At 42.6% G+C, this 66,089-nt stretch overlaps 1 long non-coding RNA gene across 1 annotated transcript; it reads left to right on the top strand.

Annotated features, from left to right (window-relative positions):
• The first annotated feature begins 10,254 nt into the window (after nt 1–10,254).
• On the top strand, nt 10,255–51,724 carry LOC132573393 (uncharacterized). The gene is made up of 4 exons (XR_009555535.1): nt 10,255–10,384; nt 10,653–10,972; nt 50,999–51,068; nt 51,155–51,724. It is a non-coding gene; the product is annotated as an uncharacterized LOC132573393 (long non-coding RNA).
• The last annotated feature ends 14,365 nt before the right edge of the window (nt 51,725–66,089 follow it).

Genomic DNA, 66,089 nt, shown 5'->3' with positions numbered 1-66,089 from the left:
ATTGAATATGAAGTTCTGAAAACAATGAACATTCAATTCTTCTAGATTTCCCCCTCGACGTGATGTGTTGCTATACATTTATTACTAGGATCAACAATATGCATAAAAACTCAGCACATAATAAATCTGCATTTTCCTCCTACAAAAAGCCAGAACAGATGTTTAATGAAAACCCTCTCTTCTAATTATCATTCTCTATTACATTTGGGCACTATTAATACAGAGTACCCAGAGTGAAATAATAAGAATCTTTCAAAGTGCTCAGTGCCAAACCTTTGTAAGATAAATTCTCCATCAACTTTAAGCCATTTGGAATTTTTCCCAGATAGGAAACATAAAATCGACATTTAACAAGGGAGAATGCTGATTGGTTCATCAATTATTATTTGGTATGTAGAGCTGTGTCAGTCTCACAGAATAATAGACACTAATTATGTATGAGAGTACCTCCTTTTGGTCTACCCATTTGTGGATGAAAAAGAACAGAAACAGTTGGGGTTTATTCTGCATTGCCAGTTCAAACCACTATGGCAGTAAGAATTGCAGGGAATGGAAACTGACAATGTTCAGGCTGAAATCAACAGCAAAGCATTGTTTTAATTTGGATCTTCCCCTGTGCTGCTGGAATTAGAATCTGTTTATTACGTGAAGCCCTTTTGCATCCAGTTTTCTAACAGGGAATATTCTATATTCTGATTTCCCAGCTGGATGAAAAAAAAATTGTTAAAGATGAGCTATCCTTCTATTGCTGGACTGGTTCTGCAACAGCATGGGTCCCCAGGGCAAACTTTGCTCAGCACCACAAAAGTTGTTGATTGTTTCAGTGCCTACAAGGGTGTATTACGCTGCTGCTCACTTATGGGCTTTTCCAGAGGTTGTTTCAGTGATGATCCATCCTCCCTGCTTTCTGCAAAGACCCATGAGGCAATGGGGGACCTGCATGTGAGCAAGGGGACCATCCTATATACCCGCTATCATACAGGGTAAGTACCTACCATCACGCCAGTTTAATCTGCCCTTCTCTTGCTATCAGCAGTTTGAGGTATTAATAATGGCATCCTACATGCAAGAGTATATTGTTGTTGTTAAATTTATACCCTGCTCTATCCCATGAGTGGGCTTAGGGTGGCTTACATCGTAAAATCCATAAAACAGTCAAACAATAGATGGCAGCAATAAATAAATAACAGGAAACCATGCCTCCTGTCAGATGAATACAGGTAGCCATCTGGACGAATACTACTAGCCTTCTATATTCATTTGTTTTATACCCTGCCCTCCCTTGCAATCAGGCTCAAAGTGGGTAACAAAAAGTTAGTTGAACACATAGCGTGATTAAACATTAAAAACAAATAACAACAGATTAGACAAAGCAACAGCAAGATGACACATAAGTGCCAAGTTTCAGTTTAGATCACAGTGAGATGGCTATTATTCAGGTGGTTCAGGGTGCCTCTTGAAAGATGTCAGATTAGAGGTTAGGTGTTGATCTTTTTAAGCAGGGCACATCAGCCTGGTCAGGTGTTTGGTTTAGGCTTGGTTGAATGGCCAGGCTCTTGGGTAAGAGCTTTCTGGGTCACAGTCTGAGATCTTTAGAAGGGAAAAAAATCATTTACTAACATAACACCTCAAGTTTCTAGGTGCATAAGAGCATAGGAAGCTAATATCAGAACCTGAGCAGCTATGTTACAGAAGCTAATCCACAGATACCCCAACCAAGGGCTAACTGAGTATTTGGGTTTACCTTGATGTCCTTTTCTGAGAAATGGTCACAGGCTAAGCTGGAGCTTTGAAATAAAGGCTTGTCAGGGCAGACCACTGTCCTCCTCCCTGTTCTCTGGTCCTTGGCTTGGGCGCCTTTCACAGAGTGTGTCAAATGTTTTAACTCTTTCTCTCCCACCAGGAAGGATCCCCCCCCCCCCGAAATGGGGTGTGAGCTCCCACATGTGCTGCCTTGCACCATTACCTAATCATAACAAGGCACACATCCTCAACTTTTGTGGTCCTAACTCAGACTGATTCCTCACTAGCAGTTGCTCTGTCCCTGGCTTCTGCTTTCCACGGCTCAAGTGATCAGTTCTCCACCAGTTGCTGCTTGGGTACATTTTGATCTGCAGCTCCTTCCAAGTTCCCTCATGGCTTCCTGCTCTTGGTTTTTAGCGTTCCAGAAGCTGCAAAGGAAACTGGAATGAGCCATGGATCAAAATGCACCTGCACAGAAACTGGTAAGGAATTGATTGCTTAAGCTGGGGGAAGCAGCAGTTCAGGGATAGAGCAGCTGCTAGTGAGGAATTGGTCTCAGTAGATCCAAACAATGATCACTCTTTCCTGGAAGAGTGAGCAAATGGTTATCATATCACTTCCCTGATTATCTCTCTCCATGAAGGGGAATCATCGCAGCCTAGTTTATTTCTGCTTTGTACTCAGAAAAGAGTGTGAGCTATCTGGGGGACCAGTGTCTCTCATATGTGTTAAACAACAATTCCTGCATTTCCATATCACAACAATTCCCGTGGTGTGGAATAGCCACCCAGAGAAAATTAGAATATCTCACAGTTTCAGAGAGATTGTAAAATGGGAATTGGTTGGGAAAAGCCTTTTTTAAAAAGCTGTAAAGTAATTTTATTTAAGAATATAGATATATTCCACTTTTCTGAGAGGATGTAAAGGATATGAGGAGGGAAAGAGGGTAGTGTTGTGAGGAGAAAAGTTAAGGGAATCAAATATTGGCGGATTGTGAACCTGTAGGTGAGAGGGGGTGAGAGTGACAAGAAGGCTTGAGGGGAAAACGAGGAGGAAGAAGAACAGGGAGCTTTGAGGCACATGAACATATGAAACTGCCTTATACTGAATCAGACCCTTGGTCTATTAAAATCAGTATTGACTACGTAGACTGGCAGTGGTTCTTCAAGGTTTCAGGCAGAGGTCTTTCACATCTCCTACTGCTAGATCTTCTAACTGGAGATGCTGGGACTTGACCCTGGGACCTTCTGCATGCCAAGCAGAAGCTCTACCACTGAGCCACATCCCTCTCTCCAAGGCCTATGGAATGGTGTGAAGGAATTAAGGGGTATTTAGGAGGCATCTGAGGGTAATGAGAAGAGTACAGAAGAGGGAGTGTGACCTAGGACAGGGAAAAATGAAAGGAGAGTGTGTTAGGGAAGTTAGAGGAATGATAGGAATATACATGAGGGATGGAGTGTGGAAAGACCAAAAGGATGGAAGGGAATAAAAATCTCTCAGGGAAGGGGCTCAGGGCACTGGGAGGAGGAACAAGAAGATTATGAATAAGTAGGAATGAATCAGAAAGGTGTGGTGGAAAGGCTGCCATTAGAGTAGGGGAGAACCATGACATGGAGTGATGGGCAGGATATGAAGAGAAGAGGGGTGATGCAGTGGAGACACTGAAGTGAATAGAGGGAGAATGAGGATGTAGAGTTAAAGATAGTGGAAAACCAAGCACAGAAGGGAGAGAAGGATGGAAGGTGACAGAAAAAAAAAGAAAATGTTTTGGGAGGGGACCTAGGCCAACAAAGATTTAAAGCAAATGGGGAAAACCTGATTTCAATACACACCCCTTTAACTCTAGAATTTACTAATTCATATGCAGCTTATAAATAGGGCTAAATTTAAAGGATAATTAAGGAGTAAGCTAAAACCAATGTGCATCATTTTGTGGTGGGTTCCCACTTGTACATACATAATTCTCACTTCTAAAGGAATGTAATGTGCTATATGGAAAAGTGGAACAAATAAAAATTGTAAGGAATTTAATAGCATCATTTCCTCAGCTCAGATGATAACTATGTTCTCCCATTATGTTTAAGCCAGGAAAACTGCATTTAAAATACATGGACAGCCACAATGAGCGGAACATTCTGATGTGCATAAGGAGGAACTGATTGTGGGGAAATGAACCACTGCTATTACAAAAATAGCTTCAATAATTAGGACAGATGTTATCCTGAACAGCTATGACATGTTTTACATTTACCTTCTATGATCAAGAAAACTTTGATCTAATAGTCAGGTTTAACACAACAATTATAATCCAGTTTATTTGGCAATCCAGACTAGAATCTTCTCAGTCAGGGAAGTGGAATTCTGGAACTAACCCACCTCTGGAACTTTCCCCCATATAAACTCAAAAGCAGCATTTTAATAAAGATGTTAGGGGTGACAAGAGCAAAAATCATAATCACACAAAACAATGAAGTAGTAGCAAATATTCAAAGGCAAATAAGTGGAATCTCAAAGTGGCAAAGAAAGCCTAGTGTAGTACTATGGCAGACTAGAGAGAGCCCTTTTCAGAGTTATTTCTTTGGACCATCTATCCTGGCTGATTCACTGGTTCTAGGTACTGAGCAACTATTGCTATACATGGGTTGCCAACCTCTAGGTGGGAGATGGAGTTCTCCCAAAATGCCAGCTGATCTCCAGCTGACAGAGATCAGCTCCCCTGGAGAAAATGGCTGCTTTGAAGGGTGGACTTTATGGCACTATATTGTGCTGCAGTCCCTCCCCGCCCCAAACCCCGCCCTCTCCTGGATCCACCCCCAAAGTCACCAGATATTTTCCAAGCCAGACCCGGTTTGGACAGCAGAATCCCAGGATCCCATGAGGATTAAGGGGAGGAGGAGGAGGGGGAGCTGCAGTGAGAGGGAGAACTGCCAAAAATGGCCTTCCCCCTCTTCTGCAAGCACAAGTACCTGCAGCAATCAGAAAGTTATGTTTTTCTCTGAGCCATAATGCTTCCATGTGTTCCACAAATAATGTTGAAAATACGTACACTTCCCCAGGAAGAGGGGGATGCAAGAAATCAGAACATAGTGCCAAAATTTTAATTTTATTTATTCTCTGCCTTCCTCCCCAGTTGGGGACTCAAAGCATCTTCCATTGTTCTCCTTTCCTCCATTTTATCCTTACAAACAACCCTGTGAGGTAGGTTAGGATGTGAGTGACTGCTGGTCCAAGCTACCATGACAGAGTAGGGATTTGAAGCTGGGTCTCCCAGAACCTAGTATGAAGATCCTAACCACTAGACCACACTGCCTCAAGTTTGATTTCCACTAAGGAGAGCTGAAGATAAAAATGTTGATTTTTAAAAACAGCAAAAGTGAAAAGACTGAAATTTCCCCAGCTCTAATCAAAATGTACAGAGGTCTATTTTTAGATGTTAGCAAACACAGAAAAAGAGATTTCAGTGGGTTGGGATGAGAACAAGATTTTGATTAAAATTCAAAACTCTGATCTCTGTATGTAGATTAAATTGCATATATTTTAAGACAGGATTAATTCATTCAGCAACATTTATATCCTGCCTTTCTGCTCAACAACACTTTAGGAAGTTTACAGTAATATGGCCTAATATAGTTAACTTAAAACTGTAACATATAAATCAAAAGAACTAAATTACAGCACTAAACACACAAAGGTGTCTTATATTAAATCTGATCACTGCTCCATCTAGCTAGCTAATTGTTACTTGGACTGGCAACATTTCTTCTGAGTCTTTGGTCTTTCCCAACACCTTCTGCCCATGTGTATTCAGACTGAAGAAGCTGGAACTAAACCTGAGATCTCCTGCACATAAAAAGATTCTCTGCTTCTGTTGAAATAATGTCTTTAAAAAACAGCAGAATACAGTGATGTATTAAAGACATCAGCACAAGTAATGTTTTAATTAATTATTAATTTGGCACAATTTTTTTTCTCCATGTTCACAATGCAGGCCTTCTGTTTCTTTATTTCCTTTCTTTATTTTTTTTAAAAACCAAAACCAGATTTGTATCCTTGGAACACAATGACATGGGCCACACAAAGCCGCAGTGGGAGATGGAAAAGTTGTCATTTATGTAATGAGCTTTGCTAACACTCTATAGGATAGAAGCCTATATGGGTGGGATCACATGAGAGATTTGGCATGGCAGTATCCTGGCTATGAACAATCTGGCTTTCTTTGATCCATGCCACAGCATTCACACAGCCCCCGCCCTGTTGCTGGGAGAGGCACTGGCCATACACATGCAAGAAGAGAATCCAGATTGTGTGATTGCACACATTACATCCAGATGGGAGGCGTGGCTAGGTCGGGCCAAATCTCTTGTGATTGCTGTCTATATCTATTATATATAGAGGATGTACATAATACATATAAATACTGCATAAAGTTAACAAAATAAAATACAAATGAATCTACAAAAGCAACATCAAATAACAGAGAACCAAACCCTATTGAAAAAAAGTATAAATGAATAGAAAAGGAAAGGAAATGGGGAACATTTGCTCATGCCTTGTCGAGATCAAAGGAGACAGAGAAATGGTTAATAATTTGGGGATTAATGGAAAACAAGGATGTGATCCGGAGCATACTTACTCAAAAGTCAGTTCCCCTGAAATCAGTGAGGCTACTTCCATATAATGGATTAAGGGTCAGTGTGTAAAGAAAGAAAGAAATCCTTTTTGAGAAGAGAGACTGGAAGGGACGCGAAAGGCTGAGAATTGACTGGCGGCCAAAAAGCAAACTGAGTGGAAAAAACAGACATGGGGATTTGCAAGGAGTTGGCAGGCACTTGCTGGAGGAGATGCCAAGTGAGAGGGAACACACAAAGCGACTGAAATGAGTCAGGGCTTATAAAAGGAGATAGAAGAAAGAAACAAGCCAGTGCAAGGGTGGACAGAGGGAAGTAAGGGAAAGCTCAAAGACTGAAGGCATTTAGAAAGGCATGATAAAAATAGATAGAAAGCCCCACATACCGAATTCCACTGGACCCACCAAAAAGCAGAAGAAAATAAAATAAAGGGGGGGTATGCATTCATAGTGCTATTGGCCACGGTGAAAAACAAAATTCCTTCCTTAGAAAGAGTCTGAAAATACTGATCTGTTTTCAACAAGGCCAGCCTGTTGTCTTGGTGCTTCCAGTCAATCATTCCTCAGGCAATGAAGGAGGCTTCCCTAATGGGAGATGTTTTGTGGAGAAGAAAGAAACTAGCTTGTGCCTTTCTTTTCAACAGTGACAAGAGTGTCAGCTGGAATCTTGGGCAACTGAATTCAGGACGCTTGTTTCCTTCAGGATGGAACTACTTCCAGCTGTCAGCTAGAACTGTATTTCTTTGTCTCCCTCTACTGGCATATATTTAAAATAGAGGCTGCTCCTAGTAACTCGCAACTGCATTGGACAATTATTTGGGGGTGGGCCACGGGGCTTTGGATAATCCCTCCCCTATAGTATAATTCTGAAGTCTGTGCTTCTTGAAACTCCTTAGAGGTTGGGTGAACAATCTTGGTTATAGATAAGCAGAGGAATCAGAACAATTTTGGCAGAACAGCCTGCCTTAAGCTTGTTCATTAAACGAGCACCCTTGACTGTGGCCAAAGAATCAGAGATATGCAAACAGTAAAGCAGCACAAGATGAAATACAACAACACAAAAAATATTGCCACAGCCTGCCACAAAGCTTGCTGAGTGTCCTTGGGTCAATCGCTTCCTCAGAGCCTAACTTACTCCACAGGACTGTTTTAAGGATCAAGGGAGGGAGGGAGGCCCTGGGTGCTTTGGAAGAACGGCGAGACAACAGTTTACAGTGAGGCAGGCAGAAATATGATCAGCTAAGCAACATGAATTGAATACCTCTTTAAATCTAATATCCAAGGGCTGGTCCCTGTACACCTGGACCCCCAAATTTGCAAGGGTGAAGTCTTAATCTGAGGGAGGGGTGTTAGTAGGGGTTGTTTTGTAGAAAAATAGGTGGTGGAGCTCATTAGCATATGCCACCCCCTTTCCCAGCCAAAAGTAACCTGATACAAGAAAGGAAAACCCTGGGCGAGTGAGGCCTGATCAGGCTAGCTAGAGATCCAGCCAGCCCAAGCAGGCCTTGCTTGCCTGGGGCTCTCCTGCCCCTCCCCCCATCAAAAGGCCAGCAAAAAGCCACCCGCCACCCAAAATCATATAAGAAGCAGAGAAAGGGCGGTGTGGACTTCTACAGGGATTAATGAGGGCTGCTGGGGCTGGGGCAAAGCTCCTGGGGGCTGGCTGGCTGCCTGCTCTCTTTATCCAGGGATTGTTATGCAGCTGCATCTACCATTCAATGGACAAGGTAGGTAAGTGGGGAGGAGGATGGGGAACCCTCAGAAAGGTTCAGGGGCTGCACTCCTGTGAGCTCCTGCTGAATCTGAGGCCTGGGTGTTAGGAACTGTGGGGTCCCAAACCTCTCAAAAAAGCAAACAAAAAAATAGAAACACCCTGGAGTGTTTCGGTTGTCATCATAACTCAGAAATGGCTCATAAAATGACAGCTGTGACAGCTACCAAGAATAAGCAAGGGAACAAAAAGAGATCATCTGCCCCCAGCTTGCCTCTCTCCCACCTGTCCCCTCCACTCCCTTGCTGTTCTTGGGGGAAAGGAAGCTGGGAGTGAAGCCCAAGGTAGGTGAAGAAATTGAGCCCCATGCTTGTAGAATTTATGAAGCTGTATTAGCAGCTTATTGTCTTGCCCGTCATTTTTACAAATAGGCATATTTAACATGGGACTTCAAAATCAATGTCTTTTTTCCCCCTGCTGCTAATCATAACTGGGTCTTCATACAGGAGCAAAGGAAGCTGCTCTCTTTTGCTCGCTTCCTACAGTCATGTGAGAGTTCTTCACTCCTAATCTCTGCATTCCCTTCTAGCCAAAGAAGGGCAGGAGTGTTAGCTTTGTGGGCTCCTGGATGAGACACAAGGGCATTGTAGGTAAGGTCCAGTTTATGGTTGCCAACTCTGGGTTCAAAAATACCTGGAGATTTGGTGTTAGGACCTGGGAGAGTGGGGTTTAGGAGGGGGAAGGACCTCAGTAGGGTATAATGAAGAAGACTGCAGATTTATACCCCACCCTTCTCTCTGAATCAGAGACTCAGAGCGGCTCACAATCTCCTATATCTTCTCCCCCCACAACAAACACCCTGTGAGGTGGGTGGGGCTGAGAGGGCTCTCACAGCAGCTGCCCTTTCAAGGACAACCTCTGCCAGAGCTATGGCTAACCCAAGGCCATTCCAGCAGCTGTGAGTGGAGGAGTACGAAATCAAACCCGGTTCTCCCAGATAAGAGTCTGCACACTAACCACTACACCAAACTGGCTCTCCATGCCATGCAGTCCACCTTCCAAAACAGCCATTTTCCTAAGGAGAAGTGGAATAAATATTTTAAATAAATAATACTAAATAAGCAAATTTTGGGAGGTGTTGAGCCCCCAGCTGGAGGTTGGCAGCCCTAGACCAGTCTGCCGTTTCTCCCTCAACTGCCTCTTGCTACAGAGTCAGCCCTGCCAGCTTGGGAGTCTTCTGCCCTATAGGCTTAACAAAGCATGACTGCGTACTTTTTTTAAAAAAAATCATAAAATAGAGTTGCCAACTGCCTGGAGAAAAGAATATCCTGACGTTTTAATAGTGACTTAATGTCAGGTGACATTAGTTACCTCTATATCAAGAAAAGCTTCAGCTGCCCATTTCCACACATTAAACCTCTATTAAAGGGGAAAGACATGTTTCTCCAGGCTTGTTTGGAAACCTAAATACAACCTCTACTAAAATAAATGTAGAAAAGCTACCTCTTTACTTCACATGAAGAACATAAGAGCTCTGCTGGCCCATCCAGTCCAACCTCCTGTTTCAAACAGCAGCCAACCAGTTGCCCTGGAAGTCCAAAGAAACATGGCATATAGAGTCCCTTAATGTTGTTGGGTCCTAGCGCTTGTGCCCCAAGGTTTGCTGTCCCTGGACAGGGAGGTTTCCTTTCATTGTTATCACTAGTCACCACTGATAGACTTCCCCATGCATCTGGCTAATCTCTCTTTTTGACACACTGATCTGTATTAGTGTCGTCAGTTTGTGCTAAGTGAAGACTCTGATTTCTCTGATGGAGAGTTACCTACACCTAGCCCTCAGCCACTAACTGAACAGCCAGCAGCTGGCTCTGAGCCAGAAGGAGAACAACAAGAGATCAGGTTACCAGCTGCTCAGGAGTCACAGCCTACAGCTGAAACTGAGCCAACATTCAGAAGCCACTCCCATCCCACTTAGATCACCAACACCCTTAAAGTGCCAATGCTGTCAGAGATGCTTAGAGTTGCAAGGGAGGAGAAGAAGTGCTAGACTCATGGCCTGTTGTCAGCTGTCGGTTGAAGAGATGAATGAGTAGTTTCAGGATGACTGCCAAGGAACTGGCTGGGCGTTTAGCTCATTACTTGGCTATAAATTCAGCTGGGAGAAGCAGCAGGTTGTGGATGCATCAAATACACCTTGTTACTAAGCCACTAACCTTGCTGTACTGAACCTGTCAACTGGCTTTTCTGGAAACCCTGACTCTGGACTGGATTTGTTACCTGGAACTCTTTGACACTGGATTTTGGTGAGTCTGTTCTTGGAAAGCCCTGATTTTTGGACTGGTCTTATTCTCTGCAACCTTGCTTGTGAGTTGCCCTGCTAAACCCTAGCATTTGCTTCCTGGGGAAATGCACCAGTACACTGTTTATTTCCAATATCAAAGCCTAACAACTGAAAAAGCTTTTCTTAGACCAAACACCTGTTTGACTCTTCAGCCATGAGAGCTGATGTAAGGCTTACCTGTGGCTCCACGGAGCTCCTCTGAATCACAGCCTGTGTCTTTATTTTTCCAGCTTTTTTTTTCAGTATGAAATGGATAACTGTGAGTGTGAAGCCCTTAGTTGCAAAACCTTGTGGAACAAGCTTCCCTAAATCCTTCCTGTTCTTCTGCTACAACCCTTCTTCTGCCAATCTAAAAGCTCCCCGCTATACCTTTAGAATCAATTGAATTTGATGCAAGCTAATAGCTCTTCAAAGAGAAGTAGTTTGTGATTCACCTTCTGATTCACCTCATCAACTCCCCCTTCTTGCTGCTCATAGCAGCATGGAGTGCAAGCTTACATGTGCTGAAGGACAAGTCTCTACATTTCTTCTGCATGGAGTTGTTTCCAAGGTCAATTTTACATTCTGATTCACATGTATAATACCTTTACTGGGTACACCCTGACCTGCCACATATCCAAGGCAATGTTCTACAACTGACCACATGGAACTACCTTATACTGAGCCAGAATCACTTATACTGAATCAGATCATTGGTCTGTCAAAATCAGAGGTCTTTCACATCACCTGCTATGTCATCTTTCTATTGGAGATAGCAGGGATTGAATTTAAGACTTCCTGCATGCTAAACAGATGCTTTGCCACAATCACAACCCCCCAATCTAGATAGATGATATTTTGCCTGTATATGGATCTGTAACCAGAAGATCTGGGTCCATAGGAAAAGTATACCAGAATGGAGGGGCCTGAGTCAGATTAAGGTCATGTGCCTGAGGAAGGCAGATTTAATTCTTTCTCCCTGCATTGATTCTCTGTTCTAGACTGTCCTTGGATTTCTGTTAGCGCCAGAAAAAGGGAGGGGGAGCAGGCCACCTCCCTCTGCCTGCTAAATAATAAATCCATTCAAACATCAAATGCTGATCTTTCTGACAACTCCAGTGTTTTAAGAACTAAACACTTTTCACCTTTAGAAAACTGTATGCATGTTGAGTCTGGATGAATATTTGGAAATCCTGAAAAACAGGGTCCTTGGTTTTGTGGAGGGGACCTATGCATATATGTTAACCTTTTTGTGACTATTAAAGATGAGGACAAGAGACAGAATCTTCTTCCTCATGCATTGTGAACCTGTATGATTACTGAAAGTGTGTTCAGTTCTTTCCTGAATCCTTTCTTTTCAGATTTGCATTTCTAGCTACATTAAATTGCAAACCTTTATATTAATTCACTACAAAAGATGAAGACAGGTTTTTTGAGGAAAACAAACATTTGATTTTAATGATATTTCCAAGTGAGTTCTGCAGGTTCTAGAGATAACAGGTTAGTCACTGCTGTTGGCAATGTGAGGTGTAATGAGTCACAAAACACGTTTCTGGTGCAAGATATATCACACTAGAGATTTACAGTGCAATCCTATGCAGAGGTGCTGCAGTAGAAACTTATTGGAAGTTGAACAAAGCAGGAGTCAAGTGGCTCCTTTAAGACCAACCAGTTTTTATTTAGAACATAAGCTTTCGTGTGCTCTTAAGCACACTTCCATCAGACAAGGAATCCAGCACAGTGAGCAAAGTGTGCTGGATTCCTCGTCTGATGAAGTGTGCTTAAGAGCACACAAAAGCTTACGTTCGAAATAAAAACTGGTTGGTCTTAAAGGTGCCACTTGACTCCTGCTTTGTTCAACTGCTTCAGATCAACAGGGCTGCCCGCTTGAGTCTATCTTATTGGAAGTTAGTGGCTTAGACCAGATGAACTCTGCATAGAATTGCACTTAATTCTGTACACCAGCAAATGATAGACTTAATTTCATAATATAGTTCAAAATGCTTAATATTTGTTTCTGCAAAGTAGGAACTTAAAATATCCTTGCATGCACACAGGCTTCATTATTTAACTCTAACTGATCGTTAAGAGCTTGGCTCCTTTTAGGATTAGCTTCTTCTGGTGCTGCTGTAATTATTTCATTTGCCACTAGAAAGAGCTCTTTATCTTACTTTAAGCCTCACAGTTAGAGAGGTGTTCAATTATGCTCTAGTCTCCAAGTTGCTAGGCTTTCTCAACAACAATACTAAATGGCACCCCTTGTGTTTAGGTTGCTCACGCTTAGATGGCTGAATCTAGCCTGATCTCATAAAATCTCAGAAGCTAAGCAGAACTGGCCAAGTTAGCATTTGGATGGGAGACCACCAAGGAATTCCAGGGCCCTAATGCAGAGACAAGTAACAGCAAACCACCTCTTGCCTTCAAAATCCTATAAGTTGACTGAGACTTGATGACTGAGACTTGATGGCACGTTGCATGCACAATTTCATGTTCACATCAATTTCTGATCCTTTAATTTGAATCTTTCTCATGGTTCTGTAATTTAATTGGAGTGTCTTCAAAAAGAAAAATCAGTAGTAAAACAAGCCACAACAGTGTTCTACAGTGTAAAATCAGGGCTTTCTTTGAGCAAGAATGCACAGGAACGCAGTTTTGGCTGGCTAAGTGTCAGGGGTGTGTGGTCTAATATGCAAATGAGTCCCTGCTGGACTTTTTCTACAAAAAGTCCTGTGTGAAACAATGGTGATGTCAGGGTATGTGGCCTAATATGCAAATGAGTTTCTGCTGGGCTTTTTTCTAAAAAAAAAAAAGTCTTGCGTAACATTGTGAATGAAATATTCCTCAGATTAGAAGGAGCCCACAAAAACAGGCTTGAAAAGGAGGAGGCCCCTCAGTTAAAACCTTACTTAAAAAGTTTTCCCAGTACCTAGCAGATAGTAAGGTAGGTAAGCCTCAAGGTGTGTATGTGTGTTGGGAGGGATTCCAAAATAGATATTACTGTGCAAAAGAGGAGTGAGAATAGAATAAGGGTGGCTGGTTTGAATTGTCCTGGCTTCTCTTGAGTCAGTTTATTTGTAGCATTATGTTTATTATCATATCGTTGTCGGTTTTTTTGCATGGGGTAAGAGGTAGATTGATATGTGAGCCTTTACTAGTTTCTTATTGGCTTGAAAGCAGGATAAAAAGAAATGAGATTAGGATGGGCTTCTTAAAGGATATGGAAGAAATCTGGATACAAATTAGTTTGGCTAACCAAGGATTTAAATGCTACGGTTTTTACTACAAAATGACCTGTGGGCAAAATTATCACAAAGCTGATGGTAAAAGGAAAAGTGAGACAATTTTCTTTTTTTTCCATTTTTGAGAGTAAAGGGGGAAAAGCCATATTACTAGAAAATGAGAATTCTTACCTCTTTCCATGCTAATTGTTAATGGTAATAAATACCTTTGTAGCTTCATGCAGATGGCATTCTGTTGCCGTCAGGCAAGGCATCTGAATAGGGCAGTTGGGAATCTTTTTGAGGGAATGATGTGGTGAATCACTTTGTATTTCTGTTTATGGCAGCACAGGCAAGCCATTGAGAGCAGGTATTTCACAAAAATAAATGGTGATATTGATTCCATTTCACTTATTTTCTTCACTGTGGTTCCATAGGGGCCATCAGCAGGCAGAGAGCTACCTTAAAATACCTAATGAGTCCAGTGCTGAATGCTGGTTGTTGTTTTTTTTTAAGTGCCACCCATTTCCATAATCATGCGGAAACTGCTCCCTGGACTGCCAGCTTATGCAAGCTGAAGAGCCAGAAATTTGACATGGCTGATGTTTCTTCGTATTGTACTTTTGAAATAGGGTTGCCAATTCCCTGGATTGGAGACCCTTGGCCCGCTTCAGGGTTATCAGAAAGCACAGGGGACAGGAATTCCTGCCCATAGGGTATAATAGAAAATTGGTCTGTGGGTATCTGGGGGGCTGTTTTCTGAGGCAGAAGCACCACATTTTCAGCATAGCATCTGATACCTCTCCTCACCCCCTGCCCCTTCAAAACTTCAAAAAGGCTGGAACAGGGGTTCCAATTCTATGAGCCCCAAAAGAAGGTGCTCCTATCTTCTATTATTTCCAGTGGAAGGGAGACATTTAAAAGGAATGTGATGGCCAAAACTCCCTTCACAGTTCAGTGGTGCTTATCACAACCTTGCTCCTGGCTCCACCCCCCAAGTCCCAAGATATTTCCTGAGTTGGACCTGGCAACCCTATTTTGAAATGACCTAGTTGCGTCCTACTCATTATGGCTGAACAGAAACAAGGATGTTCCTACAAGAAAATCATAGCTTTTCCCCTAACAATGTGTATGGCTTTTGAAATAAGCAGTGACAAGGAATCATGACCACCACAAAATTCATTGATTGCACAGCAGTGGACCCCAGTACTGTGAATAGCTTTTCATGGTCATTTTCTCCAGGGGAATTGATATCTGTAGTCTTGAGATGAGCTATAATTCCTGGGGATCCCCAGGTCCCACCTAGAGGCTGGCATACCTAGTGGCAGATAATGATAGAGGGGGACAGAAAGATCTCCCTGGGGAGAGAATTTAATACTTTTGGTGCTACTCTTTTGGTGAAGTCAGCTAAGGATACCTCTTTAAGTCAATAAATTAGAGTAAGTTGGTCCAGTGATACTGTTTTACCCAGTAAAAGCTTTCTTTGCCTATCTGATCTGGTAGAAAAAGACCTGTTGCAGACTACAGCTCACCTGTTTTATTCTACCTATCTACTTCTTGTCCCATGTCTAACCTCAGCTTCACTGTTGTGACATGCTACGAAACAGGGCAATTCTGCCCTAATCCACTTGCTCATAATACTCCGTTATTACTAACATCACTGACAGTGATAGGGCTTCCAGCTTTGGACTGGGAAATTCCTGGTGGTTTGGGGACAGGGCCTAGAGTACCATGTGAATGGGGCTTCTGAGTTCACTCAGCACTGCATTTGTGAAAGAAACTTCAATTTAGTTCAATCTAAAAGTATCGAGTCTACGCAACAAAAACTGGCAGACGGAACATTGTTGCAATGAAACATAGCCAAGCCATTAAGAACAACTCCTCCTCACTGGTTCTATCAACATTTTTGTGCCGTCACAAATTTGCTGTGCAGAGGAAAGTGCCAATATAGATTTTTCAATCAGAGGTGAAAGCAGTCATAAGGAACAGCAAGCAAATTAAAAGATAAGCTACCAAACCTTGTGTGTGGCAACTCAACTGACAGGAAAAAGAACATGCCCAGAAGAACAGAATTGTTCTTTATGTGCTTGGCAAAACCCTGTAGTCTCCTTCCCTCAAAATAAGTGGTGGACAGTACATAGTACTTTTAAAACATTTACAACATAAGACTAAACTCATCTTTATGCCATTTGCTGTTTATGTGAGAATGTGACCATTGTTAATCTGAAATAGGAGCCTGAAGAAAGAAACTTGTAACACATCTTAGATGAATTCCTGCCCCTGGATATTTCTGGTTTGAAAAGAGTGGAGTTTTGAATGGTCACAATAGCTCCAGCTGTGGTGTAGTGGTTAGAAATAGCAGACTCTAATCTGGAGAACTGGGTTTGATTCCCGAGTCCTCCACTTGAAGCCAGCTGGGTGACCTTGGGTCACTTACAGCTCTCTGAGCTCTCTCAGCCCCACTTACCTCATAGGGTGTCTGCTGTGAGGAGAGGGAGGGAAGGCAATTGTAAGCCATGCTGAGACGCCTTCAGGTAGTGAAAACAACTCTTCTTTCCCTGACACCCACCTTCTTTTTGTTTTCTTTTATGTGTGTCTGCAACTTCAGCTCTTCCTCAATATAATTCTTCCTAATCCAGTTTTTTAGGCCTTCTTCCTGGATTGCATGAAACTAACACCATCTGGGACCATGAGTCAATGTGATATCAGATAGTCAATCAGAACTGGCTCTAAGGCAATGTCACTCATGGGAAATGAAACCATGATAATGTATTCATTCAGACCTAGATTGGGATAGAGGAAAAAGAAGGAACATGCCACATTTACATTGCCTGATCTTGTAATGCACTCAACTAGTCTGATGCTACCTTGCACAGCCTTGAGAGGACAGGCAATGAAAGTGCCACAGCACAGTGTGGCAAAACCAGAACAGTTTCCTTGCTTCAACAATCCAAGGATGGGTACAACTCTCCCCTCTGCACACTCTTGTGGCCAGTGGATGAATACCTTTAAATAGAGGCCTTCCTTGCTGGATTAGATCATGTGGTTACTACTATTGCAATTTGGATCTTCTGAAGGGCCAAATTTATATAGCAACAGTTTAAGCAATGTAGAATTTGCTTGTTGCTGCTTTTTCTCCCCATCAATAGTTTTACAGACAACAGATGGTTAAAGTGATACCCCCACAGGCTCAAACACCACCCACATCCAAAGCTGCTTCCTTTGCAACATGTTGCAAAGTAGCTGGAAATGTGCTGCTGGAGTAAATGAATGGGATAAGCCTTCCAGAAGAAGGTTCTAAATGATGTTTGGATTTTAAGAAGTCCTAAAATATGCCCCATGGCACAGAGTGGTCAGCTGCAGTACTACAGTTCAAGCTCTGTTCACAACCTGAGTTTGATTCTGGCAGAAGCTGGGTTCAGGTAGCCAGCTCAAGGTTGACTCAGCCTTCCATCCAGCTTGGTAAAATGAGTACCCAGCTTGCTGGGGGTAAGGTGTAGATTCCTAGAAAAGGCAATGGCAAACCACCCTGTAAAAAGTCTGCTACAAAAATGTCATGATGTGACGTCACCCCATGGGTTGGTAACGATTTGGTGCTTGCACAGGAGACTACTGTTACCTCTTTTTTTAATAGAAAGCCCAGCAAGAATTCATCTGCATATTAGGCCACACCCCCTGATGTCACCATTGTTGCATGTAGCGCTTTCATAAAAAAAGCACAGCCAAAACTCATTTGCATATTAGGCCACACCGCCTGGTGCAAAGCCAGCTGGAGCTGTATTCCTGTACATTCCTGCTCAAAAAAAGCCCTGGTGCTGGGTTTAAAAATCCACCATGTGTAGGGTTACCAGCCCTGTGCCAGCAAATGCTGGGAGAATTTTGGGCCTTGGGAGGGTGAATGTACAGCAGATTGTGACATTACTTCTTGAGAAAAACCATAGAGATTGGAGAAATACTTAGGGCAGCATGGAGGATATGACATCACTTTTAGGTGGCAGATCTGTGGATGTGATGAAAATTCCAGATGAAGCTTTACACACAGATTGGTTGAAACTTCTAAAGAATCTCTGTTGGCTCCATTTCCCCGTTCCTCAAATTATTGAAGGTGGGGGACTGATAGCAGGGGCAAGTGTTTGCCCACTGCCAACTGGCAAGTGTAGCTATGTGGTCCCTGTAATGGAGGAGGAATCTGAGGATCAGCTCACCTTGAGTTCAACCATTGAAATTGGTATTTGCAGCAAAATTTGCAGGATCCCAAATAACAATGTGATTATCTTGATTGATGGACAAAGTAAAACCATCTCTTAGGTTGATTTTAAGATTACTATGGATAGCCTGGATGCTGCCCTGGATGAAGCACAAACTGGAATTAAGATTGCCGAAAAAAACATCAACAACTTCAGATATGCAGATGATACCATTCTAATGGCAGAAAGTGAGGAGGACCTAAAGAACCTCTTGTTGAGGGTGAAAGAGGAGAGCACAAAAGTAGGCTTGAAACTCAACATCAAAAAAAACTACGATCATGGCATCCGGCCCCATCACACCTTGGCAAATAAAAGGGGAAGACATGGAGTAGTGACAGACTTCACATTTCCAAGATCACTGCAGATGGTGACTGTGGCCATGAAATTAAAAGACGTTTGCTCCTTGGGAGCACAGCTATGGCAAACTTGGGCAGTATAATAAAAAGTAGAGACATCACCTGCCAACAAAAGTTCGTATAATCAAAGTGATGGTATTCCCAGTAGTAATGTATGGCTGTGAGAGCTGGACCATAAGGAAGGCCGAGCGCAGAAGAATAGATGCTTTTGAGATGTGGTGCTGGAGAAGACTCTTGAGAGTCCCTTGGACTGCAAGAAGATCAAATCAGTCAGTTCTAAGGGAAATCAACCCAGACTGTTCCTTGGAAGGTCAGATGCTGAAGCTCAAATACTTTAGCCACCAAATGAGAAGGGAGCACTCACTGAAGAAGACCCTGATGCTGGGAAAGACAGAAGGCAAAAGAAGAAGCGGACGGCAAAAGATGAGATGGCTGGACAGCATTACTGATGTAACAAACACAAATTTGAGCAGACTTCAGAGGATGGTGGAAGACAGAAGGGCCTGGCATGACTCTGTCCATGGGGTCGCAAAGAGTCAGACTTGACTGTGTGACTGAACAACAACATGGATAGCCTTTCCTAAATCCCTAGTATTTGCATTTAAACCAGACCAGAACTTGCTGTACCAGGTCTCACTAGATTTATCTCCAGAACCTAATACTCTGCCCTGGAGCACAAAACCCACAAAGAGTTCCTCCTAACACATGCAGAGAGAGCTGTAGTCTAATCACCAAGCATCTAATCAGCATACATAAACTGGGATTAGATAAAAGGACTTCGCTAAGAAAGTGACTTCCAGTTGAGGTGTTGGCTTCGGCATTTCTCATTTTTGAAATAAACAGTTGCTTGAGTCTTTGTCTGGAAAAAGCATTCTTGCCTTTACCTAAGGAGAGCTTCTATTTCTTAATTTCACCACAAAGTGGCACTAAAGCAGTTTATGCATGTATCAGTTTGAAGCTAGCATTACAAATGCTTTTTGAAAGCCAGCTGTTTGTTTTTTTGCACGCTCTGAGCCAGTATTTTTAATTAGCCATTGAACAGAGAGAAATGATTGTATTGGAGCTTTTCATTATTACGCATCGATGGTTCATTTCTTCAGAACAAGCTAGGACTCCTCCTATTTCACTTGCAAACTGAACTTTACAACAGGAGCAACTTTCCTTCACAAGCTTAAACTTGGCTTGAAAGCAGCTGGAGATAAAAATAAGGATCAGAATCTGTAGAGAAACAGAGAGGATCACAATCACAAAGAGGAAACAAATCAACACATAGATCAGCATGACCAAGAGACTTTGTATTTTGATTTTGTATTGGGTATGTTGGGGGTTGTAGCAGGACTTGTTTTGTAGAAAAAGCCCAGTAGGAACTAATTTCCATATTAGGCCACACCTCCTGATGCCAAGCCAGCTGGAATTGTGTTCCTTTGTGTTCCTGCTCAAAAAAAGCCCTGGGTTGTAGTGAGAGCCACTGCAAACCAGTGTGGTATAGAGGTAAAGAGTTTTGAATGAGTATCTGGGTGACTCAGGTTTGAATCCCCACTTGGGCCATAGAAGCTCACACTCATAGAGCCAGTCACACACTCTCAGCCAAACTTACCCCGCAGTAGTTGTTGTGAGGATAAAATGGAGGAGAATGATTAAGGCATTTTGGGTCCACATGGGGGGAAGGCAGATTATAAATTAATTAAATTAAGATATATTTAAACATTTACTCTCCTTTTTATTTCATGTTCTTATTTATATTTTGAAAATGCATATGATGGCTGTTAAGGCAACGAAATCAATTTTTGAAAACTAGAAGCTTAAAAATTACCAATATTAAAATCAGCAATAAAATAAGAAAGGAGCTCACTAGAGTTAGAAAAAGAGTTCAGTGTTCAGCAGCATAAAAAGAATATCAATAGGCAGCCCTCAGTCTAAAATAATGGCATCTTTCAGTTAAAAGCCTGAATGAGTAGAAAGGTTTGATCTTGGCATCTGAAACTTAGGTGCAAGGAAAAACTCAAGGCCGAGGACATTCCAAAGGTGAGATGCCACCATTGAAGAGTCCTGCCTGCAGTTGTCATCTAGCTTACTGCTGTACAGAGGGACACAGAGTGGGTTTGTGGAGGCCAATCTGAACTGGTGGGTTGGATAGTGTGGGAGGAGGAAGTTCTTTAAGTTTTCCGCCCCCAGGTTCAGCACTTTGAATGGTGCCTAAAAGAAATGGCAGTCAATGCAACAAAATGGTGATATGACTCTTATATCCTGTGTCTGGCTAGGAATGGGCACAGACTTCAACAATGTGGCTCGTCGTTGACCACGAACTGAATCATGACCCTCACAAACCTGTTCAGTTCACATACATACCCAGCTGGATTTGGAAGGTTTGTGCCTGAAACAGCTGAGCTGCAGGCAGGCCAGGCACCAGAGTTTCTAGTGCCCTAGGCCCTAGCCCACCTGGGAAGGCGAGGGTGGGGTGGCAGCCTGTGCAGGCTCCAAGGAGCACGCATGCTGACACACTGCCCGGCTGCTTTCACCTTCAAGGCAAGAGTGGCAAGGCAGGGCGTGCTCTCTGACCTGGGAAGGCAAGAGTGGTGGGGTAGGGGGAGCCTGTCAGTGCCCCTGTAGGCTAGGTGATGCCTGAGGCAGCCACCTACCTGCCCTACTCCTACGCGCTGGCCGTTGCTGTGGGGCAGCCTGCTCCGGAAGCTTAGTTGTTTCAGGGTCAAAACAGCTGAGCCATAGGAGCAGGCTTTCCCCATGACTGAGCTGTTTCTAATGTAAACAACTGAGCTGCTAGAACAGGCTGCCCCTGTAGCTCGGCTATTTAGATAGGAAAAACAGCTAAGCCATGGGGGCAGCTTGCTTCTGTGGCTCAGCTGTGTAAAGAGGCTTTCTTGGGCAGCTAGCTCCAGACAGCCCCAGGCTCAGAGCCATTTAAACCCCTGCTTTCTGCTCCCTGTAGCTTTTTTCAGGGAACAGAGGTTTAAATGGCTCCCACCCATTTAAACCAGGCAGCTGAGTATAGAGGAACTCTTTGCCACTCAGCTGTTTTACATGAAAAGTAGAAAGCAGGGGTATTGATTATTGATTTAGTATTTATATCTATTTTCTCTACCCTAAGGAATCTCAAAGTAGGTTACAATCACCTTCCCCTCCTCTCCTCACAGCAGACACCTAGGGAGGTAGGTGTGGGGGATAAGAGAGTTCGGAGAGAATTGTGACTGGCCTACATTCACCCAGCAGGCTTCACGTGGAGGAGTGGGGAATCAAACCTGGTTGTCCAGATTAGAGTCTGCTGCTCCAAACCACTAAACCATGCGGGCTCTCAAACTACACAAGCCTCTTGCCATTTGGAAAACCCCTTTGAGCCTTTTGTTACTTTTTAGAATGACAGCTTGAATTTACCAGGTCAGCACTGAAAACTCTGCCACACCCTGAGATATCATGGAAATTGGATGTTGGCTTCTTATGGAAAAGATGTAACATTTCACAATCTCTTAACTGTCAAGTTTGCATACTTCTCCTCTCTTATCTCAAGTCTTCTGTTTGAATTTTTTTCTCATCCTTTCCCTTTTCAATGTTAATTATGGTTAGCAATACATGTACACCAAACTCAGTGCTAAGTATTATCAGATTTCAAGAGTTTGGAACTCTTTTTTAATGCTGACTGCAGTTTCCAATATATGTACACTAAACTCAGTGCTAAGTTTTATCGGATTTCAAGAGTTTGGAACTCAGTTTTCAATGCTAACTATAGTTAGCAATACATGTACACCGAATTCTATGCTATACTTTATCAGATTTCAAGAGCTTGGAACTCAGTCTGGCCATGATTGCAGTTCCCTTTACAAAAGCAGCAGTTGGCATACAAGTGAGTACAGAAGTAAGGGAAGGTTGGGGAGGAAAATTAGAGCAGGAGAAAGGAGTAGAGTGTAAGCACAAGGGAAAAGGAAGAGGGAGGATGTGAGTTGAATTTCTTAATCATAGTCAAGATTTTTCAATCACAGATGATACATCAGGAAATATTCCATCTGCACGAAGTCATTGCTGTTTTTGAAGTCTAACAGCACCCTAGATATGGATGGTGCAGAGTTTAAGAGTGTCAGATTAGAATTTGAAAGACCCAAATTCAAACCCCCACTCTGCCTTGGAGTTCACTGGGTGATCTTTAGCCAGTCACTTTCAATCTTTAACTTGCCTTACAAGGTGGTTGTCATGAGGATAAACTAGAATGGCAGAATGGTGCATGCCATTTTGAGACCCCACTGGGAAGAACAGCAGGGCATAAAGGTCTATATATATTTCAGATAAAGATAAAACTTCACATGCTCCAGATCTTGAAATAAAGAATGAATAATTCACAAGACTCGAGCAAAATTGTATCAAAAACAAAACCCATCTGTGTCTGAAGCAAATACCAGCAGTTTGGCTCCTTATTTCCCCTTCAGTTGCATATACTACAATCCCATTCTCAGCCACTTCATATGAGCTCTTAAAGTGGTCCATTGAAGTGGTCCATATGAGATTGCCTTGTTATGTCACTAGGCAACCTGATTTTTTTCCCTGGAGGATTCTTTTATATTCGGTGATGTCTTTTCTGCCAGGTATGGAGTTCACTTATCCTCTGCTTTGGAATGAGAAGGGTTTTATAGGAACAGTTCATAGGTTTATGACCCTCGTCTTCTTTGAATACATCAAGATCTTCTTCGTGGTCTCTGTGCAGTCCCACACATGGGTTTTCTCGTCAGGACGAACCCTACCTCGGAGATTTTAAAAGCTAGCCTAGGCGTTATTTTTGGCGCGCGCTCCCTTCCGTTCTGGGGAGCAGGCATCCACTGCGCATGCCTGGAATGGGAGGGAGGCGCCCCACCCACCCAGTTTCTTTCCAACCGCCGCCCGGGATAGTCTTACCTCGCTGCGCTCCTCTTTTACCTCAGAACCTAGCCTTCGTTCTTCCCCGTTTCTTCTTCTACTCCGCATTATTACTCCATTTTCCTTCTTATATTCTTCAAAAAAAAAAATAATAATAAATATCTTCCCAGTTTTTTTTTTACCTCAGACCTCCCTTCCCCTACCCCCCCCCCGGGCGTATGGAAGGAAGGGACAGTAAAATAACCTTTAAAAGGTGTTCGCGTTGTAGGGCGAAAATCCCTACATCAGACGGACATTCACTTTGTTTATTTTGCCTGGGGAAACCCATAAAGTGGACGCCTGTGCGCATTGCCTTCAATTCGGCAAACAGGCGCGGAAAAACAGAGCCGCTAGACTAAGAAGTCATCTTATGGAGTCTGTGCTTCGCCCTGAGATGTCGCAATCTTCTACTGCAAGTAAGTCGCCTCCCCTTCTGACTCCCCAAGGGGACGGCGCAAGGTCGGCAGCTTCAGTGGCCATTGTTCCCAGCAAGCATAAGCCCCGCGATGCCGCGAAAACCGGCGACGGCGCGAAAACGTCAGAACAAACGGCCGCGCCTATTAAAATGAAAAGCGGGAAGCACACCAAGAAACACAAGCACTCCGATCCGAAGGGCCCGAACGATTCGAGAAAAACTACCAACCCGAAGGACCCGAGAAAAAATACCGACCCGAAGGACTCGAGACCTACCGACCCGAACAAATCTTCGGAACAACAGAAAGCCCACGAGCCCGACAGACAATGTGATCCGTCCATACCCGGATCCAATACCCAAGAATCGGCCACGCCGCTTACGGAATCACCACAACAGCAGACGGGAGAAGTTATCCCGATTCCGTCCCGATCTCCTTCGTTGCAAGGATCCATACAAGACCCTTTGCTAGAGAAGATCCGAGACCCGCTGCAGTGGACACAACAACACATCAACCCCAGATCGTTTCGTGATATGTCGAATCCCATCCAATATAGGCAACACGACACTCATCGGTACTTTGATACTCATCGGTTCCCAGCCAGATCTCCAAGCATCGAGAAACATCGGTACCATCATACGCGGTACCCAGAAAGATCCCCTAGCAGGGGGAGGGACCGCTACCGCTACAACCCGAGATCTCGGTCTCCATCCATGTCCCCGAGAAGACACTACTACACTTCGAGGTCTCCATCAATGGATTCCCATCAATGTTGCGGTTACCACCACTCTCGGTACCGTGCCGATTACCACAGGGACCAATCCAAGGAAGCAACTCCCGTTCAACGGAGTAAGCACCCAACGAAACAGCCATCCCCGACTCCTTCCACTTCGACTTCTAAGCCTAAGAACACGAGTCCAACTAGACCGGACCCACAGGCACCCGCACCTGACAACTCTGATGCCGAATCCGAAGCACAATCATCGGAGTCGATGCAATCGATGTCCTCCCCTGGATTCCCAGCTTCAGATATTGCGAAGCCTGCAGACTTGTCACCATCCGACGGAGCCAAGACATATCTGGACTTGGTTGCCAACATGGCTTCTGCTCTTAATGTTAAGCTTACATCAGACGCGCCCAAGGTCACGGATGTGGTTCACGATTTGGTCCATTCAGACCTACCCGCTGGTTCCTTTCTGCCGATGCTTCCAGTACACCTAGATGCCATTAAAGAAGCCTGGGACAAGCCGGCATCTATCCCCCCCACTTCAAAGCGAATCGAATCCCTATACAAGATCCAAGCTACGGAGTCAAAGTTTCTATTCAGCCACCCGGCTCCGAATTCAATGATAGTTCACTCTTCCTCCAAATCGAAGCAGACCCGTCATCCCGTACCCCCAGAGAAGGAGGGCAGGAAATTGGACACTTTGGGAAGGAAGCTGTATTCCATCTCTACAGCAAACGCCAAAATCAATAATTATTTGGCATACTTTGCTGCTTACTCCCACAATCTATCCTCCCAGCTAAGCACACTTGTCTCTACCCTGCCAGAACCTTCTCAAAAGCAGGCATGCAAATTATTACAAGAGCTCAATAGAGTCTCCAAACAGCAAATAAATACCATTCGTCACTCAGTGGGATGCACCTCCAAGGCGATGGCTGCCTCAATTGCATTGAGAAGACACGCCTGGCTTCGCTCCTCCTCCCTACAACCCGATATTAAATTTAAAATCGAGGATCTCCCTTTTGACGGCCAAGGCCTTTTTAATGCCACGACAGACGACATACTCACCACAGTCGACGACAGCCGCAAACGGGCAAAAAGACTTGGTGTGAATCCACAGCAGCAGCAGGGCTACAAATCCAGACCATGGAAGCCAATGCCATTCAAACGCTCCAGGTCCCCTCGACAATCGGAATACTGGAAGCGTAAGGCTCCTCCATCTAAGCAGCCTTTCAACCAAAGGCAGCAAAGACCGCAACCACCTAAGAAGACTGCGACTTCATCCAAGCAGTCTCTTTGACTTTCCACCTCCAGTACTCCACCACACTTCCAGACTCCTACCGTTCTACGAAAACTGGAAGTTAATTACCACAGACAAATGGGTCCTGAATATCATTTTAAGAGGCTATTCAATAGAGTTTCATTCACCCCCTGCAAAACATCACTTTGTTGCAACCCCTCCATCCCCTCCCCTCCAAGAAGAGCTCATCACCTTAATGGCCAAGGCGGCCATAGAACCTGTCCCAGATCGGTACCATCGGACGGGCTTCTATTCCCGGTATTTTCTAGTTCCCAAAAGGGATGGAGGTCAGCGCCCGATTTTGGACCTCAGGGCTCTCAACAAGTTCATCCACCACAAAAAATTCAGGATGGTTACCCTTCAATCCATTCTGCCCCTAATCCCTCAGAATGCTTGGATGGCGCTGGTAGATTTACAGGATGCCTATTTCCACCTAACAATTCATCAATGCCACAGAAAGTTCCTGAGATTTGCCGTGGGAAACAGCCATTATCAGTTTCGAGCGCTTCCGTTCGGACTCTCCACAGCACCCAGGACTTTTACAAAGTGTATGGCGGTGGTCGCTGCATCCCTCAGACAGCGCGGAATTGCAACTTACCCATACATAGACGATTGGCTCCTTGTAGGAGCTTCAAAGTCACAACTGGAAAAAGACATTGCTATAACCCTTACGCTCTTAGCAGACCTGGGTCTCCAAGTCAACCAGCAAAAATCGAATCTAACCCCCTCTCAAGACATTCAGTTCATAGGGGCTCGCCTCTGCACCACAGACCACAAGGCTTACCTCCCAACAGACAGGATAGCTTCTATTCATACACTAGCAACAGAAATAATGCAACAGCCCAAACAAACAGCTTTCATCATTCAACGCATGTTAGGACTCATGGCAGCGACAACGGCGGTCTTACCACATGCAAGACTCCGTATGAGACCCCTACAAATCTGGTTTGTCCGTGCATTTCGTCCCCAACACCAATCTCAACAAACCCTCCTAACTGTCCCAAACTACATCCTTCCCTCTCTGGGATGGTGGACAGTGCGAAATCATCTGCTAATAGGCATGCCATTCTTAAGGCCAAGTCCGTCAGCGGTAGTCACAACAGATGCATCAAGGTGGGGCTGGGGAGCCCATCTGAACACCCTCTCAGTCCAGGGGCAATGGACGGCATACGAACAGTCGCTCCATATCAACTGCCTGGAGCTCCTAGCCGTCGCTCCATATCAACTGCCTGGAGCTCCTAGCCGTACACAGAGCCCTCAAATCATTCCTGCCATCTCTTCACGGCCGTCACGTTCAAATAGCTTCAGACAACATGGCGACGGTGTTTTATATAAACAGGCAAGGAGGGACTGCATCTACCCGCCTTTGCAAGAGAGCAATGCATCTCTGGCACTGGAGTATCGCACATCAGATCCATCTCACCGCAGTACATCTCCCCGGTGCCCAGAACACACAAGCGGACACATTGAGCAGGTACCTCGTCAACGACCACGAGTGGTCACTCCACAGGCAGTACCTCCTACCAGTATTCCAGAAATTCGGAACACCATTAATAGATGTGTTTGCTGCACCAGACAATGCACAATGTGCTCTCTTTTTTATGAGAGGTCCGCCCTCACCACAATCTGCAGGGGATGCCTTCATTCAGAAATGGACAGGTCCGCTGCATTTTCTCTTCCCACCTTTTCCACTGATAACACGATCAATACAGAAAATTCAACTGGACAATACAAATTGCATTCTAGTCACACCGTGGTGGCCGCGCCAACCATGGTTCACAACGCTCCTTTTCCTATCGGACAATACTTACCATCACTTCCCCCGGGCCAAGAACCTCCTCTCACAACAGAACGGCAAGGTTCTTCATCACGACCCGGACAGACTTCGCTTGACGGCTTGGAGGATACTTTCTCAGAATTCCCTGAGGGAGTGAGAAATGTCCTATTAAATGCACGAAAACCATCAACGAGAAAATCATATTCCATGAAATGGAAAAGATTTTCCATCTACGCAACCAAGCATAACTTCAAACCTCTATCTGCTTCTATGCCTCAAATCTTGGCCTATACATTGTCATTATCGGAAAAGGGGCTAACTTATTCGTCTTTAAAGGTGCACTTGGCAGCGATCTCAGCTTTTCACCCTCACATACAGGGCCGATCTGTTTTTTCACACCCCGCTGCAAAATCCTTCTTGAAAGGAATCTTACACTTGCATCCACCATCACGACAACTGTACCCCAGCTGGAGTTTATCGTTAGTATTAAGCCAGCTAATGAAACCACCCTTCGAACCCATGGCTTCAATACCGCTGCATTTTCTCTCGTGGAAAACGGCGCTGCTAGTCGCACTCACCTCCGCTAAAAGAGCCAGTGATATTTGTGCGTTTAGAGCAGACACACCTTACACCATTTTTCATCATGATAGGGTAGTGCTACGACCAGATCCTACCTTCTTACCCAAGGTAGTCTCCACGTTTCACTTGCACAGGATCACAACCTTACCTGCTTTCTTCCAACGTCCTACAGATAAGGGCCAAGAAGCCCTACACTGCCTAGATGTTAGAAGGGCACTCGCTTATTACATAGATAGGACAGCATCATTCAGAAAGGACTCCAGACTTTTTGTGGCCTATGGACGCCACAATAAGGGACAAAAGATATCTACGCAGAGACTTTCGAAATGGTTGGTTGCTGCTATAACGCTGTGCTACAGACTCGCAAAGCAGCCGGTTCCAACTGCATTACGAGCTCACTCCACAAGAGCTTTGTCAACATCATCTGCCTTTGCCAGAGGGGTCTCCATGGAAGACGTCTGTGCTGCCGCCGCCTGGTCTTCCACCTCGACCTTTGCTATGCACTACGCTCTGGACGTTCGTGCTAGGCAAGATGCCTCCTTTGGACAGGCAGTACTTCGCTCTATCTTCGACTAAAGATACGACCTGGGTTCGGTAAGCACCAACTTACCTTGGAGTCCAATACTTGTTTGACTGATTTGCATTAACATTGCATTAAATTTTCTCTCCTACTCTAGTGCCAGCACCCACCGCCGTGCAGTTCAGCTTATCAGTCACCCATGTGTGGGACTGCACAGAGACCACGAAGAAGATAAACAGGTTACTCACCTGTAATTGATGATCTTCGAGTGGTCATCTGTGCAGTCACACACGCCCGCCCAACCATCCCCGCTGCTGGCTACTGGTCCTCTACAACCGCTCATCTACTATGTCAGCGGCGGGGAAAGAAACTGGGTGGGTGGGGCGCCTCCCTCCCGTTCCAGGCATGCGCAGTGGATGCCTGCTCCCCAGAACGGAAGGGAGCGCGCGCCAAAAATAACGCCTAGGCTAGCTTTTAAAATCTCCGAGGTAGGGTTCGTCCTGACGAGAAAACCCATGTGTGTGACTGCACAGATGACCACTCGAAGATCATCAATTACAGGTGAGTAACCTGTTTTTCTTCACAAGAACATAAGAGAAGCCATGTTGGATCAGGCCAATGGCCCATCCAGTCCAACACTCTGTGTCACACAGTGGCCAAAAAAATTACACACATATATACACACACTGTGGCTAATAGCCACTGATGGACCTCTGCTCCATATTTTTATCTAACCCCCTCTTGAAGCTGTCTATGCTTGTAGCTGCCACCACCTCCTGTGGCAGTGAATTCCACATGTTAATCACCCTTTGGGTGAAGAAGTACTTCCTTTTATCTGTTTTAACCTGACTGCTCAGCAATTTCACCGAATGCCCACGAGTTCTTGTATTGTGAGAAAGGGAGAAAAGTACTTCTCTACTTTCTACATCCCATGCATTATCTTGTAAACCTCTATCATGTCACCCTGCAGTCGACATTTCTCCAAGCTAAAGAGCCCCAAGCGTTTTAATCTTTCTTCATAGGGAAAGTGTTCCAAACCTTTAATCATTCTAGTTGCCCTTTTCTGGACTTTTCCCAATGCTATAATATCCTTTTTGAAGTGCGGTGACCAGAATTGTACACAGTATTCCAAATGAGACCACACCCATCGATTTATACAGGGGCATTATGATACTGGCTGATTTGTTTTCAATTCCCTTCCTAATAATTCCCAGCATGGCGTTGGCCTTTTTTATTGCAAACGTACACTGTCTTGACATTTTCAGTAAGTTATCTACCATGGCCCCAAGATCTCTCTCTTGGTCAGTCTCTGCCAGTTCACACCCCATCAACTTGTATTTGTAGCTGGGATTCTTGGCCCCAATGTGCATTACTTTGCACTTGGCCACATTGAACCTCATCTGCCACGTTGACGCCCACTCATCCAGCCTCAACAGATCCCTTTGGAGTGCCTCACAATCCTCTCTGGTTCTCTCCACTCTGAACAATTTAGTGTCATCTGCAAACTTGGCCACTTCACTGCTCTCTAGTCTCTTGCATAATGTCTGTTTATCCCTTTGGGGAAATATAAAATATAAGACATTGTTCATCATATATTTTCTTGGTATTTTCATACTAACATATTCAAATAATAGCAAGATAATATATTGTTTTGTTTGCTAATGGCAAACAGTTCAGCCATACCATCTACAGCAACTACGCTTGTATCATATATACAAGGAATGCTGTTATCCAAATCAATACACATGTCAAGCTCATAATGTGCAAAGTAAACCAAGTATCTGTGGAGAGCTGGTCCTTTTCACTGGGGTAATTATTAATGGTTGAACAATCTGGTATATAACGGTCTCAGTTTGTCGCAGCATTCCAATAAAGAAAGAAAAAATGAGAATTTCAATTAAGAAAACAAGATTTTTTTTCATAATTTCAGATCCAAGATTCATGGAAGACACCTTTACTATTTAGTCCTTATCCTTTGGGCAGAACAGTGCCTGTTCTTGATTAAAATCTTCATTTTTTCCAGGTTCTGGTGCCATTATTTTCAAACGAGGAACCAATCTGAGTGCAGCTACTTAAAAAAAAAAAATAACAGCACCAAATATGCACAGAACATAGACCTAATCCAAAAACCTTCACAGTTTAAAGAAGAATCAACAAAGGGGAGGTGTCAGTTTTACAAACCCCCCCCCCCCCAATAGGTGCGCCTTGGTGTGCTCCACTGGAGGTGGGGCTTGGCAGGAGAGTGCTGGTCACTAGCATTTTTTTTAAAAAATCTTGGTTTCATTTATGTACTCTTGCTGTGGTTGACTGCCAGTGATTTAAAAAAAACTTTTCATCTGAAAATTCTGCATTTGCCACCCTTCCTTGTTGTGGAGTGTTGGCTCTTTTCACAAAGTAAGAAAGACTTCCTTTGCAGAGAACCACCACCCTGTGTCACCACAACCTTTCAAAACAGTTTGAATTTTACAAAAAGAAAGTATGTGTGTGCATGTGATGAATCAATCATCCAATTGGTATAAGACATCATGCAGGGCTTTTTTTTTTGGTAGCATGAACTCCTTTGCATATTAGGCCATACCGCCGTGATGTAGCCAATCCTCCAAGAGCTTACAGGGCCTGTCCAGGAGGATAGGCTACATCAGGGGTGTGTGGTGTGATATGCAAAGGAGTTCCTGCTGCAAAAAAAGCCATGGAGGCATGTATCTTCATGCTGGACATCCACTGTAGACCTACTACTATCATTTAAAGAGTTCCTGGTAGGGGAGTCTTTCATTCTTCTGACAGAATCTTCTGGCTCAGAGCAACTGTGGGCCTTAAATATTGCTTTTCCACTAGTGATTGGCTGGGAGTGCTCCTGATCCCTTGCAAGAATTCAACAGGAAGGAAGAAATGCTATGCCTCAAGAAATAAGAAGAATCGAAGGAAAACAAGACACCAGCTGCTGCTCCTGCTAATGCTAACCGCCTGAACATGAAAAAACAAACAAACACAACTTTTCAGGGAGTGTTTTTCCTAAAGCCTAAGAATCCCAGATTTGTGTTTACCATTTCCTGAAATCATGGTAACAACCCACAATAGCGGTTTTTGTGTGTGTGTTTTCAGTTAAGGAATTTCAGGGTACACACCCCTAAGATGGGGTTGGGATTCACAGTGGAATTAGTTAAAGAGTATGGGGTGCTGCCCTGACTTAGATAGCCCAGGCAAGCCCAATCTTGGCAGATCTTGGAAGCTAAGCAGGGTCGACTCTGGCAAGTACTCAGATGGGAGACCCCCTTGGAATACCGGGCGTTGGGAGGTGGAGCAGGCTTTATTCAGACACCTCTCTGAATATCGTCCATGCCCCCAGCAGGGGTCAGTCACTCACCAGAGGTCTCCATAACTTCCAGGTGCGCACACATGCACACACACATACATGCACACACACACATTTTAAAAAAAGAGTATGGGAGTGCTAAACTTGGGAAATGGGAAGATAACTTTTAAATGGGATGAATTGAGTTACTAGAACTGGCAAGTGGATCTTGGGGCTGTGATCATGCATTCTAAATAATGCACTTTCAATCCACTTTCCAACTGAATTTTACTGTGTGAACTGGCAAAATCCATTTAGAAAATTAATTGAAAGTGCATTGTTTAGTGTCCAAGATCGCTAACAAAGGCAGCTTGAAATGTCCCTAGATTCAAGATTTGTGTCCCCAGTTGTGTTTCTGCTTGCATAGGCTTTTGTGAAACCAATTTCTGGGCCCTATAATATATTGGGAGGAAAGCTCTAGGTGTTGCAAAGGATTTTGTACTGGGAAAACTGTGCTAAGTCCTTTTATGTTCCTACTTGCACATCACTGGGTACAAGCCAATGTTTCTGATGAACTTCTGAGATGAATGATGGAGTTGGAAAACACTGAGTGGGAGCACTGGGATGTTATACATAACAACATTTTATTGCTTGATTCCTAGAAAATTAGAGAAAGAATGTGATGATTTGTTAGAAAGCCAAAGTCAAGAAAAAACACATTCCAAATTTCAGGTCTGATTCTACAAATTGCCAGATTTAGATCCTGACAGCAAGGTTTCTACATATTATTCGTTGATTTGGAAGTTACTGAAAAGCTTCTTTAATACAAAAGGAACAAGCTATTCTGCTCCATTTCATTTCCTACATGCTGGTTCACTGGCCTTACGTAAAAAGTAGTGTATTTTGATGGCTTGATTTCTTTTCTGACTTGGCCTTTGCACTCTTCACTCTGCTGCTGCTTTTTAAAAAAAAGACAGCTGCAGATAATGATTGCTTCAGCTGTCATAGGTATACTGTCAATTATCTAATGTCTATCCTACCAGCCTGCAGGTTCTACCTTCTTGATCTTCCCAGCCCTAATCATCATGACTTTCATGTATCACTTCCTGATATGAATAGTTCAATAGCTTAATCAAGCTACTGCTTCCATCCAATAGGTAAAACTACTCTCTTTCCTTGGTACTTTGAATTCTTATACCATTAGCCCCAAACTGTCTTACTGGGGGGAAAAATGAGTTATAAACTATGGTTTCTTCATCTGCAGAAGAAAACTATATGATCTCTGCTTGTAAATATATAGTAAGAAGAATTAAACAACGAAAGGAAAAATACATCAAGAGAATCAAGACTGAGCACATGGGAAAGATAAAGATGACAAATGAATATACATTGAGTAGAAGAGCCATAAATTAGAGATGTTAGCTATGTTTTCATGAAATGACATTTATTCCTAATGCCATACATTTTAATGGCTTCTCCTTGTGCATGGTGCATTGTCCAGAAGACTAATTTGTTATTTGCTTTACCTGTGTGTAAATGAACTTTTAGTGGGTGCAGTGTGTCAACATTATTTCAGTGTAGTCTTTTCTCCAGATAAGATATTCAATTCTCCATCTCAACAGTTGGCTAATATGACAGTTGGTTACATATGCTCTGTGTAACCTCTGTATCTTCCACTAATCAAGTTATGCCAATAGGCTGCAAACGGTAGGCCAGATATGGACAATTTGTTGGAACAAAGGACAACATCAGAACACTATCATCAGTAGGATTTAGTTATTTATTTTAGTATATTTCTATTCTGCCCATTCCCCATAGGGCTCAGGGTAGAGCACAGCATATAATAAAAAAAATACAATAAAAACATTTTATGAACAGACAAAAAAAGGTAGTCCCCTATGCAAGCACCAAGTCATTACCGACCCATGGGGTGACATCACATCACAATGTTTTCTTGGCAGACTTTTTGTTATGGGGTGCTTTGCTATTGCCTTCCCCAGTCATCAACACTTTACCCCGAGCAAGCTGGGTACTCATTTTACTGACTTCTGAAAGATGGAAGGCTGAGTCAACCTTGAGCCGGCTTACTTGAACCCTGCTTCCACTGGGATTGAACTCAGGTCATGAACAGAGCTTGGACTGCAGTACTGCAGTTTACCACTCTGCACCATGGGTCTTCTTTCATCAGTAGGACATCTATATCTAATTTGTATATTTTTCAGTGCAATTCTAAGAGTACTTTCCTAGAAGTAAGCTCTATTTTATAGACCTGAGAAGACCTACTGAGGATTGTTCCTTGAATTGCATGACAGCACTAGTGATACTTTTGCAGGATGCCAGCTTCCAGGTGGGAATCTCTCGGAATTAGAGCAAATCTCCAAACTACAGAGATCAGTTCCTTTGAAGAAAATGGATACCTTGAAGGGTGGGCTCTATGGCATTGTGCCCCACTGTGGTCTCTGGCCTCCCCAGCCTCTACCCCCAAATCTCCAGGAATTTCCCAAGCTGGAACTGGTCCCCCTATGCCTTTGGTCAAGATAGGAAATTATTTAATTGTGATATCACCATATTTTATGGGCAAATGCAAAGTTTTAAAGTTATGGATAAAGTTAAAGTTTTAAAGTGTAATCTTTTCAGCCTCTTCCAAAAGAAAGGCATTTTGAAGATGAAATCTGATAGATTTATATGCGAGGCAGATTTGTACCTTTAACTCTGGATTACTTGTTGTTGGTGAGTCTCAGATACTTGAAGTTATTTTTACACATTTGTAATTTTAGATACCTTATGAATGTGTGTGTGACATGTAATTGTGACCCTTCTGGGATAATTATTTGTGACTGAGTAGTAATTACTATAGCAGATCCCAAGTATAGCTTCTCTGTGTGCCTAATAGACCTGTCCTTCCACAAGCTTTCAGCTATGCAATATTTTCCCCCAGGAAGCACAGATATGCCTTTGGAGTAAAGCAATCCTCCCATTTCTACCATGCTCCCTCTCATTCTGCCTCTTTTCACTTCTCCATAAAAAGCAGCGATATGTTAATGAATCACAGGTGTTCTTTTATTCCAGAGGCATGCAGTCCTTTGCAAAGTATCCAATGTGTGTAGCAAACATAGGGCAAACATGACTGATTCCATGCGAAATATGTTTTATACAAACAATGTGATTTCCCTTAATGGCCGTTCACAGGGCTGGTGATAATAAATGGTCTTGGCTCTTCTATCATATTGCAGTGATGCAATGCTTTCCCCCATTCCTTCTCCATTCTATCATCCCATCTATCATTTCCTTGTATATGTTTAAATTATGCTGAGGATTGAAATAATTTATGGAAATTGTTAACATTCCTCAACCTTTCAATATGTAACTATTGGACTTCTGGTATTAGAACTGCTAAATAGGGGTGTTCACTCTGGTCTACCTGAACTGAAAATATACCTGAAGAACACCTTATCAGTATTTTCTGGGTATCTGTCAGCTTCTCAAATGTATCTGGAATTTTTGGAAGAACCTGAAAAAATCCCCTAAAAGAATCTTGGATATATTTGGGAATTACCAGCAAAACTGGACTACCTTGGTATGCTCTGTTGGGCAGTCCGGTCTAAACCAGGTTGCCCAGCTGAACCTGTGGGGAGAACTCTCTCTGTAGGACCAGCTCCTGGGCAGGCTCTGTTGGGCAGTCCAGTCTAAACCGGGCTGCCCAGCAGACCCCCAGTAGAGTTGGTCCTACAAAGAGAGTTCTCACTGCAGGATCAGCTGCTCGGTGAGCTCTTTTAGGTAGTCCTGTTCAAAGGGACTGCCCAAAAGACCCCAGCTGAGCTTCCTTTCAGCAGCTTTTAGTGGCTTTGCTGCTGCTTTCCCCCTCAGTGTTTTTTTGCTTTGAGTCTATTGGACCCCCCTCCAAAAAAAAATTCGAGTTTTTTCAGTATTGAGATCCAGTTTTTTAGGAATCTCAGAATTTGGGTGAGTCAAATAGACTGAACTGAAAGATACCGAGAAAAATAACTGCACAACCCCAACTGCTGGCAAAACAGAATAAATGTTGCATGATTGGAAGGATAAAACTGAAGGTTTTTCACAACAACTATGGAAAATAGGTTCAAGTGGATGCAGCCCAGATTTGGATTAGGGCTATTGTGCATGGGGAGAGGGGGCTTAAATGTCCCTCCACATTGTTGCCTGACCTATAAAGTTCCTATGGAGCCACTGTTTGTCCCATTGGGAACCTTAAATACATGGACGCTTTCCCAGCAGGGCAACTAAAGACTCCCCAGAGCTATTATTTGGGAAAATGGCAGAAGAGAAGGCTTAAAACCCCTTTCTCCATGTGCTATGGGCTCATCCCAGTCAGGCTGCTTGCATCTGGAAATTCTGAATGTGGAACTCCCAGACAATGTCTCTACATTGGACAAATGAGAGGGACTGTCTGAGTAAGGGAAAGAACAATTGACTTCTGCCACATTCAAAAGTCAGGAACTCATACAGTCACCTTGCTTACTTGTCACCCATGATCCCTTGCCCTGAGCTCCTGGCATCCTGTATGATTTTAATGTTTATGTATATAATAATTGTTTAGATTTTTAACTATAAATTATGAAATGTTAATTTTAATGCTTAATTTTATATTTTATGTTAGTTTTACATGTTGTAAGCCGCCCTGAGCCACCTAGTGGGAAGGGCGGGATATAAATCTTAGATAAATAAAAAATAAATAAATAAATCACACACACACAAAACCCTCACCAGTGTCACAAACATGTTAACATAACTTCTTGGGAAAACTTGGAAGCAATAATGGTAGAGATTCCAATGATTCCTAGAGCTATTGCCATCACTTCTGGGTTTTCCCTAGAAGTGACATCATCACATGATACTGTCCCTTATCATATCCCTACCCAGTCACCTCGGAGCACTCTCCAGAAATGCACTGGTTGGTTGATGAGCTTTAATAGTTTCCATCCTAGGGCACTCTGAGTGGCATCAAGAAAGCACAGACCTAATACATTTATCATAATTAATTCAAGTGTAATTTGAACTTTTTTTTTTTTAACCAGAGCAAAGGATTTCATCAAAAAGGTACCATCTTCTTCCTATCCTTATTTTGCCAGTCCGTACCAGCTGGAACTAATAAGAAAGTATCTTGCTATCTCCATCACAAACACTTTTCCAAAGGGTTAGACTGATTAAAATTTGGATCAAGTCCTTTTATGTTGTGATCCTACAGAACCTACTTTCCCAGGAGACCCAGCCTACTAAGATGTGGACAGATGGTTACAAACAACTCATTTACATCTGCTTTTAAAATGTAGCTGATATGGCTCTCACTGTAGTATATGAAGGACATAGGAGAACAGAGGCACCACTGAGGATTGTGTGGTTTCCTGTGCACGCTTTGAAAAGCGGCTTCCCAGCTTCCCAAAAGAAGCCCGTTTAAAATCTACCAGGGACCGGGCCTTTTCTGTTATGGCCCCTTCCTGGTGGAACCAGCTGCCGGAAGAAGTGAGGGCCCTGTGGGACTTTGCTCAGTTCCGCAGGGCCTGTAAGACAACCCTCTTCCGGCTGGCCTATAACTAGCTGGCACAAGAAACCAAGTGTGGTTTTACTAGATTTCTGCTGTCCTTAATGTTTTAAATGGTTTAAATGTTTTGAATGTATTAATTATTTTAACTATTTATATGCTTAAATCTTATTTATGTGAGATTCTATGTTGTGAGCCGCCCTGAGCCACTTGCTGGGAAGGGCGGGATATAAATCATAAAATAAATAAATATGGCAGGTACTGAGAACCAGCATGGCATAGTGATTAAGAGCAATGGACTCCAGTCAGAGAACCAGGTTTGATTCATGAAGTTTGCTGGGTGACCTTAGGCTGGTCCAGTCAGGGCCAGCCCTAGGCTATCTGGCACCCTAGGTAAGGCTAACTTCTGGCACGCCCCTCCTCAACGCACTGATAACCAATTTCCAAAAATAGATGAATTGTGGGGAAAACGAAAAGCACAAAATTTGAGCTTGCTCCCTGACCTAGATAATCCAGGTCACTAAAGTCATGTGAGGACACCCAATCTGGCGCACCCAGAAGGCCAGCGCCCCAGGCGATTGCCTAGTTTGCCTAGTGGCAGAGCCAGCCCTGGTCACAGTTCTGTCAGAACTCTCTCAGCCCTACCTACCTCATAAGATGCCTGTTGTGGGGAAAGGAAAGGAAATTGTAAGCTGCTTTGAGACTCCTTAGAGTAGAGAAATGAGAGCTATAAAAACCTACTCTTCTTCTGGCGAGATGGGATGGAAGAACTTGGGAGGCATATGAAATATCTGAAATAAAAATGAAAATTATTGTAGGGTTGCCACCTCTGGCTTGGGCAATTCCTAGACATTTGGGAGTCTCTAGGAGATGATCCCTGAGGGAGGATAGATTTTTTTGGGAGGGCGGAGATAGGGATATGATGCCACAGAGCCCACTTTCCAATGCTGCTATTTCTTCTAAGGGAACTGATTTCTGTAGTCTGGAGATCAGTTGTCATTCCAAGAGAATAACTTGGAGGTTGGCATCCTTGTGTTGCACTAGTGAAAAGACCTGGTGCTGGGTTATGGTGAAAGCTAAGCATGAGTGAATCAATTCCTAGACAGAAGGCAGCTGGAATTCTCTTTTCTGTGCCAAATATCACCATAGTTCAAGCACAGGAAATGTCGTATGTTGTAAGAAAAAGCCCCCTACTTTTCATACACATGGACATTATGATCACCAGTATGGTTGCCAGGGTACCTGGAGTTTTGACTCGCACACATCTGCTCTAAGAAGTGGACTTTGCCCACGGTTTCTAAGGCTTATGTGGATACTATAAGCCTCAGCTTTGCAGCAGCATTCTACATCTCTGGATGGGTGTTAGCCAGAACTACAGATGAGCTTCCAGCTGCTCTTTGCATGCACAATCTCGGCCATTTCAGTGGAAGAAGCCACGCCGCCATGAACTGTACAGGCAAACAGTTTCCAGCCTGTTTCTATGAACCAAAGGCTAACACCACCAGAATCCATCTTGTTTTCCTGACTCCATTACAGCAAAGTAAGAGACTCGCGTATCCAACTGCTGCTTCAACTTCTGCATAAGGCTATCAAGCTTATCTTAGGCATGGATCCTGCCAGGCTGCCTAAGCTTTTGTCCAACAGAACCCAAGACAAAGGATGGTGCCAGCAGAGGAGTAAAGAAGAACAACAGCTTCACTCAGAGCCATAGTAATTGTATAGCTCAGGTGTCACCTTAGTTATCAGTTCGGCTACCTATTGTCACTTTTAGATAAGTTTGTATAGTTTGTTTTAATCCCCTCAACTGTCACACTGGAGCCTCCCCCTGCCCATTGTTACCTGGAAACCCATTCAGGTAACCAGGGCCAGGTCTGCTCATTGGCTGGATATGGGCATCCAATCAGGTATCCAGAATAGACTGGCCACGGCCCACCACACAAGTCCAGCCCCTAGGGTCACTTCGGAGCCTCCCCTTTTCTGAGGTAATGCACCATGTGGGTCAGCATCATGTACCATCTGACCACTTGTCATCTGCCCCAGAACCTCCTACCTCCTTAGGGGTCAAGGTAGATTTTATAACCTCTGGCCCAACATTCTGCATGTGTGCATCTGACAGTACCCCAAACCTGCTGTTTAGATACGCTCCCGATACCTGATCAGTTGAGGGTCCCTTCCCCCATCTCCCTCATTTGTCACCATTGGAGGCTTCCTCGAAGACAACGATCGGTAATTATCACCCTGTTTGTCCATCCTTGTGTTACCTCCGTATATGTCTCTCTATTTTTATTAGGTCTGTATGTGTGTTGTATGTATCCATTACCTTGTATGTGTGTTCTATAGTTTTCTGTAATAAAAGCATAATTATTTTACTTAATTAGTGTCCTTGGTCGATTTAGTAAGAATTTCTGGAAGTAGAATCCTGTATACATAGATTCTAGAGCCCTTTGAGCCAGAGTTGCCCACCTATTCCCCAACCTCGTTTGAGGGCAATTTGGCTTACAATGTCACCAGGGCCAGTACAATAATCTTGATTGAGAAAATGTTGCAATTAGTAGTGAGGGCTGCATATAACAGAGACGATTATTGCAATGGTAAATTCTACAGATTATATATGGCTGCAAAATAGAAAATAGGCAGATAGCAGGCCTGCTGAAAAAATATGAGTGGGGGTTTTTTGGGGGGGGGGTAAAATAATGTATTAGAAAACAACATAAAGCTGCACACTGTTTTAGTTTGGCATAATGAAAAAGACTGCTGAAAAACAAGTTCAAAGAATTTTTAAAAACATGTCTTTGGCAATGAATTATGGATGCATCAGCCTTTGTTTGGATTGCAGATAGGATTTTTTTGCATGTGCAACTTTCTGTGATTTGTTCCTCCCTCCCTGGTTCTTTCTCCCAGAAATGTATTTCAGTGTTTTCTAACAGTTTCAACCACTGCTATGTTTTTAACTGGAGTCAATGAAAACATGTCTGCCTCATTCTGAAATATAAAAACAAATGCATAAAAGAAGAGCACGATAGCAATTGGCTCATATTTACATAAGAGAAGCCATGTTGGACCAGGCAATGGCCCATCCAGTCCAGCACTCTGTGTAACACAGTGGCCAAAAAACAAAACAAAAAACCAAGTGCTATCAGGAGCTTCACAAGTGGGTCTAGAATAGGGGTGCCAAGTCCAATTCAAGAAATATCTGAGGACTTTGGGGGTGGAGCCAGGAGACATTGGGGGCAGAGTCAGGAACAAGAGTGTGACAAGCATAATTGAACTCCAAGGGCCCCCAAAACCTCCAGATCAATTCCCCATTATACCCTATGAGAATCGATCTCAGCATAGGGAATAATGAAGTGCTCAGCAGACTTTTCCCTCACCCCACTCCACCCCGTTTCTGGAGACTCTTAAGCAAGGGATTGGCCTCTCTACTCACGAGTTGCTGCCAACTTCCTCAAAGTAACACAGACACACCATCCCAAGAGGAAGCCTTTCAATCGGAGACTGAAGCCTCCAGAGGGGGAAATGCACATGGTCCTCTGGGGGCAGGGCTTCCCCCCACCAGCCAGCTGACTGGGGGCGGGAAGGAGCCTGGGAAAGCGGAAGAACCCCCGCTGGGACCTGGGAATTGGCAAGCCTAGTCTAGAAGCCTTTCCACTTTGCACCCCCCCACAAACACCAAGAATACAGAGCATCACTGCCCCAGACAGTTCCAATAATATACTGTGGCTAATAATACTTTTATCCAATCCCCTCTAACACAGCTATATACACAATGATATAGGTAAGAACACTGCCAAATAATTCAGGATATTGCAGTACAACTAACATTGACCAGTAAACAGGATGGAAGCTGGAACTTCTAGCTAGGTGATTGAGACCTATGACTATGTCTGAGGCCTATGCCCCATCTGTTTTTGCAGGAACCTTTCAAGCCTGATATTACCCTTTGGCATTAGCTGAAGGGCAAGAACCAAAGGGCTTTAGGCCTGTGGCTCACACCCTGTTATTCATTACTTACTTGGTACGGTTTTATCCTGTCCTTCCAATGAGTTCAGAGTGGTATGCATTTTCCCTTGCTCTCTCCCAATTCCGCAGGGCCTGTAAAACTGAATTATTTCAACAGGGCTTTAATATCTAATGGAGAGGACTGTCACTCTAGACTGCTGAGTGACATCATTTATGAGGCATTATGTCTACCACAAGATCACTGTCAGATGAAAGAAAGTTATGATCCCACCCAGCAGGAACTCATTTGCGTAGTAGACCAGACCCCCTGACGCCAAGCCAGCCGAAACTGTGTTCCTGTGCGTTCCTGCTCAAAAAAGACCTGATCATGCTTATATTGGACTTTGAGTAGCACCATGAAATGTCTTTTAACTGTTCATTGTATTGTTTTAAATTATAATTTTAAATTGTGCTTTGATTGAATGTTAGCTGCCCTGAGTCCACTTGCTGAGAGGGTGGGATAGAAAACTAAGGTAATAAATACATAAAATAAATTTCTTTTATCCTCACAACAACCCTGTGAGGTAGAGTAGGCAGGGAGAGCATGAGTGGCCCAGCAACCAAGGTTCCCCATTTGAAAATGGGTCTTGCCGATCCTCATCTGGCATACTAACCACTGCACCACACTGCTAGTCAAAAGTCAGTGTCCAAGGCAATCAGATGCTCATCTGTGTTTGGGCTAGCTTGCCTAGTAACTTTGGTAAGGGATATGCTATTTAAACTTTATTCTCTCCATTGTTGTTGTTGTTGCTGCTGCTGCTTTTAAAAATATAAACTTCATTTTGTTTGTTGAAATTGCATTTTGGTATTTTTAGGAAGCAGCTTTGGGTCCATGGAGGGGAGAAAAGAAGGGTAAAAAATCCCATCAATCAGCCTGGTATGCTAATCAGGACAATCAATTTGGCATAACTCTCCCAGAGGAGGCAGCCACAGTCCTCATACAGCATGCCTGGGGAGTTGCCCTGTAGAGAGACCCTTCAGAGATGCTTAAGGGGAGAATGGTATTGCTTGCAAAATGACTTCAGGGCTCATTGGCAAGGTTTGCCATTCCTCTTTCCTTCAAATGGGTTTATAAAAAGTTTATTACAGTAAACCAACAGCCAATATCTTTCTCATTTCATAGTTAATTACGTAGGTAGTATCTGAAAGTAAGAAAGAATATGTTTCTTTTATGGAAAAATAATCTTCTCTAGGGGATGTAGTTTGCCGCTATAACCAGATAGTCTCAGAAAGGCCAAGGATGTTTTATACTATTATACTACTTATATTACTAAAAAGCATGGAGGACCCTTCCTTCCTTCCCCGGCACATGTGGATATTGTCACTAAAGGACAGATATCAGAAGAGAAATATCACTAAGAATTAAGATAATCTAAAAGCATACTTAATAGCTCCTCACTGGAAGAGATGTGACCCAAAGATACATTCATACACATCCGGTGGCTTCCTTCAGATTCAAGGCTTCTTACTGCAAATATATGGCAACTTTAAAAAACATTAACCAAAGCAAGGCCCGTTTTTTTACATCTTGCTATGCAATTCGAAGTTCAGTTATATTGTATGTGTATGTTACTAAACTAAGGCACAAGTACATGTAAAAAGGACACATTGATAATACCATCTAGGAGTTTCTTAACTGTATATAAACTTTTAATTTGGATATTATCTGTATTGAAATTTGAACTCCATTGCTGATTGTGCTGCAAAAGTTACTCCACCAGTGGTTTGGGTGGGGTGGGGACATGGCAACCGTACAAAAATATCAGGAGGTTACATCCAGAAAAACCTACTGCTACCAGTGTTTTGAAAAACTCATAGATGAATCCTAAACAGATATTGTAAAACTACATGAAATTAATTTAGAAATTATAGAGTTATCAGTGGCTATGAGCTTGGAAAGGATAACTAGAAATTCATCCTGCACACCTATGATTATTTTACCACTTGCTCAGTGGGCAGCCCAGCACTTGCTATGGCAAGGCTAATGGCATTTGCAGCACAGTGCTGAGACTGCATCCCAGCAAATTCTACCACCAGGTCTCACACCACTGCCTGGTATACCTGTACTGAACCTGTTGAGCTTTTACCTCGGCCTGTTTTAATCTCTCATCTGTCCTTCTTGAAGGGAGATCATACGGATGTAGCCCACATGCATAACATTTCTGTCCCTATCAGTCTGGTATGATAGAAACAATCAAGCATGTCCTATAGTGTCAATTTTATAAGGTTATTTGGAATGTGTATAAAACTCCAATTACATCCAAATACTTACACTAATCCAGTGATTTTTATGTTTCTCTTCTTCTTGCTGACTGTTTTAATGAAACTATATTTAAGGTTGCAAGATGTTGTGCGCTGGTGTGCTCAATAAGGAAACAATTGGCTTAATATGTTAATAGGTTTACTTTACCATTAATTGTAGGAATTCTTCATCGAACACCTGCTTATGTATCTAATGTGTATCACACAAGGTTGATTTTTTTAATTAACTGATCGTGGATTATAATAAAACATGTACTGAACCTGGACTGAAAAAACAGCATTCTCTCTAAGCGGTGTGTGTGAGTGGTTGCTCTTTAACACAGGAAGTCCTGCTCATCAGCAGCAACCTGGAACTGCACAGGGTCTTGCACTACTCATTGCCTATTTTGAGATTACAGCAGTTGTATTCTGCTCGGGATGTGAACTGCTTCGCTCAGTAGGAGGTAGGGCATTTTTTGAGCAGGAACACACAGGAATGCAGTTCCTGCTGGGTTGGCATCAGGGGGTGTGGCCTAATATGCAAATGAGTTCCTGCTGGGCTTTTTCTACAAAAAAAAGCCCTGATGGGGGAAAGAAATTAGACAGAACATTGTCACAAGAATGTTTTTGCATTGAAATTACACATCCTCAACTTTAATCCCAACGTAGCTGCAATCGCAGCCGTGCAAGTTCTACGATTTGGCCATAGTTTGTCATGTATAGCTACTGATAGTAACCTTGGAGAAATGGGTAACATTTACTTAACACTGATTTGATGTATCAGCTAAGCCACAGGGCCTCAGATTATGAGGTGCCTAAAAATACAACACAATTACTAAAAATTATTAAATGCTCATTTTTGGTAATGGTAGGGAGGCTTCTTAAACCTGACATAGCTTAGGTCCTTGGCATATGTTAATGGAACCTTGCATTTATTGGGTACTGTACAGGTCAAAAAGGCCTAGCCCTGGTGCAAGTAGGCTTGCCTTTTCTCATCATATAGGGGGCGGCACTTTAGTATTCACCCAAAACTCTATAGTTCATCTAGTTTGGAGAGAATGCTATATATAGTGTTGTGTATTGCTATGATGTCATTTCTGGGGCTATCACTTCACAGCAATGTCAATTGCTTCCCCCATTTCTTCAACAGTTTCCCCCAGCCACCCAGCTGAATGGCAGAAGGGACCACTGGTGGAAGGTAGGCTTTGCAATCACCAGGTCCCAGCGGGGGATCCCCTGGTTTTACAGGCTTCCCCCTGCCCCCAGCCAGCTGGCCAGTGGAAGAAGCCCCTCCCCCCCACAGCCACCATGTACCTCTAGATCTCCAGCAGGACCTGCAAACAGGTCTGGTTTTAAAATGTGTGTGTTCCTTTAAATTGGAGCAGGAAGTACTTCATGGGGAAGGGTTAGCAACAGCAGACCTCTTCAGAGTGCAGCCTCTCCTTGTTTTGCTTTCATTTCAGACAAGTGAGTGTGTGTGTGTGTAAAAGAGAGCAGCGTAGCCCCTGTTCTTTCCAGACCTTGTTTTGGAGGCACCAGAGACAGTTAAGTGTGTGTGTGAGTGAGAGAGAGAAAGCGGGGGGAGGGAACTCTATTATTCCTTAAGGAGACTTATTCTCATGGGAAATAATGGAGAATTGATCCGCTGATATCTGGCGCTCCGGGGGGGCTGTTTTTTGAGGTAGAGACACCAAATTTGCAGCATAGCATCCAGCACTTCTCCCCAAAATACCCCCCAAGTTTAAAAAATATTGGACAAGGGGGTCCAATTTTATGAGCCCCAAAAGAAGGTGCCCCTATCCTTCATTATTTTCTATGGAGGGAAGGGATTTAAAAGATGTGTGGTCCTTTTAAATGTGATGGCCAGAACTCCCTTTGGAGTTCAGTTGAGCTTGTCACACCCTTGCTTCTGGCTCCGCCCCCAATGTCTCCTGGCTCCACCCCCAAAGTCCCCAGATATTTTTTGAATTGGACTTGGCAACCCTAGTGGAAGGTGAGAGGTTTCCCATCAAAGAGGAGACCTGGCTTATTTAACTGCAAACCTAACACCATGATATGGTCTATTTTCCAACTTTTTTGGAAACAAATTAGAATTCTTTTTTCAAAACTCATGAGATTAAACTATATGAGATCTTTTTGTGTGAATGTTTGTGTGTGTGCATGTAGGCATACATATGCTTAGGAGGAAGGAGGCTGTGTTAAAAGTTTGTCCAGACCCAGAAAAATGATGCTGGGGTTATGTGTACATGAATGATCCATGTGCTTTCAAACCTGCTTGTCTTGTACATATTTTATACTTCAAGAGAACATGTAAGACAAATGAGAACCATAAAAGAACAGGTCTTAAAATGCACCTAATTTATTTTTTTAAAATTTCTAATCCAATTCAATTTAGCCTTTTTACCTGAATAAAATTGTGATTTACTGTAGATCACCTTAACCCATATTATTCCTTCCTGGCACAATTAACTACAGAGGCCTGCTTTAAAATCAGAGATAACACTGCAAGCATCCTGCATTTACCATGTTTAAATATTTTTTCCTTAGCACCCAATCAAAAGGACCCTCTGGATCTATCTTTCTTTCTTTCTTTCTTTCTTTCTTTCTTTCTTTCTTTCTTTCTTTCTTTCTTTCTTTCTTTCTTTCTTTCTTTCTTTCTTTCTTTCTTTCTTTCTCTTCTTTCTCTCTTTCTCTCTTTCTCTCTTTCTCTCTTTCTCTCTTTCTCTCTTTCTCTCTTTCTCTCTTTCTTTCTTTCTCTCTTTCTCTCTTTCTCTCTTTCTCTCTTTCTCTCTTTCTCTCTTTCTTTCTCTCTCTCTTTCTCTCTTTCTCTCTTTCTCTCTCTCTTTCTCTCTTTCTCTCTTTCTCTCTTTCTCTCTTTCTCTCTCTTTCTCTTTCTCTTTCTCTCTCTCTTTCTCTCTCTCTTTCTCTCTCTCTCTTTCTCTCTCTCTCTTTCTCTCTCTCTCTCTTTCTCTCTTTCTCTCTCTCTCTCTTTCTCTCTCTCTCTCTTTCTCTCTCTCTCTCTTTCTCTCTCTTTTTCTCCCATGATTTGTGATGATTAACATCAACACTGTTATATGTTCCTTTGATTTCAGCCCAGGCAAAATTGTCTCTGACATATTCTCATTTGCATGACTTGCCCTCTGTTATTATACAGCTAGACTAATTTCTAAAGCTTGATTCTCAGAAGTGAACAGAGCTCTGGATTTTTTTCAGCTCCTTTACAAACCTCATTCAGTTAATAAAAGAAGAACACTGTTCTATGATATACAGTGGCTCAGTGTCCTGAGGTCATCATTTTTGCTGTCTGTAGTATAGGTAAAATTTGATTTCTACCCATCAGAAACAAAACATTCCTGTTTTGTCACTGATGATGAAAAACCCAAAGCCTCCCAATTTGGTTCAAAGATAAAAGTTGGATTTCAAATAAGTATTTTGGTTGTTCTGGATGTTCCACTTACAAAGAGTTCATAGACAAAGTGGCATGAAAATATTTCCTTCTTTGTCCCACACAGGCTAAATCTGGGACTGATATCTGGAGTGCTCTATTGACATGTTAATTCTATTTGAATCTATTTGAGTCTTCAGGATCAGAGAATAAAACAGAAATCATTACCAATAGATTATAACAGATTCACATTAGTTTTAAGGGGCATAAGGAATGTTCTTTAGGGTTGTGAATTGTCATTAAAAATTTACAAACTTAATACATGTCCAGATTTACAATCTCTTAATTTACAATTTTAATACATGTCCAGATTGCTTACTGGAAGCAAAACTAGTTTGGAAATGGGATGTCTGTGATGGTTAGATTATATTACTGGTTCAGAAATAATCTCTTTGAATTTGAGAAAGTCACAAAAATTTTGTTTTCTGACTTTCACTCTTAATATAGAATGTTATCTAATACATATAAAATCCCAGTGTACTGGCAGCCCTCCCATTGGCCCGTGAAGTGTACCACATCAGCCATTCATCCATCTACTGCCACTCAAGAGAACGTGTGCCATTGGTGGGGTGCACTCCTCTCCCCTGCCCACTGCTGGCCCCAGGACAGATGAGGATTGAGTCACTGAGGAAGCTGCTAGGCAGTAGCTGTTGCTAGGCAACCAATTTTGGTTCTGTCAGTAAAAGGTGGAGGGAGGAGAAACTTTCCAAGCCTCTTTTGGCCTTTGAGGGAGAACTCATTGGGCCCAGTCCTGACTAGGGCTGCCAGTTTCAGGTTGCTGAGAAATTCCTGGAAATTTTGTGGTGGAGTTTGAGGAGGGCAGGGTTTGGGGAGGGGAGAGGCCTCAGCTGAATATAATGCCAGAGAGTCCACCCTCCAAAGCAGTTATTTTCTCCAGGGGGAGAGAGATCTATTGTATGGAGTTCAGTTGTGATACCAGGATATTTTCAGACTCCACCTGGAGATTGGCAACATTGGTTACCTGGGAGGAAATGGCTGGTTTGCTGCCTCACTATGTTCAAACCAGTTATTTTCCAGCAAACTGAGCCTTCTATCTCATTGCATCAAGTTTGTACAAGCATAGCCAGCTTCAAGAGGGGGTTAGATAAAAATATGGAGCAGAGGTCCATCAGTGGCTATTAGCCACAGTGTGTGTGTGTGTATATATTGGCCACTGTGTGACACAGAGTGTTGGACTGGATGCGCCATTGGCCTGATCCAACATGGCTTCTCTTATGTTCTTATGTTCCAAGTTCCAATCAGGCACTGTGTGCCATTTGCAACTGGCAGGAGATGCTAGACAACAGGGGAAACTAAAGTGTCATTGTGCCAATGCTGTGACAGTGTTTCTGATGCAAACCTGGAAGTGACATAACTATTGGGTGGATGCTCTAGGAGCACCTACAGTGGTACAACTTATAAAGTCATAAACGCCACATCATTTGGAAGAATAATATCAACAAAGATGAGATCCAGGTTAATATTTGTTTCAATGCTAGTAGTTAAAGTATCTTCATCAGTATTAATCACCACACTTCAAACATCTAAAAATTCTGGAAGCAAGAAAAATAGCTCCAATGTTGCCACACAAAGAGTTGTGCCTTGTAGTAAAATCTTATATGGAAGAGAATATCATCAAAATTGATTATTGCTACTACAGACAGAAAAATAATGTTAATATTGTTCTTATTTTTCCAAATGTGGCATTGTGCCTTTTGTAGAAGGCTATACCACTGTAGATATAGTATTGCCAAATACAACACATGCTTTTTTCTTATCTTAGCTTTTATGATTTTTGCACAGTTTGTATGAGATTTTGGCTAGATGCAACATACAGCATACTTTAAAAAAAAATCTGGTGGCAAGTATTTTGTTGTAGGATTGTCAACCCCCAGGTGGCACCTAGAGATCTCCCGCTATTACAACTGATCTCCAGGCAACAGAGATCAGTTCACCTGGAGAAAATGGTCACTTTGGAGAGTAGACTCTATAGCATTGTATTCTGCTCCTATCCCCAATCCCAATCCTTCTCAGGATCTACCCCTCCAAATCTCAGGTATTTCCCAACCAGGAGCTGGCACCTCTACCTGTGTTAGACACAATTACATGATTAGTTATATATTTGTATGCAATTAGTAATATATTTGTATACAATAATTGCTTGTTGAAAGAACACAGCTGAGCATGTGGTGAGCTACATACTTCAAAGGCTTTGCCTATTTTCATCAGGCCTCACCAACTGAAAGTCATATATATCACTAGGACAAGGTTACACTCCAATACCGTCCTGAGACTGGGCCAGTCCAGTTGAGGTGTCATTGTGAACACAAACTCGTTATCTGCAAAACACATTAGAAAGCACAGTGTATCTGCAAAACACATTAGAAAGCACATGTGTATCTGCAAAAAACATTAGAAACACACAGTGGGCTTGTATGTTTTGCACGTCAACATCCTCTGGGGCTTGAAATAAGAGCCCCTTCACAATCCAGGCATGTGCCAGGCAAGTATTATGCATTGTGCAGACTTCTAATTTTTCCACACCAAGATATGTTAGAATTTTGCTGAAGTGTGAATGTAGTCCACCATACAATGCACATAAGATTTTTTTTTTTTTAAATCTTTGGTAAGGGGTTTCAAGCAGTACTTTGTATATTGGAGAACATTTGTAAAGGACTACAAGATTCTGCTATTTTGACTTCAGCATAATAACATGGCTACTCCATTGGAATTTCATAGGAGTGTAATATTCAACATGCTATTTTGGAGGGGTATCTCTTCTTAACTGTGATGAGTAGAACTTCCCCAGCCAGATATTAAATCACCTTTTCCAGAAAGGTCGCTTACTTAGTACAGATCAAAGTATTGCGCATTAGTTACATAATAATTCTTTTAACTGTCATGGTTGATTACATCTGAGTATCTTTTGATCTTTCAAGGTCCAAAGCTATTTTGTTAATATTTATTATTTTGACAAATGAGACCAAGAAGAAAACCCACTGAAACATAACTCTTACATAAGGGACAAATCTTGATCCAGGCATTAGCAGTAACTTGTAAAGGTTAATGTGTACTTTCCGTATTTTAGATTCAGTGTTTTACAAATAAAAGATTAACTGCAATTCTATGCAGAGTTACTCCAGTAAGCCCATTGAAATCAAGAAAAATGGAAGGCCCACCAGTGCCGATCAGTGCTGTGATGTTTTCAAAGCTGAATAAAAGCACATAGTTTTAGCCAAAGGACTAAATTTGAAAGACTGCTCTATATTACATTGATCTCCTTTGCTAACTTCAAGATCGCATCGCTGCATTCTATTCATATGTATTATGTCCTTAAACTTGGGTTTTCTGTCCTTTTCCAGTGAAGGTCTCCAAAACTAGTCAGCTGATCAGCATCACCAAAGTGTCAAACAACCCTTCATAGACTTGGACACAAATATTTGATGTAAACATTTTTCAAGACATTTATCTTTAAAATAGCAAGGTCTACAGCCTTGACATCACTACACTGTCTGCAGTGTGTAGTCCTTTTGACTGTGCCACACTTAAGACTGTGGCACCTGGAGCATCTCCATGGCATCAGAGCTGATCGATAAATTCTAGAGAAAGAAGCAGAAGGTCAAATTGTATACCCTTGACCAAAGAACGGTACACTCCTATCTGGGATGGTCATCCTCTTCCATCGAGTGCACAGCTTCGGGAGGGGCGCACATGGAGCGGTGAGGGAGGTAGGGGACATCTGCCTAGCTAGCCAGATCAGCTGAATCAACCCTAGCGATCAATGGTGTGACAGATGTCGCAGCCAGATTGCCCTCACATCCAAGAAGCAAAATACGCAGACAGATAAGGGGTTAAGAAAGAAATAAGGGGTTAAGAAAGACTTCAAAGGTGCTTGAACATGTTCTATGACTGGTACTATGAACTCAGGGAAGGGCAGTATATAAATTGAAACAATAAATAATGCTGTGATATGTGGTACATATGTAACTTATGACCTGTTCACAAAAATGGACAGAGATGATATGACAAACTTCTCAACTAACCTGTATCATGTATATTTCTGTATTAACAGGCCCAAAGTATAGTGCTTTAGGGAATCATTCTAATCATTCTTAGCAGCCACAAGTAATGAAATCACACAGGTGAGTTTCATATACTGGGCCATGTGTGAACAGTTGACTATTTTGTGCTATTTAATGTAACTATGTCAATGCTCTTGTTTTTACAGGCTCGAGTTGCAATGATTAAAATCTACCTGATCAACATGGAAAGTTATTTCAAAACTCTACCCAAGAGGTTGAATTGCTTTTGCAAAGGCCACACACATGTAGAAAATTGGCCTGATGTTAGTTATATTACAGCAAAACAAAACCTGGGATCGATTGCTTGCATTTTAAACAATTAGGGTTCTGAAATGAGGAACCACCAACCATTTTAAGCAGCGTGTGATACGTATTTTTTTTGCTCCACTGACAAAAATCTCATTTACTTCAGTTTGAATTGTGCTTTATCGACTCTTTGAAAATCAGGCTGTTCATATCTAAGATTATCTTCATGATATTCCCAGTAGTGGGGGAAAGTACACTAAAATCGAATGTAGAAATTAGTGTAATGCTGAGTGAATAATTATAGTTTAGTGATGTGATATGCATATAAAGAAGCCTCAGAACAGCATTAATATTTAAATGGTACTAATGAAGGAGAAAAGCCTAAAATTAGGAATGCGTGACTCACTCTTTCTTGAGAGCTGTTCATGGATATTAAATTTTAAATATATATTTTTTTATCTCTTGACAAAGAAGAAGCATGTCTTCATTCTGGTATTTTCCCTCCCCATGAGAATATTCTGCACAAAATCACCAAACTCAAAGCCATAGTGCAGATGATTAAATGAAAACAACAACACCACAAATAGTCAGAGGCACAATCTTATTGTAAAAAGTACACTAATATAGCTGTCACAGCGCTTAGCAGTAAATAATTTACATAGTTTTGCTTTGTATTTGAATGAAGCACCAGACTGAAGCATGACTGCATCTCCAGAATTTGGCTGCAAGTAGCTTCTAGCTTTGCACAGTGAGCCTTAGAACAAAGAGACTGCAGCAGTTGCCCCTTTAGTCGCAGCCAGGTGCCTTTAGCCAACCTAGAGGTCCACATACAGCAGCAGGTATTCTTTGCTTGATTGAATTTGATGGGAAATCAGATATGCCTCCAAATGCATCTGCTGTCTCTCCTCATGCCATTGCTTTAGATGCACTCACGTGCATTTCCCGCCAGAACAAGATGTGTATCCCAAGGTGCATTCCACATTCCAGCTAAATTGCACTCTGTTGCTTATTGAGATGTTCATCTGGTTTACACTTTGTTCCTGATCCTGCACCTGGTAACTCTGACATTTCCTTCCAAATATAAGGTTAGGATGGTTTGATGTCTAAGGTTATAACAGTGCTGTGAGGTCCCCTAGAAAATATGTGTTGCCTCCCTTTGCATAGCAGTAATCTGTCCAAAACATGTGGATACTTATTATGAAAAACAGCTAATATGTATAGAGGCAGGTAGGTGGTTTTGCACTGTGACAGCAGCATAACAAAGCCACTGTCAGTGGAAGGGGAATAAGGAGCACAGACACTATAAATTGGGATAGCAAAGTGCCAACTTTATTTTCATTGCTCAAGAGGAATCTGCAGTACACAAAGGCCAAAACCCCATTCCAGACCTGATTACAGTAAGGCAATTGGTGGGATGCCAAAGAGTTGTACTCTGGCCTCTCTGTTTTCTGCTTCCCTGGTCTTATAGGCAAGGCCACCCTGGCTGTAAGTCCTGAGCTGTCACATGGGTATGACTCATGCTCCTCCTTGCCAAGCCTTCTTGACTGATTGAGGGAGGTATGCCATATCCAGCTCACCTAGCCACATGATATGTGGGTCAAAGATGGCATCCCTCAAGAGGTTCCTGTCCCACATTTATGAAGGCCCCTTGGCTCTCGGCTTCTGGTCTGAGGGATATCCCTTTGTCTTCCAGACTCAGGATGCTCACCTTCGTTGTACTGTGTACCATGGAAGCAACATTTTCCAGCACTGCTCCCACTTGCTGCCTATATCAAGGTGGGCAGGTGGTTTTAAACTGCGATAGCAACATTAAAAAATCATGAGGCCTTGCAGTATCTCTGGACAATGCTCAGAAGCTATTCCCTCACCCATTCATGGAGAGAAGGTAACACCCAAGTCCACATACCACATTATACCTGCCTCCCACCCCCATGAATGTATAAATTTACCCTAATCATTATTGTGTTTCTTGAGAGTCTGTATATGTCAGGAATGTTTTCATTAGATACATGTTTTGAAGGGCAAAGTTTCTTATGGTATGTGCTCTGTACTTCCTTTGGCTGACCGGCTTCATCATTTTATATTGAAAGCTGTCAGGAAATGATTTTTTTTTTAAAACTCTCAATACAGCAGCCTTTTCCCCAGCATAACAATACAGTCACATATAAAAGTGATCAGCCCCCGAAAAAATTGATTAGGAAGAGGAATTGGACTTGATTATTTCTCACCTGACACTGATTGACTAAGACAGCACATATCACTAATATTTATAGTGCAGTGAAACCCAATTACTAGTTGTGTTACTCATTGACAAGGCTAGGGTGACACAGAGCATGCAGTGACATTCTAAACGGTAGGTTCAATAGAGTCCCATAATTGCTTGCTTAATTGATGCCATACTATGCAGGGAATTCTGGGTAAATAACTGCAGGCAGAGGTTGTGTTTTTCTTGGCAAGTGGCCATGGTTTTTTGACTGCAGCACAAATTTTAATGAATGGCTTGCCAGAGGTAGTCCAGAGGACAGCAGGGCCTGCCAAACAGTCCCCTGTGCGCACCCCATCAGTATCCCACATGGGGCAAATAGTGACTCCTTGGGACCATTCTGGGTTGAGGAAATGGCACAGAGAATGAGGCTTAGGAGGACCCCTCTCCCCATGCACCACAGTGGAGATCCAAATCGGGCTCCCACATGCCTGGGAATGATGTTTCTAATGTGGAATTGTCAATACATATTTGATAGACAGTGGTTGGTGCAGACCCTGACACAGTGCAAAGTCTGTGTGACAATAAGGTGGGCCCCCCTGAGGAATTGTGGCTACAGTGTACTCTCTAAACTCCTACACTCTAAACTCCCAGAGAATTACCAGCTTCATGGACCTGCGACAGGAAATTCTTGAGGGATTCTGGGGGTGGAGCCTGGGGAAGGTTTGGAGAGGGATGGGACATCACTGGCACATAATGCCATAGAGTCCATCCTCCAAAGCAGCCATTTTCTCCAGGGGAACTGTTCTCTGTAACCTCTGGAAACCACTTGTAATTCTGGGAGATCTCCAGCTACCACCTGAAGACTGGCAACCCTAAGTGAGATAAACCATGCTTTAAAATGTACAGATTCCAGCTATCTTTTGTGATGTTCCAAAATCCCCTTGGCTTTCAGAGTCTGTAAGGAAATAAAATTGCAGTCATTGTTCTGATGCTCCAAAACAAGTTCTATGAGCCCATGCAGTAGGGGTGGTCTTAGTGATTCTGGGACCATGGGCAAAAAGTCCAGGATGGAATCCCAGAAGCATTGCCATCAGTCCTGCCAACCTCTATAGTGGGGTGACCCTTCCCACCCCACCCCCACAGGGATGACTCTGGGCTTAAGCAAGAAGCAGCTCTCATCCCACACAACAGGCAGCAACTGCTGCCAGCATAGAAAGCCAATTGCCCAAGCCCTGAAGAGGGTTGACACAAACAGCGGTGGGAGTCTTCTCTTTTTCCTCCACTCTACTGGGGGCTAGGGGTGTTCAGAGCCCCCTCCAGTGTGGGGCCTGCCCCACTTACCCATAGATTGAGACCAGTGTTCCCTTTAAGGTGAGTTAGTGTGAGCTAGCTCACAGTGTTTTAGCCTCCTGCTCACACATTTTTGTCTCAGCTCAGGAAAAATGGCCCCAGAGCAAACTAATTGATGCAGTAGCTCACCACTTTAATGAAAGTAGCTCACAAGGTAGAATTTTTGCTCACAAGACTCCTCGGTTTAGAGGAAGTATTGGTTGAGACTGCCCCTGTCAAGGAGCAAGATCTCCTTGCCTGAACAATTTGATTGGTGGTACACTTCATATGGACTGTGCTTCCCCAGCACTGATGGTTCACCCAGCACTTACCCCACTTTCTTTTGGGTGCTAGGCCAAAACATTTATCATTAATCAGGTTTTTAATTAAGAAGTTGATCTTTTAAAAATAGTTTTTAGTCAGTCAGTCTTTATTGCAGCAGTGAATAAGCCATAGCAATGACCCAATTCCATCAAAGTAAAAACAATACATTTTCACTCATAAAATGCATAATCTAGGGTTGCCAATTCCCAGGTGGGGGTGAGGGATCCCCTGGTTTGGAACCCCTCCCCCTACTTCAGGGTTATCAGAAAGCAGGGAGTGGGGAGGGAAATGTCTTCTGAGCACTCCGTTATACCCTATGGAGACTAGTTCCCATAGGGTATAATGAAAAATTGATCCGTGGGTATTTGGGGTTCTGGGGAGGTTGTTTTTTGAGGTAGAGACACTAAATTTTCAGCATAACATCTGGTCCCTCTCTTCAAAAAGATTGTACCAGAGGATCCAGTTCTATAAGCCCCAAAAGAAGGTGTCCTGATCCTCCATTATTTCCAATGAAGGGTAGGCATTTAAAAGAAATGTGGTCCCTTTAAAAGTGATGGCCAGAACTCCCTTTGGAGTTCAGTGATGCTTGCCACAACCTTGCTCCTGGCACCACCCCCAAAGTCCCCGAATACTTCCTGAGTTGGACCTGGCAACCTAGCAAGATCTCAAAATAAAACCATGATGATAAACTTTACAATCCAGTGGCCAGTGACAGAGAATAGAGGAACTGGTGTGTAGGCCTCAACATCTTTGTATTTATGATAGTGGCATCAAACTTGCAAATTGTTTTTTTATAGTCGGTTTCTAGCCTGAGAATTATTTCCTGGGACTCATTTAAACTATAAATGGTTTATATGCTATTTTTATGCTCTAGCTGGATTTTTAATTCTGTTTTTTTAAACAGTTTATTAGTTTTAAGCAACTTTAAAGCTATTTTATAGTTTTCATCATGTTTTACTTTGTAAGCCACATTGAGGAGGTCCTCTGGAGAAATGGCATAGATATTTTCAGGGCTTTTTTTGAGCAGGAACATACACAAACGCAGTTCGGGCTGGCTTGGTGTCAGGGCTGTGTGGCCTAATATGTAATGAGTTCCTGCTGGGCTTTTCCTACACAAAAAGCCCTGCACAAAACAATGGTGACATCAGGGGGTGTTGCCTAACATGCAAATGAGTTTCTGCTGAGCTTTTTCTAAAAAATCCCGTCATTTATATTTTCTACATAAATAAAGCACATACAAAATTATTCTGCTTCTTGTTTATTTCAATGCCATATTCAGAAGAATATTGTATTTACTAATCCAATGCAGTTCAAGGTTCTCTTCAGCTGAGCAGAATATAATTTAATTAATAACCATCACAATACTATACTACTAATATACCTGTCAATGAAATCTGAAGTGTAATACATATCTTTTTATGAGCTTGCCTTAATGATGAGAATTCATTTGTAAATCTGACACATTAAGAACAGGCCATCATTGATAACCAAGAAGTTTTATCACAGAATTCAGTACTTGCAAATCACTACATGGAAACATCCCTTTCTCTTTCAGATTCATCCTATCAGTGTCATGAACTGTGGTACTAAATATGCAATGTTCCTTAATTCTTTTTTGGACAAGCTGTCAAAGGGGTACTGCACCAAAGAAAATATAATAATTAGTTTAGTCCTTACAGGGCTTTCATGCATCAAAAAAACAAAGGAAAATCTTCAATGCAAATTAATTCTGTCTTAGAAGCCAATATGTACTGCTGCAACAAGCAAAGGAATTTTTTATTTAAAAAAATGGTTTCTTCCACTGAACTGAATCAAGGCACCTTTGCAGGTGGGAGTGCTCCCAGTCCCAGTGCACTGTTTGAACTCCTGGTATTGCACTGGATTGGTGCAATGGTTGGATATAAAGTACTGGTTACAGTTGGGGTTTAGACATACTGCTAGCAGAGTAACGTGGAGAGAACCAGGCACACGGTTTAGCTTAAGAATAAAAGTAGTTTACTTTACTAATGAGGAAAAGATATGACTGGGATTTCTAGAAAACAAAGAAGGACTCAATATCCTATCTAGCTTCTAGGCTACATCTTGACTCTCTCGAGTCTTAACTTCAACTGCATGGAGATCTAAGGGCTTAACATAAAGGTCAATAAAACTGACCAAATGGTTTCCCTCAGACCACCACCCAAATATATGGATTAGCCTATTAGGGCTCTCCCTCCATGGTCACTATGCATATTGACACCTAGCCTTGGCGGGAAGTACATGCACACATTTTCATTGGCTCTACCTACTCACTGGCTAAACATCAGCATGCATATACAAACAATTAACTCATGACAACAGGATGTGAAATTGCATCAGAAACCCAATAGTTACACTTTCTGATGCTGCCCCAGGTCCCATAAAATCAGATGTTTTAAGAAAGTTCAGTATTGAAATGTAACTCTTAGGGACAGGGGAACCAATGTAGATTGGGGATGTATTATGAAGGGAGAGTGTGCTAAACCCTCCTCCTGCACTTTTTTCCTGACCTGGAGAGCTAGTATTTGGCCTGAGGAGGAAATTTACATGTCATTGGGTTGCCAGCCTCCAGGTGGGGCCTGGAGATCTCCCGCTTTCACCATTGATCCCTAGCTCGCAGAGATCAGCTCCCCTGGAGAAAATAGCTGCTTTGAAAAGTGGACTTTATGGCATTGTACCATGCTGAGGCCCCTCCCCTCCCCAAACCCCTTTGGATCCCCTCCGGATCCACTCCCAAAGTCAAAGAAAGGGGGAAGGAGAAAAACTCAACCCAAATTTACACTGTGTAATAGAGGGTCAAGCTGTCTATACCATAAAGTCATAAAATGTACATCATTTACTATCAAACATACACAAAAATGAATTTTAAAACATATTATCTGATTGCCAGACTGCATAAAATTGCCAACCATATACAATTTCACATCTGCATTTGATGGATTTCTAATTACTACATTGACCATACGCATTCTGGCCCCTAAGGGTCTTCCTCAATGGTTAATTAAAAATATACAAAGACCCACATCCAGGAAAAATGGGGGGGGGGGGACAAAATTATTATATACATTTTTTAAAAAAAATAATTTTAAAGTTATTGTAAGCTGTTGTTACTTTATATGATGTGTCTCCAGGTGTTTTTCAACAAGGACCTGGCAACCCTATCAGTACACATAAGTTTTCCCTAGACCCACTCGAGGTTGAGAGAACAGCACAGCCGCCCACAGCCTGCTTTGGCAGGGAAGGTGGGATATAAATTGAAATAAATAAATAAATAAGCAAGCTCCCTCTTCCTGACATAATCAGCCCCATCCCACGCCTGAGAATTAGATTTCAAAAATTGCTGGGAACTATTCCTTTCCTTTGCAAAGCCTTCCTTGGTGGTCCTCTATCTAATTACTAACCCTTGCTTAGCTTCCAAGATCTGACAAGACTGGACTATACCATGTCACCTTCCCTCCCAAAAAGCTACTGTACCTAAGCCACCTTCTGCACCACCATTGTGCAAAATCCACCAGCTTTTCACGAGACCATTGGTAAGTGACTTGCAATGGTGACCATTTTCATAGTCAAGTGTTCAGGAGATGAAAGTCACAAGAGCAAGCAGACATCTCAGAAACTGTGACTAGTCTTTCAGAAGATTCATTGACCTACCATTCACATGGGCGTTTTCGCACTGACCTTCAAGTAGCGCGACCACCCTCTTCACACCGGAGGATCTGCCCGGATTTCGCACAAGAAGCGCCGGTGCACCGGCGCACAAGAAGCGCCGGGTTTCGCGACGGAAGTAGCCGGCTCTTTTGGGTGCGCCGGCGCTTCTTGTGCGAAATCCAGGCAGATCCTCCGGTGTGAAGAGGGTGGTCGCGCCACTTGAAGGTCAGTGCGAAAACGCCCATGATGATTAAATTCATCATCGGAAAACTTTTCTCTTGTTACATTCTGCTTATAATATTGGCAAGAATAGTTATGGAGAAAGTCAGCATGTGGTAAAAGGGCCAATGGGATAATTATGAAATCATTGTAATAATCATATAAAACATGGTCATGTTATTATTAATTATTGCAATTATGTTATAATTGCATCATTGTAGTTTCTTCAGACCACAGAAAATATAAACGCTTGCCAATGCCAATAAAGGGAGAAGCCAAGTTACAGAAGATACATCTTTAAAAAATTAGCAGATTTATATTCTGCCCTACTCTATGAACAAACTCAGGGTGGATTACAACAATTATTGTGGATTATTTATTTCCCCTAACTTTCTTTACAACATAGATTCTCTAAATAGGGAAGCAGGGAAAATTCCCAGGGGAGGGCCAAGCTCTTCCCACATCATCCTAAATATATTGGGCCAGGATGTAGAATAGCGCTAGTCAGGATGTTGCCAGTGGGTGCACCTCCCTAGTATGATCACTGGTTTGCCTTACCTAAGGTGTGGGGAGGGGGGGAGTATAATAACAGGCTTTTAACCACAACATGACAATTAGACAGATATAATTTTTTAAAGCTATCTGGTAGTGAACTACCACATTCAAAAGCAGTCAGTCTTTGACTGAAGGATGACTGAATGCCTGGAGGCAACATCAGGGGAAGGCCTCAGCCTCTGTATCCTGTTGTTGGATTTCCAGAGGAACTGGTTGGCTACTGTGTGAGACAGGATGCTGGACTACCTGGGTCACTTATATGATCCATCTAGGCTCTTCTTATGTTCTTATGGTAGTGCTTGCTGCCCTCAGATGTTATAATGCTCTGAATTCTGTCCATTTAATCCATATAGTCTTCTACCTTGAATGGGTATTCTACCTTGTGGAAAGCTCACTGTCACCATTAGAATTTTGAGTCCAGTGGCACCTTTAAGACCAACAAAAGTTTATTCAAAGTGTGAGCATTTGTGACTCTGAACTCAACTTTATTCTATTGCTTCAGACCAACATGCTTGCCCACCTGAATCTACTATCACAATTGTTAAACTTACAGGATTCGGGGGGGGGGGGGGGGCGTGGGGGATGGAGGATCCTCTTCAGTGTCTATTGATTTGGGGAGGGTGGCTTAAATGCAGAGTGTTTGTTTGGCATGCATAAGCTTCCACATTCATACCCTGGCATGTCCAGTTAAAAGAGCCAAGTGGTAGTCAGAGGTGTCAAACATCCGGCTCATTGGTCAGAACCATCCCGCCCAGGGCTTTGATCAGGCCCCCAGGGCTCTTTTCTCCCCCTTCCTCCCCCTCCTGTCCTTGACCTTTGAAGTTCTGAGGCAGAGTCTCTTTCAGCTTGGGAGATTCAAAGGCTCTTTTTTAGCCCCCTTCGAAGCTCCCAGACTGAGTCTCTGTTCCCAAGCTCTTCCTGTCTTGCTTTGCTGGCTGCTGCAAGGAAAACGTGGGTTGGATTTTAAGGTCCATTCCATGTTTTACTTGCAGCTTTGTCTTTGCTCTGCAATCCTTTGGAATGGAGTAGAGATGGTTACATTTTCAACCTTCCTATAGCCAGCTGAAACTCATGCTTCCTGGAGTTGTGTCCTTGCAAACAAAAGGCTGATGCTTTCAGCCAGCTTATCTCCGTTGAATGGTCCTAATCTAGTGAGTACTCTAATGTGAAAATCCACAGGCAAAGATATTATACCGGAAAGCTATTACCAATCTGAGTAGACTCGGGTGGGAGAGTGGGGGAGAAGCTTACAATGCCATTTCATTGTTTGCACAGAGTCAGAATCTTTGTGCTTTTTCTTGATGTTTTATTTTTAAAAATTGCACTGCCAAATTCCACTATTCCCCCACCTTTCCAACTTAAACAAAATATTGGAAGAGTTTTAAGCATTTTTGTATTTTATGTTTAAAAATAATATCTTTAACTGTGTTTGTCTGTGTCTGTTACAAAGTTTATATCACCACTACCTGGCATTATATTTTAAGACTCACATGGCCCGGTCCCACAAAGTCCCATTTGTGTCAGATCCGGCCCTCCTAACAAATAAGTTTGACACCCCTGAGATGGGAAATGCTTCTGCCTATGATCCTGGTGAGCAACTATCAGTCTGAGGAGACAATACTGACCTTGATGTACCGATGGTTTGATTCACTGTAAGGCAGCTTCATGTGTTCAAACATAGGTAGATGATACAAGAACTAAGAAGTAACTTATAGTTCAGTCCTGAGCAGAGTTATACCCTTCTAAGTCAATTGAAGTCAGTGGGCTTTAGAGGATGTAACTTTGCTTAAAACTGCGCAGTTAAGGGAACTATTATTTGTTTGTTTCAGGAAGGTATTCACTATAATAAAAACTTTTGAACTTAAAATAACTTATTCCATTTATTTGCTTCTGACACTAAGAACTAAGAGACACTAAAATAAACAGGAACACTCAAGCCTGCCAACACGTCTGTAGAAGTCTATAAACAATAAAGAGTCTTAAGACTAACAAACATGTTGTGCTTTAGTGACCGAGCTCATTCTGTCAGATGCATGGAGTGTTGACAAAGAGATACAAGTGTACAAACTAGAGGAGGGAAATTTCAATAAAGCGAGACTAGAAAGCCTAGCAATTGAAGAGATGGGGTTGCCACATTAACTTGCAAAACACAGATGAAAACAAGATCCAGTCAAAAGAGTAAGCAGTGCCTTCTGAATGGGTGTCCCAAATAATGGAACATAAGAACATAAGAACATAAGAGAAGCCATGTTAGATCAGGCCAATGGCCCATCCAGTCCAACATTCTGTGTCACACAGCGGCCAAATATATATATATATATATATATATATATATATATATATATATATATATATATATATATATATATATACACACACACACACACACACACACACACTGTGGCTAATAGCCACTGATGGACCTCTGCTCCATATTTTTATCTAACCCCTTCTTGAAGGTGGCTGTGCTTGTGGACGCCACCACCTCCTGTGGCAGTGAATTCCACATGTTAATCACCCTTTGGGTGAAAAATGGAGAACTGGAGGAATAAAAAGAATGGTGTACTTGAAATTCTGTAGGACAATTACTTTCTCTTTTGAGCTGGCTACTCCTAATGGAGCAATTAATATGTAGACTTGATAGTGCCAAACCTTATCATGAATTCTAACCCAGCAATTTCACACCGTTGTTGGTAATGAAATTACTGGATCACCACTCATTTAACTGAAACCTCCACTTGGAAATATGGCATCCTTTTTGGCTTGGAAGGTTAGCTATAGACTCACAGCACTTTTTCTTTGTTTAGAAGTTACAAAAATTGTTGTGTGAGTATATTTTAAACAAGTGTATTCTTTGTGTTTGCTATCAGTAGAAGCAATCAATTATCTGTTATCCATACAAGCCCTCTAGTTTTCAGAGTAGCTTTTTCTTCCTCAGGACTTCCTAAAAACTTGAAAACATAATAGGAGTGCAGATGGCCCTAACACTCCTTTTCTTTGGATATTATAAGAGTGTTCAGTGTTAAGCCACCCATCTTCCCTTTTCATTTTGTTTTGTTTCATAGGTAGTTTATTTTACATTTGTAAAGAATTCTTTGGGAGTATATGAGAGCTATCAAAATACACATATATAATCTGGAAATCTGAATTTTGAACACACATGGTTCAAAGCTACTATATTAATCTCAGCATAGGTCATTTGTACATTTCTCCCTCTTAAAATCTGAAGTGTCCCCAACATAGCTAAGTTTATATACTAACAAATTTAAGTTTCATTGATTAGAGTAGATCCAAAGACACTCTTTGGACTAAATAAGAAGCTTTCTACATTAGAGGAAGCCATCTTCCACAAGAGGAAGATTTTAACTTGGTAGGGGGAAAGTTTCTAATTCATATAATAATTCTCATTACTAATGGAACACTATAACACCCAGTGGTGAAACCTCAAGAGCTGAAGTTTTCATCCTAACGATACCGGACACTCCAACATAAGCAAACCACACAAGAGACAGAATGATAGGATTTTGACAGTGCATTCATACACTAGAAATATACTTGAACAGGGGCAGGATTTCCAGTAACAGCCATGGATATGCATGTGCAAAAGCAAAAGGCAAGTTTTATTGTTAGACATTAAAGATACAGAAATGGTTCTTGTGGCATTGTTGTCCTGAAATAACCTTATCTCCATGAACAAAGAATTCTCTGGTGAATGAGATTTTGTAATAAAGTTGAATTGTATGGAACAGCTGTGCTTATGTTTACATGGTAAGTGCCATCCTCATATTTTTCGTCTTTTTTAAAAAAACACAAAACTATGAAAACTTAAATTATGCTGATTCATCAGATGATTTTTGATTACCACATACAGGCAATTTCCTTAATTTACAGATTTTCCTCATTCTGATGTCTGTTTTACTTTTAACAGATGTTGAGCAGATGTTTTCCCACCAAGGACAGATGGGAAGAGACTTTTTATACTGCTAATTATTCAGTGCGCCAAAAGTGCTTGTTCCATAACTGGAGCAGCATATTGAAATAATATTTATTCATATTCAAAGGCACACATTTGAAACAAGAGCAATGATCAGAATTACACCCATATTGCTAGGACATTCATGATTCCACAAGAGTTAGGTTGTTATTCTGCACCACATCTGCAATATAATTGACTAGCATAAAGTAGTAAAAAAGTATCAGTTTTGCTGTTTTTTAAAATTTAAAGCTCATTGAACTTGCTGCAGTACACTTCACCTCTCTATATGACTATTCTGTAAAAGCAAAGCAAACATTGGACATTAATAATTAAATTATTGGTGGTGTGACAATCCAGAATTCAGTTGCATATTCTTAAGAAATGGGCTCAGCTCCAGACTCATGTTTTTGCAGGCACAAGGATTTCTACCCACAACATTTGATTTTTCTGCCTTCTGCTCTCGCAGCAACCAGAATTGCCCCTCACAAGCCTGTTCTTGGGGGAGAAGAGACCCCCCCCCCAGGAACAAATAGGAAAAAATCATTGTGCAATGGAAACATTAGTCTGGCTCTAACCCAAAGTCACCAACATATGGAACAGCGCTTCTTGGGTGGGTCCAGAAGGTACCTTGTTCAGGCAACTAAAGAGAGGACTATCACGCAGATATCACCAGGGTTGCCAGGTCTCCTTTGGCAGGAGATTCTCAACAGGCCATGATGTTACTGATCTACTGATATAAAGCTTTCAGGCAGAGGACCAGCTCCAAAGTGTCTAAAATCCCAGCGACCTTCTATTCTGGTCCAACACCCAGGCTTCAGGTCCCATACCTTTGGGATGGGACATAGGTTGGAAGGAGAGCGAGCATATCCATATCTCTGTCTCCTTCCCGTTGATTTGTTCCTATTCCCACCGCTATACTTTCCCTGCCTCAGGAGCACTGGGATCCCCTGGTCAGGCATCACCGTACTGATGCATATGAAAATTCTTCACACCTGAATTTCTCCCTGGCTGCTGAGATTCAAAGTACCTGGTCCTGTTAGCAGAGGGGTCACATTCTGCATGCAATCTGCTGCTCTTTTATTTTTGATTTCCAGACTTCACCCAGACTGCTCAACATGCTCAGAGTTTTCAGTTCCTTCTGTTCATTCGCATAGATCACTGACATGCAGAAGCACTTACGGGCTTGGGTGAAACATAGCACAGAAAGGGACCTTGATGTGTTTTGTCCATAGGAACAAGCATTTTGTTTCATCTTTGTGTGTATTAAGGAGGTGTCAGGAAATGTGAACAGTAGGAGCTGTTTCTAGACATTTGGCACAGACACCAAATGTGTTAATTATTTTAGAAATTCTCCATGATAAGTCAGAATATACACACACAAGAATGTGGGATGGAGCAGCTAGGGACAGTCTCATGTTTTGAGGCGCCTTCGGCAAACAGTGCCCAGGGACCCCATCTGCCCAGAATCAGGACCCAGCTCATGCTCTGGTTTTCACCCACACACCTGCATGCCCCCTTCTGTTCATCCTTTTCCCGCCTGCAAGCCCTCTTACCATCCATGCTCAGTTCTCTGCCCCACCTGCTCACCTTTTCTCTGACAGCACAGGCAACTACTATAGGCAGCTGGGAGTACTGTTGCTATTACCACCAGGACTGCTCCAGCACTCTGTGCCACCCACAGGCCCTTCCTCAATTATTTTGGGCAGGTGAAAACACAGGTACAGGCAGATGGCAGGGCAGGGGCATGGGTGGAGGGGGTCAGCATTAGTAGGCCCCACCAGAAGTCCCGGGCCCTGGCAGCTGCCCCACATCAGAATATGCTGACACCAGCCCTGGATAAGCTGTGAACCTACATAATGATAATGGCCTCATGATAATATGTCTATTTAGATGGATTCCTTGGCTGAGATTCTAGACCCGAGTCCCCTAATGTTGTGCTCATTGATACCGACAGCAAGAAGGGCAGGGTGTGGCTTTCGCCATGCTCAAGTAAATGGGATAGCCAGGTCACACCTGAAAAATGAAGACAAATACTGCCAGATAAGGGTTTCCAACAAGCACAATACTTATACTTTGTAAGAAAGTATTTTAAAAAACATGATCAGGGCTTCTTTTTTTGTAGAAAAAGCCCAGCAGGAACTCATTTGAATATTAGGCCACACCCCTGATGCCAAGTCAGCTGGAACTGCGTTCTTTCTTTTAAAAAAAGCCCTGAATATGATCTTTTAAATGGCAATCCTATTAAACAACGTTTGTGCCTGAAACATTGAAGACTTACTAGCAGAGCTATGCACAACTCCATTCCTTGATATATTGTGGTTCACTCCATCTCCTGCAGCAGATTTTTATGGTTGCAGCCACTACCCAGCGCCAACATTCCAAAGTGTCAAAGAGACTGAGGACCCTATCATAGATGGTGATCAAGTCTGCCTAAGCCTGATTCTTTTGTGCTAAATTTGCTTCTGAAATTTTGCTTTTTTTTTCTTGTGGGATTAGAGTTGCCAGACCCCTTCCAGGGGTGGGAGAATCCCCGCCCTGCCACTGGTCAGCTGGCTAGTGG

The sequence above is a fragment of the Heteronotia binoei genome, chromosome 6 (assembly GCF_032191835.1).
Source record: "Heteronotia binoei isolate CCM8104 ecotype False Entrance Well chromosome 6, APGP_CSIRO_Hbin_v1, whole genome shotgun sequence".
Taxonomy (NCBI): Eukaryota; Metazoa; Chordata; class Lepidosauria; order Squamata; family Gekkonidae; genus Heteronotia; species Heteronotia binoei.
This window is presented reverse-complemented; position numbering and strand designations above follow the sequence as displayed.